The sequence below is a fragment of the Nestor notabilis genome, unplaced genomic scaffold, assembly GCF_000696875.1.
Source record: "Nestor notabilis isolate BGI_N333 unplaced genomic scaffold, ASM69687v1 scaffold7191, whole genome shotgun sequence".
Classification (NCBI taxonomy): domain Eukaryota; kingdom Metazoa; phylum Chordata; class Aves; order Psittaciformes; family Psittacidae; genus Nestor; species Nestor notabilis.
The window spans coordinates 34138-105591 of record NW_009913459.1 but is presented as its reverse complement, the minus strand read 5'-3'; the positions used below and the strand labels follow the sequence as shown (position 1 = coordinate 105591).

At 42.3% G+C, this 71454-nt stretch overlaps 2 protein-coding genes across 2 annotated transcripts; both read left to right on the top strand.

Annotated features, from left to right (window-relative positions):
- The first annotated feature begins 14653 nt into the window (after positions 1 to 14653).
- TACC2 (transforming, acidic coiled-coil containing protein 2) lies at positions 14654 to 56951 on the top strand. The gene is made up of 15 exons (XM_010023215.1): positions 14654 to 14811; positions 21572 to 22892; positions 28004 to 28052; positions 29092 to 29299; positions 33042 to 33103; positions 33911 to 34026; positions 34787 to 34958; positions 36488 to 36628; positions 42594 to 42737; positions 43379 to 43455; positions 47366 to 47409; positions 53658 to 53818; positions 54522 to 54628; positions 55710 to 55830; positions 56391 to 56951. Exons 2-15 carry the CDS (start codon positions 22498 to 22500, stop codon positions 56454 to 56456), a joined length of 1863 nt encoding a protein of 620 aa, XP_010021517.1. The 5' UTR covers positions 14654 to 14811; positions 21572 to 22497; the 3' UTR covers positions 56457 to 56951.
- Positions 56952 to 57517: 566 nt separating this feature from the next.
- LOC104412479 (ly6/PLAUR domain-containing protein 3-like) lies at positions 57518 to 59429 on the top strand. The gene is made up of 3 exons (XM_010023214.1): positions 57518 to 57572; positions 58397 to 58513; positions 59224 to 59429. Exons 1-3 carry the CDS (start codon positions 57518 to 57520, stop codon positions 59427 to 59429), a joined length of 378 nt encoding a protein of 125 aa, XP_010021516.1.
- Positions 59430 to 71454: the final 12025 nt, after the last annotated feature.

The window sequence follows — 71454 nt, the reverse complement described above, 5'->3', positions numbered from 1 at the left end:
TCCATCTGCCACTGGAAGTAGGCAGGTCATGTTTAGACTTGAAAACAAAATAAGATCCAGAATCAGTTGCCCTTCTATAAGCAAGGCAAGCCACACATCTGGCAAAACCATGCATGCTATAAAGCTCCCTCTACTCAACGGTGTGCCCTGCATAACAGAGCTGCTACCATCTATTATGTGTTATGACATACAGGCAAATTGGAAAATACAAACTGATGTGGGGTACTTAAAACCTGAATGGAAAGGCATTCTTGCACATGCATTGTGGCTGTCACTTCCAGTCAGAACTGCTTCCCTGTCTGCTTTTGCTTTGGCATGCTTGACCCAGCAGTCCAAGTAACCACTTGTTAAATTGAAATCAAAGGTGCTCTTCACTCCATCGTGTTCCAAGAGGTAATAGTCCGTGTGCTTTTAATGTTTCTCTGACATGATTATAGGACATAGAAAGTGGTTCTGTCTGTTATGAACTCATTTCCTTTGTGTTAAGACCTTACACCTGTAGAGTTTTTGTATTTGCTGGTGTCTTAGATACCATTTCCTTATCCATCTCTGCTGCTCTGAGTGGATTGATGTAATAAGCTTCGTATTTAGTCCAGGTAAGCAGGCTTTTCAGTGGCAAAAGGCAGAGTTTTAATTATAGCCACAATTTCAATGCAGTTTGCATTTTCTATGAGAAGGTGGGCGTGTTTGCTGTAAAAAACAAAGAAATGTATTTTTTACTATGGAAAAAAGGTGTAATTTCCCTTCTGATCCTTAAATGTACAGAAGTAACCACCTGGATTTAGTAGCAGACACTGGGTATCATGTTTTGTACTCCATTAGCACCAGAAAGTCAGCTTAATGGGGAAAAAATTGCATTAGTTTCCTTTTCCCAACAGAGTCTGAGTTTCTTTTAGGGCACATTTTGGCCTGAGAGACTTCATTGATGGTGATACCAAACAAGATAGTAAGATCCTCCGTAGCTGTAGAAACCAAAGCGGAGTTTGCAACGTAGACTGTCTAAACACGTAGCATGTGAACTGAATATTGGTTTAAACAACTGTAGATACCTCTGAGACAGAACTTGGGGTGATTGTAGAGCTCTTTAGTTTTATTTATGCTGCAGCTCCTCTCCCTCTGCTACAAGGACTGACCAAGGAGATGAATGGGTGCTTGGGAAGCTTCTTGCTTTCCAAAGGAAGAACTGGTGCTGTTGGCTCTGTTGGGATGAAGAGTAAACTTTGGGAAAATCTGGGGCTTTCCATTTCAAGTTTATTTGCTTTTGATTAAACAGAATCCATAGAATTATCTTCAAATTTACAAGATAGGATGTTCCTAAACAACAGAAGCCTGTTCCTGGAGCTAAATATAGACTAGATTGCATCTGGAACCTAGTAGTCATTAGAATCACAGAACCTCCTGCTTTTGAGTTTTGGTTTCCTTCAGCATAGAAACCTGCATTTCTTGGTCTTGTTAATGACAGTTCATTGCTCTCGTTAGAAATGAGTCCAGTGTTGTGCTGGGAAAAGGGTTTGGCTGCTAAACGAAGGGGGGAGGATGAGCAAGGAATTTGAATCCCTTTGTTTAACTTCCCAAGTGCATGACTGTCCCCTTCCAACGCAGGGAAGGGAAGGGAAGGCTTAGCTCATGGTTCCTCACCTAGCGGAACGGAGGGCAGTACAGCTGGGTGCCAGCTGGTGAGGTGCCACTGCACAGCAGGGATTGCTTTGTCCAACACGCTCTTGTGCTGAGTCGGCACTTCCCGGGGCTGGGCGTTCACACAGCACCTACCCAAGGGGGTGCTTTGGTTGTGCTGGGAGCTGAAGCAGCACCGAGTGTGCCCGTTGGAGAGGGGAAGCTGCAGCTCTGCCGAAGTCAAGGAGAAACATCCCAGAGCTTCAGCAGAAGGATTGTCCCCACCCCTCAGTCAGCAGATGAAATTATCATAGCCCCATAGGAGGCTTATATAAGTTGTTGTTGTTAAGAGACTGAGATTTGTTTTGTCCTTTGCTCCTGTTGCTTCCTGGCTGTGCTTCTATCCATGCAGCTGCTCTGCGTGTTGAAGGGTTAGTGAGGGTCTGTGAGAAGCTCCGCACAGCTTCATAAGGCTGTGCAGGGTAAAATAGGCAGAATGTGGAGCTGGTTGGAAGCAGAGGGACTCTTCTCCCCTCTTCCCCTTTTAGCAAAGGGACTCCCTGCCTCCCTTCTTCGTCATCCTCCATGTACCCCCTACCTCTTTACTGAAAGGAAGGACCACAAGCATTACAAGAACACGTTCCGATTGCCACATCTCACTATTCTACAAATCTCCGTGCCTCTCAAGATAAGCTGGTCCCTCGGGGATTACAGGTGTCATATATTCATCTCTGCACTTCACAGCTGCCGTTGTGTCCCCGGGTCATGCTTTTGAGCAGTGTGGCAGGGCAGAGATGTGGCTCTGGAAAGCCTTGTTGCATTTAAAAGGTAATTCTAATAAACAAAGCAATTTCAAACCTATGGCTCTGGCTTCCAATGAATTATTGATTGCTTTCCCTTGAAGCCATTGCATGACGTTGTAGAGCAGTGAGCACAGGCCCCTGGATGCTTTCTGAGGAGACAGTTAACAGGATGTTGTTTTGCTGGATTAAAACTTCAGAGCTTGGTAGTAATGGCAAAGGAAAGACATTTGCCATGGGTATGAAATACTATACATCAACTACTGTTTCAAATCCCAGTCCCTAACCTACAAAGATGAACAGAGTGTGGCACTGATTGGGATTATTACATATTAACTGTTTATAACTATATTTATCATAAAAATAAATCATGGAATGGTTTGTGTTGGAAGGAACCTTAAAGCTCATCCAGCTCCAACCCCTGTCACAGGCAGGGACACCTTCCACTAGAGCAGGTTGCTCCAAGCCCCTGTGTCCAACCTGCCCTTGAACACTGCCAGGGATGGGGCAGCCACAGCTTCTCTGGGCACCCTGCTCCAGTTTGTGGTATCTTCTACCATAGATATTGGGGTATCCTGCATCCTTACTATTCCTTCTCATCTCTTCAGAGATTTTGTGTGTTCAGATAGTCAGCAGGCTCTGGTGATTTAGGGACACATTAATATATTTGCTATTGTGGTGTCTGAAGATGAGTGCCTTTAATTAAGTGGTGTTTTCCTGTCGGTCCTCTGAGAACAAAGCATCTGCCTGAAAAGAGCATAAGGGATTAAAAAGATCTTCAGTTCTGAGCCCTGTTTCTGTAACATAGATGTTGTCATTACGGAGGCTGAAGCCAGTAAAAGGCAAGAGCAGGCAGGCCAGAAAGGATGGGAGTTCGTTTCATTATTCATTTATATCAGTAGTGTTGAAAAACATACCCAGGAAAAGCAATAGAGAAGAAAAATTGAACATGATTTAAAGCAATATGGTGAACTTCTTGCAAATCAGTTAAGAAAATGATTTAAGTAGTTTGAAGTGCTGCTGTAAGTATGGCATGTTGTATCCCGCAGTCTCTTTTCCCATCAGATGTGGTTTCCCACAGCTCAAGACATTTCTTTCTGGTTTCTGTGTGAAAGCAGGAAATGGCTTTTGTTGGGGGAGTGTGAAGTTGGCTTCTGCACAAAATGCTTTCAAAATTGCTGAATAAACAAGCAGAAAAAGCAGGAAAAAATAATTCCTTCTTCCCATATCAGTTATGGTAGGAAGATTACTTAGAATACAATAGGCTGCAGCCCCAAAATCAACGTTATTTTTAAGATGCTCAGGCTGTTCTAATTCTTCTCCACTTGCAGTTCTAATCCTGTTCTCTAAATATAACCATCTTGTGAGGAAAACTCAGCCTTTTTAGAGGAAGTGATTAATGTTTCAGGGATTCACAAGTTCCCGTTTGCAATCTTTTCTGGAAGACACATTTCTAAACAGATCTGTGCAGTCTGGATAACACGCGAGGTGGTATTTTCCATTGCTCAAGTCCCACGTTATGATGTGGAAAGGGAAGCCAGAGTGTTTTATGTCTGTTCTCTCACCTGTGTAAAGGAAGGAAATCCAGATTCTTGTATCTCAGCTCAGACACAAAGCTGTCCAACAGGCTTGACACTGGAGGTTGAATGTTACTGAAGAGCAGTGAACATCAGCAGCATTATTTGACTGAGCCATATTCACTCAGTCACAGCAAATTTACACTTGTATAAATCATCAGCCATTCAGATGGACTGTCTGAGATGTGCTGGGGCAGCAGAGGATGTTGCACCCTTGGGCTCATATCATGGAGGAGAAGCAGAAAGCTGCACAAAACGGGTGAACAGCTCTGGATCCTTCTGCACGTGATGCAGAATGATCTTCCTCCCTTGTGTTCTTAAATTAAAGGTTGTGCCTGTCATGACACATCACTTGTGGACTGGGAAGTGTCACCTTCAATGTAGTAGTGATTATTTTCCTGGGGAACCATGTTTTCCATAGGTCTTGTAGGAATATTTATGCTGAAATAATATTAAAATCCTTCTCTGGAGAGGAGTGCCTGCCCTGCTTTCTGCACACATCAATGTCAATGTGAGTTCTTCTGTAATTGCATTGCACTAAAGTAGCTCTTTGTTGTTCCGGTGAAATGGGATTTATTTGATAAAAGCTTTACTCTTAAGTGAGGACTGCAAAAGATGCTTCTCTGCTGTGTTGTAGCTCAGGTCATAAAATGAACATGTGACATTTATCCTGCTCTTATCTTGGGCAGAAATACCTCTGATGAGGAACAAACTGTGGGTGAATTCATGGAATATTGCCTTTGGTGCAGAAACCCATGAATACAAAACAATTCCCATTTAAACCTCCCAACTTTGATTGGATGTGTTCTTAAATCTGTTTTTCTGTCCTACAGTATCTTATTTATTAGAGGTTTAATGCATCAGAAAGATAACAGGGTAAAGAATGAAGGTACCTAGGAAATTAACTTCATCCCAGTTCAGGGGTTTAGTCTACAGAACGGTTTTAAATTGCTGTGGTTAAAGAAGCTACAGTTGTATCCATTTTTAAATTGAGCCATCTCCGTTTTTAAAGTGAGAGAGATCTATAGGCTGACAATGGTGCATGCTCTAAAGTAAGACTAAAATTATTCTCCATCATTTTTGTTTAAACGGAAACAATCCTGTGACGAAATTATGGCTTTGTTTTGATGATCAGACTTTGCAAGTCAGAAACCTATAATATGTGGCACCTGCAGTGCAGGTGAGTAGCACAAGGTGTAACTGCCTTTTCTGGCACACATAGGATGCATATTCTGTACATATGCTGTACATACCATACAGCTGGCAAAAGGATTCCCCCTTAAGTTGATGGACTTGCTTAGTACAGACTCAGTACTACAAAGCTGTGAATTCCCACTGACTTCTGGTGTAGCGTGGGGCATTTTGCAATTCACTGGGACAGACCTCACAGACCAATACACTGATTACACTCTGGTAGCCACTCTGTGGCTATCTTGGGGCTACCAAACATGATTTAATTCTATTTGCGAGGCTGGATTCTCGTCCCGTGCACACAAATCAGTAGTGATGTTCCGGTGGGACAACTGGATTAGGATGTGAGCTGAAGACAGGGTTGGTGATCTGCTTCCCTCTCAGCATCCTCTTCCCGTGGCCTCTGCTGTGGTTTGCCTCCTCACAGCGTAGGGGTTTTGTGAATTTATTTAATTACAGGATAGATGATCTTGTCACTGAACACCCATACAACAGTGCGAGAGGAGTCCATTAATAGTTAATGGTCAGAAATGTGTCCCTAAAGAAACTGTCTTGTAAATGGAGGCTGATGACATGTAAGTGACATGTTTGTACCTCCCCTGGCTCCTGACTCAATGTAAGCATCAGATCCAGCACTGAGAACACTCCCCATGGGAGGAAAGGCACAAGGCAGATGTCTTTCAGTGGTCCTTGAAAAGTCATCACCCTGGAGCTTTGGTAGGCTGGGCTGAGGTTCCTGCCTTTGCTCTTCTCTGGGCAAGACATTTTTAGAGCTATCTGCAGAGCTGAATTCTGTGGAGAAGTTCTATCATTTCATACATCACATATAAAAGAGTGTATTTTATTAGAGATGGGCACTACTGTTTGTGAGGTTTATGCCTATCGCCGTTTGGGTTGATTTTTAGTACCATCAGTTTAGCAGATGCTTGGATGTCGGATGTGATAGACTAATTCAGACACCAAATATTTAATACGAGAATAACCAAATGAATCTACCATTGCTCCTCTGTTTTCTGTATGTTACTGTACAAATTTAATAGTGAGGTTTTAAACCTGTAAAATTGAATATAAACCATCTGTAGAGATGTTTTATATTCAAACTGTGTAGGTGAACAATGACATAAGTAACAATCATGTTAAAAGAAGCTAATTACTGTGGGATGTCATGTTAGGTGGAAGTCACTGAGTAGGCAAATACTGTACAAAGACAATAGCATACAAAGCAGACACGTCTTTGAACTGATCCTAGCCTAGTGCTGGGATGAAAATATGACCTTTGCTTGTAGCTGTAGAATATTACTGGTCCTTGTGAGTAGGCCCTTGGGTCAGCTAATGGCTGCTGCTCTGAATGGGTAACGTGATCTCCAGGAAAGGAATTACCATTCAGGCTCTCTTGGTGATTATGATCCAGAGCTGTATTTGTAAGAGTCTGAAGAAAAAAAGAGAGGAAAGCTTGTATGTATCTCTGTGAGAGTTGTGTAACTGCAACGTGAGTGATCCCACAAGATGAGTTATGAGGTTGTCTGTTATTTTATGTAAACAGGAGAAAACCCTCAAATGTAATGTGCACTGAGCAGTATTTTCCCCCCTCTGGACTCTGCAGACATAGAATCATAGAGTAGTTAGGGTTGGAAAGCACTTTAAGATCATCCACAGCAAGAAGCCATTTGTGCCATTAAGAGTTCCCTGTCTGTGTGGATAAGGCAGACTTGAGACAGACGTAGATGTCAACAGACCAAGGCCATGTATGTTCAGCACTTCAGTGGCAGAGCTGAGAGTAGGATTAACCTGGTGAAATGTATTGCTGAAACATCCTGCTTAAGTGTTCTCTTCATTGTTGCTGTTGTTTGGTTTGGGTTTTTATAAGAACTATATGGAAAAATCAGTTTAACCATTGAAAATGGCACTAGGACACCTGAAAAGGTTATATTGGATGTTTACAGTGAAAGAGCTTAGACTGAAATTGATGTGCCTTTCCGAGTGCTTTGCCTCTCTGGCTTTAGAAACTGTAAAGTCACTGAATGTCTATTCAAATCTGTCAGCCAGTGTGGCTCTTCCCAGGGCAGTTTAAGTGCCTGCTTAAGTAACATGCAAACCAAATTGACCTCAGAAGTAATGGAAGGATGTCCTGCATCCTTGGTTCTGATTTCATCAGTAAACCAGGCCTGAATTATTCATGCAGGTTTTATGAGAGTCGGCTCAGAAAATGATCGATGGAGGTGAGACTACAGAACTCCTCCTTTTTATTTCCAGCTCATCTCCCAATGGGATTTACAAGAATGAAAATCAAAATTCATCTTCAGTACTAAATTGAACATTTTAAGACGTTAGGTGTTTTTACCCCTGATTTAGATTCATCTCACGGTGTATGGTAACTTGTTCAGTACATACTCATATGAAATTTATACCTTACCTTTGTGATACAACAGCTACAGATGCTTTGGAGGTCCAGGTGTGATGGAATCTGTGCGTTACCTTTAGATGTTTCCATAGGTAGTGCTTATGTACCAACACAGCAGTTTGCTCATTTGGGTCCTTCCAAAGCATGGCTCTGAACTCCGTATTTGCCTCAGAGCCTTGCTTGTACCTCTGGTGCACTGAAATCTCACTATGGGAACTGAGCACCGTGTGATGTCCTCCTGGTAGCAGATGCCTCAAGTGCTCTTTTTTGTCATCTGATTCTTAAGGCCCAGGGAAAAGCATCTGCAGATAACTCAAGTGTGGTTTTATGTGGCCATGACGATGGTGAGAGGTGATGGATGTGTTTTGGCAGCTGTTTCCCCCTTGAACTGAAGATGGGATGGAAAAAAAGACAAAATATCCATTTAGTGGATATTTTGTGGCAGAGGGCCATGAAGATGCTCCAGGAGCTGGAGCAGCTCTGCTCTGGAGCCAGGCTGAGAGAGCTGGGCTGGGGCAGCTGGAGAAGAGAAGGCTCCTGAAGGGGACACCTTAGAGCAGCTCCAGTGCCTAAAGGGGCTCCAGGAAACCTGGAGAGGGGCTTTGGACACGGGATGGAGGGACAGGACAAGGGGAATGGCTTGAACCTGCCAGAGGGGAGATTGAGATGAGCTCTGAGGCAGAAGCTCTTCCCTGTGAGGGTGCTGAGGCGCTGGCACAGGGTGCCCAGAGAAGCTGTGGCTGCCCCATCCCTGGCAGTGTTCAAGGGCAGGTCGGACACAGGGGCTTGGAGCAACCTGCTCTAGTGGAAGGTGTCCCTGCCTGTGGTAGACAGAGGCTGTTCACCTCAGCTCTGACGGAGCAAATTCCCCTTAAGCTGGTCTTTATGTTGTTACTCATGATTCCATAACCCCAGCTGATGGAGAGCTGCTCTCTTGACTCCATTGTCCATTCCCCACTCCCAACAGAGGCAGCTCTTCTCCATAATGCACCTCCTGGCTCTGAAAATTCATGATATCACACATCCATTCCTCTCCAGACTATCCCTATTGTACACCAACAGGTCAGTGCTCCATAAAGTAGCTATGCATGGTCTGGGTTTTTTTCTGAAGCTATATGCTAAATAAAAACTCTATATACATTTGGCTCTAAGTGAAATAACGCCACAAAATCCTGTGGAGCTCCCTTGGCACATACCACTTGCAGATTTGTTCCCTTGTGCCCTCCATAGGAAGTGTTGCTGCTGAACTCAGCCCTTGTTTCAAAGCCCTGTTTTTACATTAATTTTACATCTCAGACCTCCCTTTCACTCCTGTGCAATAACTTGCACTGGTTATGCTGCCGTCGTGTGAATACCAGAAGAACCTGAGACGGGTGGCAGGGTTCCTGATGTGGCTGAAGGCCACAGCTCTGTTCCAAGCGACCTCTTAATGAATCAGGTTTCCAAGGGACAATTGGGATGACCTCACTTCAGTGGCTGAAGAGGGCAAACAGCGAGGATGTGGACCGAAGAAACTCCACTCTTGCTCACCGAGTGCTTTCCAGCTACAGCGACAAAAGGGTCATTTTTCACTCTGAAATCAGGGAGGACATAAAATTATAAGCATCTGGGGCTTACAAAAAAGGGTAATGAGACTTATGAGGCTGTATTTCTGCAAGGCCAGAGGTGAAGAAGAGAAGTCAACCCTAGTGACTTCCTTCTCTGTTTCCTTCGGAGATTTACTGAACAGGCTGGGCAAGACCTCAAATTTTCCAGCTGAGAGTGGGAGTGCTCCTGCTCCAGAAGCTGATGCGGTGGTGCCAGATTTGTCTTGGTCTAGTATCAATCTTGCATTTCTCAGTTCTCCCCTGCCTCTCGACCCCATCTGTGTGTGTTACATTTACTGTTTACTGGCTATCTTTTGAGAAGGGAGGTGAAAGAGATGTACTGAAAGAATATTTCTGGTCGTTCTGTACTCTATTGCTACCAATTAATCGTTTTGTAGCTTCTACAATCTATACCTTTTGTGCCAGTTTAGGAAAGACAAAAGATACAGATCATAGAATCCCAGGTTGGAAGGGACCTCAGTGATGATCTGGTCCAACCTTTCTAAGCAAAACATGACCTAGACTAGATGTCCCAGCATCCTGTCCATCCAGTACTTAAAAGTATCCAACACTGGGGAATCCACCACTTCCCTGGGGGGATTATTCTCATTGTTTTCATTGTGAGAAATTTTCCTCTTGTGTCAAGTCGGAATCTCTCCAGGAGTAACTTGTGCCCATCACCCCTCATCTTTTCTATGTGACTCCTTGTAAAAAGGGAGTCTCCATCTTCTTTGTAGCCACCCTTTACATACTGGAACGTGATGATAAGGTCTCCTTGAGCCACCTTTTCTCTAGACTGAACAAACCCAGCTCTCTCAGCCTTTCCACATATGGCTTCCCAGTCCTTTGATCCTCTTTGTGGCCCTTCTCTGGACTCTTTCCAGCCTTTCCACATCTTTTTTGTACAGTGGGGACCAAACCTGAACACAATATTCCAGCTGTGGCCTGGCAAGTGCTGAGTAAAGCGGGATAATGACATCTTTATCTCTGCTGGTGATGCCCTTGTTGATGTAACCCAGCATCCTGTTGGGTTTCTTTGCCACAGCTGCACACTGTTCACTCACACTGATCTTGTGTCCTCCTGGACTCCTAGGTCCCTTTGCACAGATCTGCTCCCCACCCAGGCAGATCCAGGCCTGTGGTGCACTCCTGCATTGTGTTTACCCAGGTGCAAGACCTTGCACTTGTTCCTGTTGAACTTCATAAGGTTCTTGTTAGCCCACTCCTCCAGCCTTTCCAGGTCATCCTGCAGGGTGGCTCTTCCTTCTGAAGTACACACTTCCCCACCCAGCTTGGTATCATTCGCAAATCAGGATGCGTTCGATCCCATCATCTAGATCTCCTATGAAGGCATTGAGCACCTCTGGGCCCTGGTGAGGGATGGAAAGCTATGCCATCTTATGATGGCAAGCTCCTGCTAATTCCCAAACTGCCTGAACAGATGCACAAATGTATGTTCCTTCCTGTAGCTTTTACTCCATCACTGCCCCACAAAGTGGTCCTACAGACTGACACTCTGCACTTGAGTCCCCATCTCCACAGTGTTATGAGCTGGGGCCATCAGATGAGTTCTGTATCTGTAAAACCCATGTGTCCCATCTCAAGGGTGCTTCACCCTTGGCTGGAGCTTCAGAATAATACTGTAGATGATACAAGGGCTCTTACTTTCGTGAGACCCCTTCTATCATCTGCCAGCAGCTGGGTCCATGGTGGTTGCTCCTTGTGCAGCTTTGAATTGGAGCCAATTCTCACAGTGTATCTCAAGCTGGCAATCTGTTTTACCCCACAAACTTTACAGCATTATTTTTTGTTCTGTGTATTCCCTGCATTTCTCAGGGAAAAGACATTATGAATAGAGCTGGCTCAAATGTGTAATTTCCTTTTTACAGGAAATCCTGTTGTTCTGGGAAAAACCTTTCTTGCAGTTTGAAAGTAATCTTGGAAGTAGGCTTTAAAAAATGTCCTACGCAAGAGAGACCATCAGTATTTTCACTAAGAAAACCTGAACACAGGATCTGATTTTTCCAGGATATATGCAACATACATCTTGGAGCATAGTCCTGGTATGTGCTTCCAGGCTTTATACTCCCTCCCAGATCCCAGGCTATGAAAGCATTTGTCTGGTATTGAGCTTCCCTTGATGTTTCTTTGTTAAACACCATATTTTGCTAATACAATTGCTTCTCCTTACAAACTCAGCAGCATTTGGGTTATGGTTAAGATAGGCCTTATTTGATTGTAGTGCTTGCTGAAAATCAGGAGTATTTCATCAGAATCTTTTGGGAATGATTAAATATTACCAAAAATAAGCCTTGTGCTGAAGCTCAGGCACCACAACTGTCTGTGCATGGACTCGGGAGGTTCTCCAGAGGCGAAGCTCATACAGTGAACAAAATAGAACAGACATTTCTCTTTACTTCAAATGCTTATGCTCACTTTAACCAAGAAAGAGACCAAGTAAAGGTAGCTTGTTGAACAGGGAGATAAACATGTGCAGAGTCTTTCCATCGTCTGAATAAAGGAGAACTGCTCTATGAAGACAGTTTGACAAAGCAGTTACAAATAGGAATAGGACATGAAAATAGAGTTTTTTCCCCTTTCCCTTATATTTCATATATTTGGATATTTACTGTATGTTACCTGTGCTATACAGACAGGTTGGAACAAAGGAGTCTAAACATTATTGTTTCAGTATTACAGAGCAACACTTTAAGTTCGAAATGAAACGAGTAAAACATTAGCTAAGTGTAGCACAATGAAGCCATATATGAAAGCCTGAGAGATATGAATTACCTTTTGTTGGTTTAGATGATAACTTTCTAGGTTTATTTTTATGACACAAGAAACATTTCTCTACTGGGAAAATATCACACGACCCCATTTCTCTTTGATTCTCCAACTTAAAGGTTTCCTGAACCAGCTCTGGAAGGCGGAGGAAGCATTATTTTGTTGAATACCTGCTGTGCAGCTTTATTTACAGAAGCTCTTTGTTTGCAGCTGTTCTTAACTTAAATATATTGAGCTTCAAACAGGGCGCATCTTTGAAAGGATATAATTTAAAATGCTGCAGGCTAACGCTTCCAATTTGACTGTTCTGTGGCCTGCTGAATGTTACGGTTGAAGCAATGACACAAAGAAGGTATTTAGAGGAGCAGCAGCAAAAGATGTAATCGAAAGCCAGACGTGTTATTTTTGAACAGGTCCCCAGGCAGTGACATAGAATCATAGAATCCCAGCCTGGTTTGTGTTGGAAGGGATCTTAAAGCTCATCCAGTTCCAACCCCCTGCCATGGGCAGAGACACCTTCCACTAGAGCAGGTTGCTCCAAGCCCCTGTGTCCAACCTGCCCTTGAACACTGCCAGGGATGGGGCAGCCACAGCTTCTCTGGGCACCCTGTGCCAGCACCTCACCACTCTTGGAGCGAAGAATTTCTTCCTTATATCCAACCTGAATCTCCCCTGTTTAAGTTTGACCCCCTCACCCCTTGTCCTATCACTACAGCCCCTGATGAAGGTCCCTCCCCAGCATCCTTGTTGCCCCCTTCAGACCCTGGAAGCTGCTCTGAGGTCTCCACGCAGCTTCTCTTCTCCAGGCTGAACAGCCCCAACTTTCTCAGCCTGTCTTCATAAGGGAGGTGCTTCAACATAAGTTTGCTGACAAAAAAAAAAGCTCCAAAAATCCCCAAGTAAAGCAAACATCCAAAGCTATTAGCTGGTAGGAATCCTTTTGCTTTGCACAGGAGTAGAGGTGATGAGACAGGGCTTAGTGCTGGGCAGTGGTGCGTTCCCTGATGGTGTGCAAGGAGGTGGGAGGTCTCATTAGGATTCTGCAGAGGCAGTGAGGACAATCAGGTTCACTGTGCTCCTCAAGCTTTAAGGGGTGACACCAGGGTCTTTTCTCCCCAGCTCGCCACAGGCTTCATGCTGAGGTAGATTTAGGCAAACGTAATCGAATGCAAATCCTTTACTTGTGCTTCTGCTGCTTAAAATAACCACAAGCTTCAGGAAACCAAACAGAATCTGTCAGCTCAGAGTTATCTTTTACCTTGAATAAAATGAGAGGAGTCCTTGATTCAGGATGGCTCATACAGTGCTGCTGCGGGATGAAGTGGCTTTTCATTTCATGGCAAATTTTGACCCCATTGCACAGAATTGATGGAACCAGGCAAATCAGTTCTGTCCTTTGGGAAAATGTGATATTCAGTTCACTCTGTTACACACCTGTAGTAAAATTCTGCATCTAACCAACAGGCTGATGGAATGTATATTCAATGTATGTTCTGTTCATATGAATATGACACCATTGTTACTGCATTCCTTGCTCCCAAAAATAGGCTTCAAGAAGAAAGGTTTAAAAGCTAAAGTTTGGTCTCGGTTTTGTTTAAGAATAAATAAGTTTGATAGTTTTCTTCCCTGTGAGGGTGCTGAGGCGCTGGCACAGGGTGCCCAGAGAAGCTGTGGCTGCCCCATCCCTGGCAGTGTTCAAGGGCAGGTTGGACACAGGGGCTTGGAGCAACCTGCTCTAGTGGAAGGTGTCCCTGCCCGTGGCAGGGATTGGAACTGGATGAGTTTTAACGTCCCTTCCAACCCAAACCAGTCTGGGATTCTATAGTTTTCAGGTCTAGAAGAACATTTCCTAAGGCTGTATTCCTGTAAGAGTAAATGCTGTGTCCTTGTATAATTCAGGTCTTCACTTTATGTTTAGGTTACCCATCATTTTGTACAGTTGCTGCCTCTCAACCTTGCATTTCATTTGAATGCTTCCGTTTTGTGTGCTGCTGCTTCCTTGCTGGGTTGGCACCAACCCATCATGGTCCCTGTGGGGTTTGTGTCGCTGTGAGTACACGGTGCTACAAAAGGATTAGTGGTAATACCAGGACTTTACAGGTTGCCTCACCTTGTGTAACAAAGCCAGACACTCACTGTCTGAAAAGGGGTTTGGTAGAATTCTGCTAAAAATAGAATGCAGTATTTCCATGGGGAAGAATGCACAAGGATTTGCTGTACCTCAGGTATCTCCATGTTTGCTTTCTTACCTGTAGGAGCACGCACAGTAATCTGATGCTATTTTGGATGGGGTTTTTGATGAAGCTGTGAAATTCTCTTGGGAAGATCCTTCTTTTTGTGCCAAGGGAAGTTGTAGAGACTAACACAGGGCAGTCAGTGTTGTCTGTGTGGTTGAGCCACCTTCACGCTGGATATCAGGCTTTGCAGGACAGGTTTATTTCCAAGTGTGTGTTCCCTTTTGTAACACAAAGATGCCTAAAGTGACATAAATACTGGTATACGAGGAAGACTATGGCCATGGTACTCTGCTCTAGAAGCCATTCTGCAATGTAAAATCTCCTTTGGGAAACGCAGAGCTAGCCTGGCAGCGGAGGTCTATGCCACCAGCTCTGAAAGCCCTGCATTTCCAAGCGTGACCCACAAAGATTCATCTTCACCCTGCTCACGAGTCTCTCATTTGATTTTCCCCAGGAGCTCTGACTCCGAAGAAGCATTTGAGACCCCGGAGTCCACTACACCGGTAAAGGCACCACCGTCACCTCCACAGCCACCCCCTGAAGCAGTGGCGGCGGCAGCAGTTGTAGCTGACATAGCAGAACAAGAGATCAAACCTCAGCTGCCCTTGGAAGACACAGGTAAAGAGCATGTAGTATATGGGACAGGTTACTGAATTGGTTGAAGCTGAGGGAGGTGTTTGTGTAAGCCCCAGGAAAGGAATTGATGCTGATAAAATACCTTCTGGGAGATATTTTAGTGCATGCTGGGCATTATTCATGGTCTGAGGAACAACCCTATCACCTCCTGGAATAAAGAATCTCTTCATCTGACAAATATTGAAGAAGAGAGGTGCTTTGTAAAAAAAAACCACCCAATTTCTTCCTTTTCAATCAAACTTCAGTCCACAGGATCTTTACAGAGTCAGATGAGTAGGAAAACGGGGTATGAGCTACAGATGGAGGTACCTGGGTGAGCACTGTTAACTAGATCACTTAACAATGTTGTTTTCAAATCTGTTGTCACCTCAAGCAGAAGATGAACAAAAAGCCCATCAGAATAATAGAAATATTGATATTAGCTTTACAGGAGGAACTGGGGAGTATGTGAGAATATATGTACAATATACATACATAAATTGGTACACACTGTGAAAATAATGCTTTCATAAGTGAATATCATGTTTAAAAAACCAAAGAAATCCTATCCACCAAATTGAGTAATGGAATATGAGGGAGTAGAAAGCACTCCTTTAGCCCAAAATAGCTTTGTTTGGGCTGTCAGATGACAGCTCAGCAGTTTGACATTGAGTTCCTCGTTATGCTGTCTTCTTTCCTATCTGAAAGTCAAGTCATCTTGATCACCTGGCTAAATCATATAAAGGTAATTTTCTTCCCAGCAGACAGGAGCTCACTTGTATTTCATCTGGGAAGATGTACAGCACTGCCAGGTAGCGTTTTAATGCTTCCATTTATACTCCAGAAGTGGTTCGTGCTTAGCAGAGGGCAAAGCGATGTCCAGGGCTGGTGTGTGTATTATAAAGGTTGTCCAACTTTGATTGAAACCTTCAGGGCAAAGAAGTGTTGCAAGTGTCTCGAGCCACCTAAAGCATTTCTGGGAACTATGCGTTAAGGAATGCTCTTTAAAAGCATGATTTATGAGATAAGTTTACAAGAAGCTGGAAAGATCTTCGGCACGCTGACTTCACAAAATAGAAATTAAATACTGAGACATCCTGACACTTCTTCCTTCAGCTGCTACAGTTTCCTCTTCATTATAACAAACATTTCCCATTCTCTATCTTCTTCTTCTTTTTCCAATCTTTTGCAATCTAATGATTACAAAATAAGCACTATGAGAACAAAAGAGCACATATGCTAAACAGGACTGGAGTGTGGTTTTAATTACTGCAATAAATTATCCTCAAACCCTTGATTACACATGTGCTTCCCTGGCACACATGCTTTTTGTCTCCCTCCATCCCACATCTCCCCCTCCTTTCTTTCACATATTTCTGGACAAAGGTAGGGAACTGAATGTATCTATCCTTAGCTGGTGTGAACTATACTGAACAGTGGCAGAGATGAAAACATTCCCCTTGCAAATAAGATTTGTCCATGGGAGGCCAGCTGCCACAAACCAACAGAGCTAAACTCAGCAGTGCAAAATGCAGTTGTACAAGAGGGTGGTTTGAAGGAAAGAAGGCAAGTAATATAGGTTTCAATAAATGAAGGTGTAAAGAATATGAGCAACCAGAGAGCCCGGCGTGCACAGGGAGAGGCAGGGATGTCCAGCTGGGTTTCTGGTTCACCAGCTACATGGCTTTGTCTTCTATGTGAGGCTGGTGACAGAGCATGTGTTTGGGTGGAAGGAGGAACCGTAGGAAGTTTTTAAAGGGTTGTTTCATCTATATCTGATAATAATTACTCGTGCAGAAGAGTTGTGCTGCGTGATATCATTAACACAGCAGCTGGACCCCACTGCTGGAAAACCAAGAGGAGAGTTCTTAATTAGGTTGACTTCAACAATAGCTTGGTAAATATGATGAAAGGGAAATACAGCTATACCCTTCCTGGGGTTGTGCCAGCTCCTGGTGGGGTAAAACCTGCTGCATGGCTCCAGGCCAGCAGCAGCAGAGCAGGAGAGGGGACTTCGGTGAGCCTGGAGGGGAAGAGGAGTAACAGAGAATGTGTGGAAGCTGCCTCTGAACCCCATAAAGTGTTACTAGTGCTTTCCATTCCTCCATAAATTGTTTGTTGTGGGGAGCGTGGGCTATATTCTTGAGACAAATGACTTTGAGGATACTTTATTTTTTTTAATTATTGTTAATATTTTGGAGATATTTTAAACCATCATCGCCTATCTCGTCAGTTTCTCATAGCAGTCGTCTTTGTCCCTCATTCCAGCCAGCTGAGCACCAGAAAGTGCTCCAAGACTTCCCTCCCAAATATTCCCTGTTTCTGGCCAGGAATTCCTGCCTAGGCAGGGGCATTTCTTCTGCTTCTCTCCCCTTCCCCTCTCCCCACCCCCAAATAATGAATTCAGATTGTATACACAGGGGAGATGTGAGAGCTGAAGTCCCCTCTATGCATTACTGCCTGCCAGTCAGGATGTGGGGGACTATATTAAAGTCCTTCTTGTGCCAGGGAAAATGAGGTCAGGCTTTCCAATAGAGGGAGATGATGATCCAGACATAAACAAACCGAATTTTTGGTATGGAAAACATTCTTCAGCGTTTATCCTCTTGAAGCCTGACAGAGAAGAATTTAAAATAACCTGTATATGAGAGTTTTCTCTCAGAATAAATGACAAAAGTGTTCTTAAAGTTTTTTACAAAGCGCTGCTACATGATTTCATAAATTCAGAGGCTTCTCTTGACAGGCTGAGAGAGCTGGGCTGGGGCAGCTGGAGAAGAGAAGGCTCCTGAAGGGGACACCTTAGAGCAGCTCCCATTTGCAGCCTCTTGGGTCTCCCCCTGTTTTAGAGGTATTCCAGCAGTATCTCAGCATTCCACCATTACAGCAACTTGCTATAATTTAAAGAGAAAAATGTCTTTAAATAGCTAGAAATACTTCATATGTTTTAACCCCTTAATTCTGTATTTCTTTTCTAAGGCTGTAAAAAGATCTATATCCCAAAACCCATCCTGATCTAAACCTACAAATGGCTCCCATCCATTCATATTCTATATAAACAGTGGTAGCAATGGAATTAACATGTTATATCCTCATCAGCAGACAGCTCAGACCACATGCGTAGGGTTTGTTACTCTTCTGGTCATTTTATAGAAGCACAGAATGCTTGGGCTGGAAAGAACCTTAAGATCATCTAGTTCCAATCTCCTGCCATGGGCAGGGACACCACACACTACACCATGTCACCCAAGGCTCTGTCCAGCCTGGCCTTGAACACTGCCAGGGATGGAGCATTTACTTATAGATCTTTATTTAACAAAGGCTGAGTTAAATCAGGGATGTGTCTACCTCACTGTTCTTGTGGAACATTGAAGCTTTGCTGGCGTCCACGTGGCATCAAAATCTTGCGATGTACAACAAAAGATTCCCGCAGTTGACTAGAAATGGGCTTGGAATTTTTGTGTTCCTTTTTATTGAGACTAACAACAGAAATTTTTCTTTATTAATGAGAACAGTTTTATAACACCTTTCTAGCAACTTTTGCTTCAGCCATAACAGTACCAGGTGAAAATGCCAAGGGTTGTTTTAGGTTTGGTTTCGGAATTGTTTTTGGTTTTCATACATGATCCAGGTAAAATTTCTCTGAAATTGGAGAAATTGGCTTATGGAAGGAGCAGAACTTGGACCTTCTTTCTTAATTAATAAAATGGGGGTTTATTTTCTGGGATTCCTGGTTTCTGAAGGCAACATAAGTACTTGCAGTGCTTCATAAAACTTAGTATCTACCTGTGGGCAGCTCTCACCAGTATAAATTGTGGGTGACTGTCAGCACCAATAAAAAGCATAAACCTTATTTAAAACCTTGTACTGTCCCCTCTACAGGGCAAGTCCTGCCTTCATTTCCACAGCTTGTGTTGTAGCATGTTCCTTTACAATCAGATTGCATTTTAGTAAAATCCTGTAATTAGTAATGCTGATTTGCTTTATTCTGTGATGTAAAAGGACAAATGGCAGTGCTGTTAATGTCAGCGAAGAATGGTCTTCTTATCTCTTTGGCCTAATAAAGCCATGCTGTTTTGCAGTTGTGAGTACCATTCATATCTTCCTATCCAGCCTTTGCGCTCATACTAGTCCCAAGCCAGTTCTGCTGTAATGCCAGCAGAGTCTAGCAGCAGCATTTCCCTCCTCCCAAAAGCCATGTTTTCTGAGCCAGCTTCACATATTGTTTCATAAAGAAACAATACAAGTATCACTGTGGTGAGTCGAGCGACGCTCTGCAGAAATGTGTACTCTTAAGTAAAGGATTTGATTAGGAGGAAGATGTGAAATAAGCAATTAAAGAAGATTAAAGCTCTGCACTATGCGGAGCACACCGAATTTGAATCCTACTTTGCCTTGAGTAGCTGGAAAGCCTTGTATGTTCTGTTTGCTGCTGTGATGCATTCCCAGCCTCAGCTCTATCGTGCCTGTTATTTACAGTCCAAGCCCTGCAGGGCATTGCTTTGGTTTATTTGATTTTATTTTGTTTAAAGATGTGTTTGTACTGACTTTGAATAAGGGGCCTCAATCCTGTTGAGGCCTTTGGTGCACACTGGAATGAAAACAATGAGTAATTGCAGACAACTTCTTGTTCAGATCCCCCTTTCATTTTGTGCTGACCTACATTTGTACTCTACCAATGTATTAGAGCTACACCAGTGTTTTATTGTCACGTACTCCCATAAAGCACCTTCCATTCTCATTTCAGTGTAAAACGTTCAGATTAGCCTAATGCTGGAGTCTTATGATGCTCTTTGAGCAGCCCCCATAGCAGAAGATCCATCAGTGTCAGAAAGTGATGTGTGTGTGAATCGAGCACCGACTCAGCTGGCAAATCAAGTCTAACTAATAGCCTCCCAGCCTGGCTAAAACCAAGCCCAACCCAGTGGTAATTAAGGAGAAAAAGAAACTGTCCTGAAGTCCTGCCACATCACTGGCATTCGTTTAGCAGAAAACACGTTAAAAGATCATTTTAATTGATGTGACTTAGTAAACTTCCACAGTCTTAAAAGAGAAACTGTGTAGTTGTCATTCCTTTGACAGCCTCTGGAAATACATCGGGCTGCTCGAAGGTATTGCTTTGGGAAATGTGTCCAATTTCCTTAAATCTGTTCTGTCTTCTATATCCATAAATAATAATTCTTGCAATCCCTATGCAGACATAATTGCCTCTGAAACAAAGGAAAAATGGGGAGTTTTCTGTTCTTAATCCATTCATAGCTTCTGACTAAATCGATTGACTGTATTGCTTTTATGAACCACATTAATGAACATGGCTGGGCAAAATGGGAATTATTTTGCAAAACATACCGGGACTGGAAAGAAAAAGATGTGTAGAAATTTCCCTGAAATCATTTACGGATGAGCAAAGCATTCATTTTTGTTTGACTGTTTTTCTCTATAATTGCATAATTTATAAAAATGACAATGTGAAGAATTCTGTGTTACTTCAGTAGGAAACACGGGGCTATTTTGCTCCAGGATGTATGAGTAAGAGCTCAGAGGAGCTGACTTGAACTCCCCAGCTTGAACTATGAGCTGGAGAGAGATTTCCCAGGTGTCTTATACCCTGAGCAGGTCACACACACACAGGCAGAGGTGACTGTGTGACATTCAGGTAGTGGCAGTGACAGAGGGAGGAAACCCCACATTCAGGATTTAGAAAACACTTGAGCAATCAACTCTAATGAGCTGTAAGGCAGCAAGGACCATCATCTTAATACTTTCCTCTCTGGATATTTTCTATTCATTTTTTTATATGCATTTTATCATTTTCTACTTTTTCCAATATACTTGTTATACCCTAAGTCAAGAGTCTCGTATAAATCATTTTGTGATTCCATTCAACAAGCAAACCTTTAATTAGAATGAAAAGCTGCATGGATTAAGAGTTTCAGCATATAATTCTCTCTATAAAATTTTCTTTTCATTGATGAGTTAGAACTACACTTGGAGAAATCTGTTATAAATCATCTGTAGGGAGCTTCCTGTGGCCTTTTTAAAGGAAGATTTCAAATTGAGAATATTTCTACAGTTCTAACTGACTAATGCTTTTACCTTTGCCATCATTTATTTCATGTGAAATTCTCAATGATTTATGTCTCATTATGAGCTCGGAATGATGAGGTCAACATGGAGTGTATTGACTGCTTTGGGCATATGGAGGAGCAGCATTGACGGGTTGTGGAGAGGAAGCCATGTTCCTCTGGGAAAACTGGTAAAAATAGCACATGGGAAACAAACCTTAAGATCAACATGTAATTGCTGAAGCACCAGTCCATTTCGGGGAACGTACTGCATTAGAGCTCTGACACAACTGTGAGAACTCTTTATAACAGCAGAAAATGCAAGTAATAAAGTGCTTGATATTAAGTTTTTCTGGTATTTGGCATATTCATCTAAATGTTATGGTAATATTAATTTCTTTAAGTGATAATTAGTTTAGCAGAGATGCTCTAGAGGCTGTTGCAAATGCATATTTTGTGTTTTGATGAAACTTGCCTTATATCCTTTTCTGGAGAGAACAGAACTATTTTTTCCCTTCATCTAGTTCATATATTGGAAATGTTACTTTAGTTTCTACGTCCTTTCATCATTGGTTAGTCCATTCGTATGATTTTAACCTTTTTTTTTTCCTTTTACTTGTTGTAATATTAAATTTTAGTAAAACTGATTAAGTTCCAAAAACATGTTTAAAATTCGCTGAGTTTTCTGTTTGTTCCCACAGGATCATGTTCAGAAGCTGCACCTGTAACTGATGTGTCACACAGCGAATCAGTTGAAGAAAGCCCTTTCCGTCCCCCTTCCCACTCTTTTTCCACCGTCTTCGATGAGGACAAGCCAATAGCCAGCAGTGGAACTTACAACTTGGACTTCGATAACATTGAGTTGGTTGATTCTCTCCATGCCTTAGGACCAAGCTCTCCAGAATCAAAGAATCGTGACCCCAAAGCAAATGTGCGAAGAAAATCTACTGATTCACTCCCAGTTTCCAAATCTACGTTGTCTCGATCTCTTAGCTTACAAGCTAGTGATTTTGATGGAGCATCTTATCTTGGCAACAGTGAGACATTAGCACCGGCAGCAGATGTGTACGGTACTGGTTCAAGCAGTGCTTCTAGTACCCTTAAGAGAACAAAGAAATCCAGACCAGCTTCCTTAAAAAAGAAGCAGCCAGCCAAAAAACCTCTGGATGCTCCACTGGTGAAGGAAACACCGCAAGAACCGCCTGACCTTGGCCAAGCTGACTGTGACCCAGGTGAGGATAAAGCAGCATCTGAAGCTAAGGCTGAGTCGGTAAGGCCTGAATGTACTGAACCTTCTAAAATCTCTGCTGAGAAACAGGAGGCCCCACCTGTGCCTGAAGGATCCCACCCTTTGGATCCAGACAGTTTGGAAGGGATTAGTGCATTTAGCACTGGAGGCAGCAAGGTACAAAACTCTCCCCCTGCCAATAAGAAACCACTACCTCTTACGACGGCACCGGAGGCTGGAGAGGTGACTCCACCTGATACTGGAGGACAAGAAGACCCTCCGGTCAAAGGCGTTGCAGTGAGGCTGGAGTTTGATTACTCTGAAGAGAAAGGGGTGAGTGAAGACCAGCAGGAGAGTACTCCTCCTCCCAAAAAAGCAGGTAAAAAGCCTGGTGCTAAAATGCCACTAAGGAGGCCAAAGACTAAAAAGTCAGTGGAAAAGCTTGACAATGCTCCTACAACACCGACTAAGTCACCCACTGATCCAAACGAAATCCCTATCACAAAAGGCTCTTACACTTTTGATATTGACAAGTGGGATGATCCCAATTTTAACCCATTCTCATCTAGTACAAAAATGCAAGAATCACCCAAACTGCCTCAACAAACGTACAGTTTTGAGCCAGACGTGTGTGAGGACTCTATTGACCCTTTCAAGTCTTCTTCCAAGATAGCCAGCTCGCCCTCTAAATCTCCAGCTTCCTTTGAGATACCAGCCAGTGCCAATGAAACAAATGGAACTGAAGGAGACAACTTGAATAAACCTGCAAAAAAGAAGAAGACACCATTAAAAACGTAAGTTAAAGGGCGCTCTTATTTCTAGATCAGAAGCAGCACGTTCCTACTCCTTAGCACAGGTACACCCAGGTTATATTTGTATAGAGAAAGGAAGGTGATGTTGAGCGTTGGTGGCCACACAAGTGGACTCATGCTGGAGGTCTGTACGTTCTCTTCCTCAATAGCTTGATGCTTCCAGATCAAAGGAGAGAACCAGGGCTACACCAGGCCAGATTAGGCCACTGGGCTGGAGGCTGGATTTTAGAAGTCTCGGTGTAGCTTTCATTCAATCACAGAATGGTTTGGAGTGGAAGAGACCTTAAGCTTTGAATCTGATTAAGTCCTAATATTATCAATTTTGTGCCAAATTTTCTGTGACCTCACCCTGGGGATTTGAAACTATTTAAGATGATCAGAGTCTTCACACCAGAAAAGACTATAGTAAGGCAATGACAAAGCTATTGCACACAGCAGGAAGATGGTTTTATGCAGTGATTTATGGTAGTTAAAAGAAAACAACCTGTAACTGAAAAATGCAGTATTGAATTCTATTTTTTTTACATACAAGACTAAACACATGAAAAATTTCCTTTCTGTGAAGGAGTTTACAGTTCTGCAGAAGGGTTTAAATCTTGGGTGCTACACGTTACAGAAAACATCCAGCTTTTAGACACAAACATAAATCTTCCAGCTTGTTGTATTTAGCTATTTGGTTAAAAACCTCAGTGGCTAATGTGTCATGCATCAGTTCCGTGGTTAACTTGTTGCTGTGCCTGTTACCTTCTCTGTTCAGACATGGCAATGTCTAGTTGGTAGTCAGTAAGTTTATCTCCCATTTATCTGAAATCGATATCCTATGTGTATCTATAAGAAAGTATCTCAGTGCATGTCCCTTTCTAGTATAAATGTTTCAGCTAGCTAACAAAAATGTGAATAAAAAAGGTAAAAAGTCTGGCAATTTGAAGATAACATGGTTGATGCAAGACATGACCTCCCTTACAGAGGGAGATGGAGATTATTGAGTCATTTCTGAGCAGCTTGCTGCCCTCTAGGCTTCTAATTCACATCTCTTGCCAGATTTGAGGAAGCTTGTGCTATTTGCTTCTTTTTAGGAGCATTTCTGACTTCTGGGAAGTGTAATCGGGTTGTGTTTTTGTGGGAGGAGCCTGGTTTTTGTGATTTTTCTTCTTTTTGTGGTATGCCTGAAACTTAGAAGAAATTAAGGTGGGAGTTAAGACGCATGCTAGGCTGGCACCTTTTCAAAGCGTCCACTCCAAGCTGGCTTGATCCAAACCAAGACTTCAAAGTCTGACTGCAAGAGAGGAACAATTTGAATCTTACTGGGGAAGTGCAGAGGAACAGAGGGGAATTTTAATGTCACCAAGTCTGGTACTTGCAGCCAGCCAGTCTCCTTGTGCCTTCAAGTACATGCAGTGGTGTTGACAGCCCCCCAGTGAAAACTTCCTGGGTCTTCCCATCTGCTGTGAATATTAGAATGAATTCCAAAGTTGTTAATTTAGGGGCTACATGAGTTTGTACCAAGAGCTTGCTAAACTTCATCTGTCCTTGGAAAAACCCTGTTGTACAGTCACAGAGTTCACTGTGGGGTTTTTTCATGGTGGAAGAAGTGAAGCCACCCTAGAGCAGGGCTCGCAGGTTCTTAGGTCAGGGGGCTTGCAGGGATTCCCAGCCCTTGCTTGGGACTGCTTTCACTGCAGCGTGTAATGTGTCTGCTCACTGCAGCCCTGTAACCTACTTCTGCAAGTGGTTTATCAAAAGAAGAGAATCTGCATATTAACACACAGTGCAGCCTGCAGCCAGAATACGTCCTAGAAGAAAATTAGCCTAAGAGTTGTTGGGGGATGCCAGGGGAAGCAGTGGCTTTGTTTGTCTTTGCCTCACTCTGGTATCTCTTCTCCTTCAAAAGAGGCCTCAGCATTTCTTCTCTGTGGGGACCAGTGCAGGAGACCCCATGCCAGGCAAGGAGATTGAGGTGTAAGATCCTTCTTGGCAATGCTCTTATGGTGGGGCAGGAGAGAGAAGCCACTGCAAAGCACTTCAGTTCCAGGGGTCACAAAGGAAGGTGTTTGAATTAGGAAATGGTACTGTAATACACCAGACTTCTAAAACTTAATTAAGGGAATTTAAACCTAATTTTGCAAAGCCAGGAGTTTTTATTAGCACTGTTGAGAGGTGCAGAAGTAAAACTCTGTGGACCAGTTTGAAAATCTGTTCCTCATATGGAATGACAGCAATTTCTAGGTTAGAGCTATAGGAGGCAAAGAAGCCAGGCATTAGTAATGCGAACAGCAATGCTAAGTTTGTACTATTTGGAATCTATGCCATATGTTAAGGTCTTACCTGTGTTAAATCAAGAAAAAATAATCAGGTTTTATTCTTGAATGCAACCTGCAGCAGTCTAAGCATTGACCTCCATGTGAAAAGATGAAACTTTTAGAAGAGAACAGCTCAACACAAATGACTCTCTAGTTGTATACCTAAGTACTGAGCTGTTCTGAGATAGATCATGTTGCTCAGATGATTCTGAACAAAGAGCAGCTGATTCCTCCTGAGTGCCTGTTTATAGTGAAGGGTAAAAATAGTGACTTGTATAGACATTGCTCTCAAAGCTGCTGTATGACCGGAGGCTGTGTTTAGAAACACGAAGTGCCAGCTTTCAAGAGCATTGCATGTGAGAAGAGCCGAGCAGAAGCTGCCAAGCTTATCAGTAGGAGAAAACTTTTCTTAGCCTAAACTGTTTGGCAAGGTTTGCTTCTGGTTTTGAGACAATCCATTTGTTCTGACACAACACAAGTGAGGTTTCAGTGAGAGCTAAAAGAAATGAGATTTATTTTTATAAAAGCAAGTAGGGACAGGACAAGGGCAATGGCTTGAACCTGCCAGAGGGGAGATTGAGGTGAGCTCTGAGGCAGAAGCTCTTCCCTGTGAGAGTGCTGAGGCGCTGGCACAGGGTGCCCAGAGAAGCTGTGGCTGCCCCATCCCTGGCAGTGTTCAAGGCCAGCTTGGACACAGGGGCTTGGGGCAACCTGCCCTAGTGGAAGGGGGGGAGGAACTGGATGAGCTTTAAGGTCCTTTCAACCTAAACCAGTCTGGGATTCTGTGAAATGTCATTTTCTTTCTTCAGGCAGGTACATGATTTGAAATGGTCAAGTAGCTTTCTTTTTACTGTCGTAACAAATCAGCAAACATGAAGAAACCCTTGCCTAACTGTGCTCTTCCCTTAAGCTTAGCTGCCACTGAAGAACAGTTCTACATCCAACGTGATAACGAGTACTTTGTTTTGAAAAGAAAGCAGGTGGCTTCCATCAGGGAAGGCAGGGATGGTCAGTATGTTGAAAGGAACTTGGAGGCGACAGCTTTGAATAATGTGTTTTGTAAGATGAAAGCGGGTCAAAAGTATAACATTGAATTTGGAAACAATGAAGGACTTGAATGTTTTCTTTTTTCTCCCCATGTATTTCACAATAAAAGTAGATGTTAAGATTATGCAGGTAGAAAATATGCATGATCAGATTGCCTTAACACATTAACATTAACAGAGTATTTGTAGGTTTATCTTTTTTGTCAGTTCCTTCTGTCTGTCTCTCTTTTCTTTGTCTTATTTGTCTTAGGATGGTAGAAGATGTGATGTCTGTATGTTCTCTGTTGTAAGTAATTCTAAGCTAACAATTCAAGTTTCCTCTTTGATTTATGGGCTTTTTAATTTTACTTATTTAATTTGCAGCATGATCAGTTGCTATTCAGCATGAAGCTTTTATGTTACCTATTTCTTTTCACTGGCACATGTGAAAGCTGTTTTCAGTAAGATGCCTGGCTGTGAATGATTTTGAGGAAGCTATTGCCTCTTTCTCTGTTTGCCTGTCAAAGAAGATCCTCTTTGAAAAATTATATAGCTTTTGTATCCTTGAGCTAAAATACGATAGTTGTGTTTCTACCATAGTACAACAGCATTGTACAATTAGTCTTTTGTAAATACTGTATAAAGAGTTTCTCCTGCTTAAACGAATAATAAGGAGCAATTCTTGCATCAAAACTGGATAATGAGTAGCATCAAACGCACCAATATTCAGCTGTCCAATTTATTTTCCCCTTTAGATGTAGTATTGATTTACCCTCTACTGATTGAAACCCACCATTATTATACCAATCTTGCTATCATTGATCAGGGATGAGCTGGTGGGCCGCAATTTTTGTCACTGCATCTCAGTTCAAACATAGTCTTTATCAGTGAGTTGCTGTGATATTTTTCTCCCTCTTCCTAGTTAGTAACATAAATGTGTTTAAATAACTGGCAAAATGCATCAAGAGAAGAGGTAAATAATTGGCTTATTTCCTGGTTAGAAAATATTTTTAACCAATTGTGAATAAACATAAAGGCAACATTCATAATTGTATACCAGGACATAATGTATGTTCTTCATTCCTTTTGCCTGTGGGATTTTGAAGGGCTCCAGTGTCTGTGCTCCCAATCTGCACTTTGAGCTGTCAAGGGAACTGAAAGCAGAATTGCCGTATCTGTTGTTGTATTTGTTTGAAAAAGGGTCTGTTATATACATTTATAACGATAGAGCTTTGTTCTGGTCAGAACAGCATCTCCCTCAGCTGGTTTCACGTAGTTCATCCAAAACATCCCAATTTTTTTCTCAGTGGTTTATGGGGTCATCAGTGCTTACTGCTCAAGTTCATCACCATTGTATTTCTCAGGTTAAGATGTGATTTAGACCTAATTTTCAGACAGGAAACTGGAGCAGATAGAAGCTAAATAATTTGCTTAAGGGCGCTGAGGATGTCTGTGCTGGAGCAGGGACTTGAATTGCAATCGAGCAGCAACTCTGTTCTGTAAATGTGTCGGTGCTTAGCATGAAAAATATGGCAATCCTGCTTTTCTCAGCTTTTGGGGAATGGAGGTCTGTTCCAAATGCATGACAAGAATACGTACCTGTGGCATGTTTCTCTGTGGTGCTGCTGCCTATTGGATGGGATTTTAAAGCAGATGGGCTTAGAGAGGTTGCATTGTCTGTGGCTGTTGTGCTGAGTGTGAAATGACCTGAGTCTTGCTGGTGTTACCATATTAACGATTTTAACTTTGTTTTCAGTGATACATTTAGGGTGAAAAAATCACCAAAAAGATCCCCACTATCTGATCCTCCTTCTCAGGTAAAGCGCTGCCTTATTCTGATGCATGTAATGTGTGTTCTTGTAGGGGCAAATATGGGAAACTTGTTTTATTTAACTGTAGAATTTTACATTTGGCAATAGAAGAAGCTTTTGTAAAGAATATAAGCATATTGGTGTCCAAGTATAGCACATTGGGTTATAATCATAAGGTATTAAGCTTTTAGTTTCTAGAAGCATGTATACAATGTATATTAGATCTAGAATTTGCTCTGAGTATTCCAATTAGACTGTTGGTAAATGCACTTCAGAAGGCCCTATATTACAATAGAGTGATGATATGAATAAATATCTTCAGTTGTCTGAAAAACAGACATAGCTATCTACCCTGGAATTTTTAGATTAGAAAGTAAGAAACTAAATGCATCAAGTTGGTGGGCTGGATGGGAAATAGAAATAAACCAAGTGGGCTGATCTACCAGGAACATGTGCTTGGATGGTTTTATTCCTTGTTGTAAACTGCTCGCAGGTGGTTTTCTTGGAAGAGAAGTTCACAAAAGCTGTTCTGCCTTACAAAGGCCTCACTGCTTTGATGTGCCACAGCTCCTTCCACGCTGCTGTTCATCTTCCTGCTATCCATCCTACCCTTTTCTTTGTGCTGCTTGACAGCACAGAAGCGAAGAAAGGGTTCATGACCTCACAGACCTACGAAGGTTTGTCCCTGTGAGGGAAGCCTAAAAAGTCAGTTTTGGTAGTCAAAGACTTCAGTCATGGGTGATGTTTGCCACTTACGTCAAGTGTCTAACAGCTTTAAACAGCTCTGGTTTCTCCTTCTTCCCTGTTCTCAAGGAACCTTTGCAATGCAAGTGTTTATCATGAAAGAGTTTAGTTATCCTGGGAAGACTTGCTGCCAGTAGAGTACCAAATGACGTACTTGAAGTATTTTATACAGAGCCGCAGCATAGAGTGTGGATTAAATTAAATTACAATTAAAAAGATGACTCTGGTCAGGCAAAGGAACTCAGAGAGTTCAACGTGTTAATGAAAGATAACGGGATTAATTGGCACTTGTTTTCTGCAGGATGCCACTCCACTGCCAACTCCAGAAACACCTCCCGTCATATCCACGGTGGTTCATGCGACAGATGAGGAGAAACTGGCGTCTTCAGTGACTAGTCAGAAATGGACCTGCATGACTGTGGACCTGAACACGGATAAGCAGGATTACCCACAACCCTCTGATCTGTCTACATTTGTGAATGAGACCAAGTTCAGCTCTCCTACAGAGGGTATGCTTTGTATAAAGGGCTGTCTGCATCCAGCTCGTGCTGTATTTATTGAGGAAAGGGTTTGGTTTATTCGAAGATGTTGGCATGTACTTCGCTTAATAGAAACTGCATTATTTGGGAACCCTGAAAATGATGCTCTTTGGACCAGTCCAAGGAACTTGTCAGTTATGGGGAGCTGAGTGTAAGACCCCAATAGTCCGACCTTGAGTTTTCAAGGAAGAGCAGAGAGGAAGCTCAAAGGAAAATGAAAGGAGTCGTCAGAGAAAGGCTTTCACTTCCTTTATATGATTAATTGTAGCATGCTCTGTTCTTCTGTGCATGCTACTTGTTCTCTCTGTGCTTCACAGGAGACTGTGGTCTGACACTGCCCTCAATTAGTGCTTTTAGATCCAGAGTCACTGAACTACTGGTTTTGCCTGAGCCTGTTCCACTAACCTGAACAGGAGACAATCCCAGCTTAAAACTCTGCTCAAAGTTTGTCTGTTGCATACAGGCCCTTCACATGCCATCTCTCCTCCAAGTTCCTAGTATCCAGGTATCTCTATGCATAAAAATAGCCAGGATATCCCCTGCATACAATAGTTATCATTGATGTGCCAGAAAAGATTTCCTTCTAGATCAGCTTATTAAGACTTTCTCCTGTCATACCTTCCTGTGAGCAGCGGTGAGCTAAAGAACTGTCATTGCAGGTCTCTGAAATATGGAAGAGAGGGAATTTAGGAAATGTGTGTGGCCTTCCTTCAGGTTCCTGGAGGGAATACAGCTTTGCAACATCTGCTCTGCTCCAAGGGCAGCTTTTCAGCTTTGTGGGTGGGAAAAATGTATGACTTTAACTTGGCTGAAACTTTCTTTGTGATCAGAATTTATTCCCCCCCAGCCTTTCAACCCATGTCCCAGCCTACCACTGAAGCTACTTGATGCCATTTTAGACTGGGTCTGAGGAGTTTTTGCCTAATGAAGAACTGCTAAGCTCTTAGGTCAAATGTGTTTGACATTAAAAGGCAGGAATAATCACAGTGTTTTTAATGGGACTGCACATGTTCACATGCACGTGCTTATGTGTTTGCGTGGCCTGGCCTTTTGGAAATGTGTTACTTATATGTGTACAGAAAAGTATTTCAGTCTGGATAAATCCTTTTGGCTTTATTGTCAAATCATAAATATTAGACAACAGATTCATTTAATTTGTATTAAAAAAAATCAAATACTTTTCAGAAAATCCCCCCAAATCTGGAAAAAAAAAGGAAATGATATGGAACAAAAGAATAGTGAGGGATACTCTAAAGCAATCATTTTAGCTATCGAAGTGGATAGAAGAAAGTGAGCAAAGCTCCTAATTAAATGCTAATTGTCTTGTCTCCTGTGTGCTGCATGGTGCTGGCAAGTTTCAGATTACTGCCTAATTATAATCAACGATGCTTCCGCTTTTCACATCTCTTACAAATAATAATTCCCCCCCATGACAGTCTTGCTCCTGAGGCATTGAGAAATCCTTGAGTAATTCCAGGGCTGTTCCTCCATGCGGGTATTTTTACCCCTCCCAGACATCAGTATGAGTGTTATCCTGTAACCTAACACGGCTTTTACACAGATACAGCCCAACTACTGAGTCAGCCACTCCATCCAGCTCTCATCTGTTGCGTGCGCTGCTTGTAACTGCTGCCATTTTCATGTGGCACAGACCAGAAATAAGCAGTAATTATTAGCAGAAAATGCTGATGTAATCTTGCAGCTATTTGTAGGAGGAGTTGGAGGACATCACTTAGTAAGTCTGTTGTATGTATTTCTAAAAGGTAATTATCTTACTTCATGGGATATCCTGGGCATTTGTAACGTTGAATGTATAGAGATAACCAGAGATCCTAAGATTTTGGAGGGGAGATGATGTGTTAGAGGAGAAACCTAGGAGAGGAGGTAGAGTCTAATTATGCTGGCAACTTCTGAGGGTAGTGAGATGAAACAAACTGCGTTTAGCGAGCCGTGTTATTCCCTTTGTTTCTAGCTGAAGTATTTCCATCTGTGTCGTGCTGGGGCTTTTTAAATCAGTAAAGTTAAATACGTGTTGTCCCAAAAAGCAGCTTGGTTTGCAATAGCAAAGCTGCTACCAGCCCTGCAGGCAGCTGGAAGATCTGTGCCAGCAGAGGACAGTGCCGGTACACCTCCTGCCCATGAGCATGCCTGTACCCTTGCTTGCCAATTGATCTCTGGGGTTGTAAAGCTGCTCCAGAAGCATTCATGATGCACCTCACTGGGCTATGTGTAGATAAATGAAATAGAGAAAAGCAGTTCCTAAACCCTGGATGCTCTTAGCTGGTATTTCATGTTTTCTCCTGCAATTCTGCATTTAGTGGGTGGTTTGAGTCTCATGGTTTCAGGTTTGGTTTGGCTTTCACTAGGAAGAAACTTGTATCTGATACCAGGATGTTGTCCATCTTGCTTGGCTCCCTATTACCATTAAAAACATGTGGTGCTATGAATTTAAACATGAGGAGCCTGCTATTATAACATTCTCTTCACTTGGATGTTTTACTATTAATACCTCCCACATGTCAGGTACTAAGAGTTTGTGGCTGTTCCTCTTCAGTGGTTGTTTGACAAAACACATAGACTTGTGGAATGTGTTATAAAAAACACTGAGTATTTTAAACTCACATTGCACCCTTTTACTCTTTCTCCTTTTTTTAACAGAACAGGTAAGAGATTGTCTTTATGGTTGGTTTGTTTTTAAAGAACAAATGTTTTAATGATGCCTTCCTGCTACAAGCCCTACAGTTCAAAAGCAGACAAATCTAGAAGAATTTGAGCACATCCTTCTGTCATAATGTTAGTGTGCCATTCATTAGAACTTCTCTATAATGGAAATGAAATTAGACAGTGGTTTTTGAACTTAACTCATGGAAACAGTAAATAGGGCATTAGGACAAATCAATCATGCTTTTAGTTTTTAAAATTAGGTGAGTCGGAACAAAGTCTTTGCTTTTATTTGGGTGTAGGAAGGTGTTTTATCTGTCTGCCTCTATATCAGCTACTGGGTGACCATGGATTGGAAAGAAACGCTGGGTATTCCCTCCAGTGTAATTAGGAGATCAGAAGTAGAGAAGCAATAAAGATTTGCATTTTTATTAGGCTTTAGATTTGGAGTTCTTTGTAAATCTTGCTGCCTTAGGCATTTCCTTGGAATGTAAAATGTGGAAACAGCCCAGAAAGCTGTGCTGTTGTCTCACCCCTTCTCCAATGAGCATGCATGGATTTTAGGTATCTTTTTATCTTAAGTGATACCACAGTAGTTGTTCTTAATTAAGAAATGGGTGATAAGCATTAAGAAAAAGAAATTATTTAATTTCTCAATAGCTTTTAGAACCTTTCTGCATGCATCAAAGGAAACTGGTATCAGCATCACCAGTTACTGAAAACTGTGGTTTCTGTGATAACTTTCATAGAGGAAACTTATCTGTGCTCTGAAAGCACCCTGCAACTTTCTCAATATTCTGGCCCCTGGGGCAGAATCTGCAGCAAATTGATGAAGTTGAAATTTTCCAGGCAAATGATTTTGCCTGAAACATGTCCTGGGTTCATCGTTGAAAATCAGCCTTCTGCTTTCTCTCTGTATATTCTATTTTTAGTACATCATGGCAAAGTATGGAGCAGGATGGGAGTGGCCCTTGTGAATGAGAGGAGATCTCATTTACTTCTGCAAAAATCATTTCAGGCATTTAATGGCTCTTTTTTGTTTCTGTTGCAGACTTGGAATATGGCAACTCATATGAAATAGAATATATGGAGAAAATAGGCTCCTCTGTGCCTGTAAGTTCTCAGTTCCATTTCCATTCATTTGCATTCCCGTGTCATAATATACTATCCTGATAATGCCTCACTACCCCTTAAGTTAATTGTAATGTGCCTGCAGCAGATTTGCACAACCAGTTCCTTTGAATTGGCATAACTGGGGTAAACTGCATGTGCTTTGTTGCCCTGTATCCTGTACAGCTTGTTCCACTTTATTGTTTTATTTTTGAGCCAGCATCATAGCAGTTCTTTCTGGAGGTGAAAAGCAAATCGGAATTTCCAGCAGTGTAGAGTGCAGACCTGTCTATAGCAGCTATTGAAATAGTTTTAGAGTGAAACTTTTAAGAAGATGGAAAGAATACAGAATGAATGTGGACTATGGAATGTTATCCATTGTTTTGCCTTACCTCTGTTTAAGTCATAGGTTTGATAGCTCAACTAGATCCAGTGGGGCTACATCCACACGGGAAGTCAGAAAGTCAAGTGTGTATGTCAGGTGCTTAAACTGATGAGAAGTTTCAATGAATATTTTAGTAACACTTTCAGTCAGGGGATGTCTCCTGCTTGACAGGACCAGAAATCTGATTAACCTCAAAGTGAGAGAATAAGAGCCATTACAAAGAGTGAACTGTTTAGGTTTTGTTCTTTAATGGTTTCTTCCTTAAAGGGATCATCTCACTATCAGTTAGCATATTATTATGTGCTATATACTATATTATCAGTTGTCTGTCAAGTCATTTGGTCACCTAAGGCTTCACTGACCTGAATTAGCTTTAATGGAGAATGGTTGAGTTGCTTAATGACTCTTTCTTTTCTTGTTGCCAGCAGGATGATAGCACCCCGAAGAAACAGTCTTTATACCTAATGTTTGATGCACAGCAGGAGAGCCCAGTCAAATCACCTCCCATCAGACTGTCTGATTCCACAACACCATGCTCAGGGTATGTCTCTGCAAGCAAATTCAGCAATGGAAAAGGATGGAAGGGAGACAGGCTAACATCACAGCACATACACAACAATCCTTCTTCTCTCTGCCTCTGTGTTGCTGAGTTGTTTGTTTGAAAATAGATTCCCATCTGTGTTCATATATGACAGAGAATAAAGGGCAAAGATACAGAAGTTTTATAATGGGAAGGAATAAGGACATGTATTTCTGCTTAATGTTCTTATTAAATAGAGTCACAGTGGCAACTGTTTCACTAGACAATGGCTTCCTACTCACAGCTTTATTCCAGATACTGAGGTCATTTCCATATCAATCTAGAAATCTCCTAATTGCAACTTTTCCCTTGGCCTCCTTCTGAAGAAGGAGTCTAGTTCATAAGAACAGGATGTGGGGGTTGTATTTACTTCCGAAAATGTTGCTTGTTAAGGACATCTGTTCTTGTTAGTACAAGTTGTTTGTTGGGAGAGGTGCAGGTCACAGTGAGAAAGGGGTAAAAAGGCAAGTGAGAAATATTTAAGGAATGTGTGTAACCTTTCTGGTGGAACTGGCTTTATTTAGATGACTCTGGTGCAATGCTTTGAAAGGGTGTTGCAGAGTGTTATGAGATATGATATGAAGCTCAGTTGAAACAGTGCAAGTATATTTATAGATATACACATGTAAGCCATGAAGAGGGCTCGCTTAGTTGTCACCAGAGGCAGAATTGTAAGAACCTTGTACTCCCCCATGAAAACATGTACACAATCTTTCTCCAGGTCAAGTTTTGAAGACCCTGAAGCCCAGCAGTCCTCTGGAATGAAAATACAACATCCAGCTTCCCGAGTCCTAGCTGCCAGCCAAGAGGCACACTTACAGTCACCTGACAAGTCAAAGCAGAAAGACCTAGAGCCCATGACCCTAGGAACAACTCCAGAGGCTATTGAAATAGTAAGTAATTTATGATAAGGGTTTGGGAATCATTTTCTCCACAGAAATTTCTCATGTCATATAAGAGGTAGGAAAGGTGGATCTTGGAAGCAGAGTGAAACTCAACATGGTACTTGAAGATCTTGGTAGCAGCATGTGGTAGGACTCAAATGAGTCCAGTTGATGGAACTGGAGGAATTCAGAAGAACTTTCTGAATTCTTACTGTAGCTCAACATGTTATTGTGATAACTAATTCTAAGTTGATGCTTTGAAGGGTTGTTTTGGTTTTTTTCTCACACAGGCCTTTCTACACTGTGCTTTAACCCAATACCTTTCTGAATTCTTACTGTAGCTCAACATGTTTTTGTGATAACTTATTCCAAGTTGATACTTTGAAGGGTTGTTTTGTTTTCTTTTTCTCACACAGACCTTTTTACACTGTGCTTTAACCCAATACTTGAAGAAATATTTTATATAGAAGATAAATGGGTTGATATAAACATAGAGACATGATTGTTGCATGTCCTGTGAAACTGCAAGATTTTGTTGGTAATGAACAGGTGCCCTTTCACATTTCTCTATAAACTGTTTACTGTATTGATGTCATCTGATAATGTAAAATTCACTTTTTTGATCATTAGAACTCATTCCACCCTAAATCACTTTTTTTTCAGTGTTTGGATTCACTTTTTTCTCTGGGTTGGATTTGAATTAGTGGTGAGCCCTTCCTTGCTTCCAGCCTGTGCTGTGTACAGACATCAGAGCACTGGTTCTCAAATTCATGAAGGTTCCCTCAAGGCTTCCACTTTTCCAGGCAAACTTGTTTTACAAATGCCTGCAGCACTAGGCATGCTAAGCTACATGACAATGTATTTAGTGGGGAGTCAAAATAAGAAGAAGCTGACTTAAATACTGTGTTTAATTTATATTAATGATGGTGTTGATACCATCTCAAAACATTTTTTATAAGCTGTGAATACTTTCCTCACTGCAGAGAATTTTGGGTACTCAAATCCCAGTGTTCTTGTTTGTGTCATTCTAATTCCATTCTCTTATTGTGCATTTATCCTGATCATATTGTAACTGTGAACATAATTTAGTCTATCCCCAGTAAACAGCAAAAGACTTTGTAAAGACTGCAAAAGCAGTCTTGTAGAGGATCCCCTCAGTTTTGATGGTCTTCAAAGCTTTTGGACTGCCTTAGAGATGCCCGAACTGAACATAAGCTGTTATATGAACAAATCCTATGGTGACTTTCAAAACTTGAAGTATCAAGAGTGGGCTGTGGTCCTTGGTTTGAGAGCCATTGCTTCAGAGATCCTAATATTACTTATTTCATGTTAGTCTTGGAAATTTGACTCAGTTTTTGAATTAGGCAGAATTGTTCTTGATGTTTGCCTGTTACCTGTGAACCATGTATTCAAAAGTAATCTTCAGTGGGGCATGAAATTACTAGGAATCAAAGATTTGCAAACACCTATGTTGCTTGTGGCCTGAACTAGATGGGCAAAATCTCTGTTGCTTATTCTGTATCCTTCTTACCCTTCAGACGTCTCCTGAAGACTCCTTTGTCTCTGCTGATGCTCTTCTCAATAGGATATCTAAGAAAACCTCAATATGTGAGCAGCCTGAATATCTAGATCCTGACTTAGCAGAAAAGAACCCCCCAGTATTCGCTCAGAAGCTTCAGGTTTGTAGCAGAAATATAAATGTCACTTTTCTTTAAGTTTCTCTATACACAGGTATAGAAAAGGGTGGAGGGAGGCTTGGAGTGGAGGCAGGATAGAAGCAAAATAATGATTTGATTGTTTCCAAAGTAACTTTGGTCTTTCAGGAACTTAAGGAGCAGAGATATTTAATTTAATTCATATAATACATAAGCCTAAATTTCATCCACACTTTCAGCTGTATCAGTCATGTATATATTTTGCAGAAGTCTTTATAAAGCACATCTTTTAAGCTTGAACACAGGACTTGGTGTGTGGAGAGTTGCCTTACCACCTGGCCTCAGTAGGTCTGTACGCAGAGATTCATTTTCAGATCTTTAGGCCCTAATTCTGCTGAAGTGAAAATTAGGCTGTATTTTTCTAGTAATCTAATGCAGAATTTGGCATGGCTTCTTCTAGGAAAAGCAAATTGATCTGCAGGCCTGTATGTCAGGATGTATTTTCTAGTGTATATCTAATGAAATTTTAAGACAGCAAAGGTTGACTTGAAAGCAGCAGCTGGTATAAATCCACATAAAATGAATATGAAAGGTGAAGAGTCCATGAAAAACAGCTCTAGCTTTGGAAAACATTTATTTTACCTAAATGTTGTTCATACTTACCCTAACAAAAACTGTTTATACAGCTACCTCAAAACAAACCAGCAACTGGAGTTCTGTATCATTTTTCCAGACATGAAGTAAATATGGGATGTGTTTGTCACCCAGGAGTTGTCTGAATGAAATATTAAAATATAACATTCCATTTTTTAATGTGTTAAACATTTTTGCTATGTTCTTAATACATTTTTTTCTGTGGATTGCTCACAACCAAACACTTGACAGGAGGAGTTAGAGTTTGCTGCAATGAGGATAGAAGCATTGAAGTTAGCCAGGCAGATTGCCCTGTCTTCTTTCTGCTCCAAGGTATCTGGTTTGTGCCTGCCATGAGTGTGTGTGAGTGTGCACAGACTAAGAAACCGAGTGCTGCTTTGTCTCTAACAAGGTAACTAAGGCTCTCAGAGTGCAGTGCTAAGCTGTGCGCACCCCAGTGTGACACCAAAGAGCATGCTGAAAGCAGTGCTGCACACAGAAATGCTGTCACCTGCTCCACTCACAGAGTACTGCTACCTCCAGATTAACAACAAGCAAATCTGAAGGCAAGAAGCAGGCCCATACCTTTTGCAGGAGACAGATTCTGCAATCTAGGTGGACTTTTGACATTTGCCTACAGGAAGATCTGTCCTAAGATGTTTGATGGCAAAGCAATACCAAACCTACTTCTCATAAAGCTGGTGTAGATTTTCCACGTAGGGACATTTTGCCTTTTGTTGGTATTTTCAGCTTGAAATCAGACCCCTTGACCTTCAGAGTTTAAAAGTGAGAAACTCAATCATCTCTGCCTTCAGGCATCTGAAGAAAGGGACTACAGCAGGTTTGGAAGGGCTATATTGTTCCCAAGGGAAAAAGGCTTCCCAAAACAATGTGTCTTTATTCCTGAATCACAGAATCCCAGACTGGTTTGCATTGGAAGGGACATTAAAGCTCATCCAGCTCCAAACCTCTCCCACGGGCAGGGACACCTTCCACTAGAGCAGGTTGCTCCAAGCCCTGTCCAGCCTGGCCTTGAACACTGCCAGGATTGGGACAGCTGATTCCTTTCAGATTTGTGGGTGTATTAAAGTATGTGGCTAGAATCTTATCTTTAATCAAGAAAAATGTGCCATTGTCATCATTAGATGGATGTTTGTAAATCCTTGTGTGTTACCCAGGGAAGATTCTGAGCCACGGAACTGTTACAGTATGTATTTGCTTATGTGCAGTTATATTTTAAAGATGCTTTTTAACATCATTAAAGCATTTTCTTTTAAAAAGAACAAGCTTATGAACTCTGCAGAACTTAGAATGAGGGAATGAATTTCATGTGATGTTTTAGAAAATGCCATTAAACTGTATAACAAGGATAGCAAAAATGGTAAGCAGAGACGAGGAGAGAAAAAACAAGCAGAACTCCACCCTCTGATGGAGAATCAGCAGTGTCTGAATGTTCATGAAGCCCCATGTTGGTCCAGTCATAGGAGTGCTTTTAGCTGAATACTGTGGGTGTCATGTTGGGCTGGGAAGGACTCCTGTCCTTGTATAACTTTACTATTTCAGTGGGAGGTTGCTGCTGTTAAATTAGCCTATGATGACAACCCTTGTGACCTACAGTGACCGATGGCCTTGATTAAGGATAACAGAACCCACCAGATGATTGTGGTGACTTAAATTCAGATGCGAACTGGCAGAATTCCCTTTGGTTGGCAGCCCTCAGTTCTTTTCTTAATGTTGTATAATTACATTTAACATTTGCTAAACCATTACAGGATGGGTAACAAGAATAGGATGCTAAATAAAGATGCGAGCACTTGTTTATGGCAAGTTAGGTCAATGCAAAATGAAAACATTTTCTGCTAGGGCTAGGACTAGGGCTGAGAATAAGGATGTGCAGTTTGTTGTTCTAAGGCAGAGGGAAGTTATTTCAGCACTCCCAAACTTCTTGTCACAGACTTCAACAACAGCAGGACTAGTCATCTACTTGTACATTGCCAAAGATTTCTGAGACCAATTGACACTTCTCTATTAAACAGTCTCCATTAGGACATCCTGTGCAACTCGAACCATAGAATCCCAGACCGATTTGGGTTGGAAGGGAGCTTAAAGCTCATCCAGCTCCAACCCCTGCCACGGGCAGGGACACCTTCCACTAGAGCAGGTTGCTCCAAGCCCCTGTGTCCAACCTGGCCTTGAACACTGCCAGGGAAGGGAAAGAAAGAAAATAGAGCAGAAAGCTGATACTGTTTGTGTCCACCACCCTCCAAATGCTGAGGTGATGCAGAGTTGGTTGGTGAAATAAGATCCAAGGAAAGGAGAGAAACCAAAGGGAATGGCATTGTCACAAATGTTATCAGTGTGTCACAGCTCTGGGGGCTCTCGTGGTGGTGAAGGAGGAATATTTCCTTCAAACAGGGATATAATCTTTCCTAGTAAATCTTTGCAGGCAGAGAATTTATGTTTGTACTTTACTTGCTTCTCAACATATTTGCAAGCATAAATGCATCTTGTGTTGCCTCCATTGACCTGTCTGCACACACATCAATTAGTTAACAGAGTGCATCACTTGATATACACCCAGCACTATTTGAGTTCTTGTAAAGTGCAAGCTAATTTCCATCAGGGCTAGAGACATATTCCTCTGAAGAGTATGATAAAAATGAGGTTTCATTTTCATTCCAACGCCTTTCTCTATTTTCTTTCTTTTTGACCTTTGGAATTGAGGTAACTGCATCTGGTTCATCAATGTGCATTTATTCCCTTTCTGGCCAGGTGTCTGGTTTCTGTGAAAGATGCTGGGAAGAGAAGGAGCATCGTGTTGGGCTCTCATATATTTACACTAAGATTGCAGTGACCTACATTTAGTAGCAATTCCCCTGCAGAATTTAATCTTTCTCTGTGAGGTTCAGCGACTTACAAATCCCTATTCTCATTATTACCCCAGTTAACTACTTACCTTCTCAGCAATTAAGTGTTCAGCTTGAAGCATTGACAGTTATTTTGGGTAACACCACCATCCTGTTGGTCAGGTTATATTATTTTCTCAGGATAGGAATATTTGGAGGCAGCAAATAACAGTCCCTGGATAGTGAATCAGTTTGGAGCTGTGTAAAACTGGCGTTTGAAGTAACACCATGAGGTCTTTTGCTGGTTCCTCCTGCTGAAAAGCCCAGTTGTGACTTGTGTGAAGTGTTCCCAGTGGTAGGACAATACTGGTTGAGTCACCACCACAAGCATTTCTGCTCAATGGTTAAATTCCAAGAGTTTTTGCAGTCATCTTTGGAAATTTTAGGTTGTTTTGCCTGTCATTGTTGCTGTTCTTTCGTACAATTTACTCTAAGAGAGAATTAAAGAAATATTAGAGGGGCGTTGAGCACTCTATAAAACATATGCATAAATATGTGTTCAGTGCTTTAAATATTCTTTTTTCTTTAAAAATATTCATCATCCTGGCAGTTACTTTGACACATTTTAATGTGAGCTGGAGGAAACTTGTGTTTCTCTTGCCACAATTAATATTTCCCAGCAATCTCTTTATGAGATCCAGCAAATGGAGCTGCAGGAGGCTTTTGAAATAGGATACATACAGTCCAACAGATTGATTTTCAGGATGGCCTTTCTTTTAAGGACAGCTTTGATGATCTAATGGTTCTTTTTTTATCTCTTAGTTATTCTTGCCTTATATTTGAGGAGGAGCTAAAGTATATGTCTTTAAAGTTGGGATATTGAGTTGAACCATCAGTATCTGATTTATTGACCCTTTTACTTTTACTTGTATCTGTGGACAGCACCACGTGTCTTTGTATTTATGCATTTACACAGATGTCTGAGCTTGTGTCCCAGCTGTATGTTTTCCTGTATAGTTGTTGTATATTAGGAAACACTTTCAAGAATACAGGCTATTATTGTATAACTTTAATAGATCTTATGTAGGAAAATCCACTGGATTTGAGGTTGTACCCGCTAGTTGTACTGGAATCAATCATTATTTGTGTGTTCATGGCTAACTGTAGCAAAAAAAGGATGGCCTGCTCCATAAATGGGAGAAGTAGTAGTCAATTCACTCCCATGTTTAAAATGAACAAAAAGCCCAAAGCAAATTATTGAGAGCTTCTTATACAGACACAGTGTGATGGGGTTTAAGTATGTTTAGCTTATTCTTGCTCTAATTAAATTTGCTTGCCCAGTCTTTAATGTTGCTGGTGTGGTTTCTCCATGTTGCCTACAGATGTGATATCTGGAACATCTAGTCCTGTATTTATCTCAAGTGAGCATTGTATGCAGTTTTTAATACAGCTTCTTCAGTAAGGTATAATGTGAGGACTTGGAATGGATTGCAACAAAATTAACAGTGGGTTTGGATCCTTTCTATTATTCCAGGCTATGCAAGAACTGTGAGCAAGTGAGCATTGTATGTAGTTTTTAATACAGCTTACAGTGGCAATAGCCAGCCAGGCAGAGTATGTTAGCTGGTTGATGGTGAGATGCAAAGCATAGGTAGGGGACACAGGGACGTACAGCTGTGGTGGGGCTCCTGCCATAGAGGGGTTTGCTATGGATGTTGTCTAAAAATGTGGTGGTTTTGTTGTTTAGTATCTTCCTAACTGTCTTTTACAGTCTCCTTGATTTTAACGTGCTGTAACTCAGATTGTTTGTACCTAGAGCTGTTTGCAAGACGTCTTGTGCGTTTCAGTGGCACATCACTCTTTTCTACTCTCTTCCTCACTTCACATGCTGCTGTCCTTCTTCATTAATCTGGGCTGCTGACATGAGCAAAATTGGCAGCTGCAAATAAAACCTTCTTTAACTTACTAATCGCATGGTAAATACCAGTGGGGCAGCAACATCACTTGTATATTCACACCTGTAATGTAATTCTGTTTACGACAGATACAGTATATTGGCAGGTCAGACCTAAGAGAACTGTCCTCTTGCTTCTGGTTTCTTACTCTGTTTTTATGGATGCAGAGTTCTTCTTAACAAGCTCTCTGTCTCCAGTTTTAATTCCCTCTGCTGTTGTGCATTTCCTGTGGAAGTTATGGTGAAACTTCCGCACCAGAAAGTAGTAAGTTTTCCAGTATAGGACCTTAAAATATTGGTAGCAAGATGCTGCCTTTATTTCCTCTCTATAAGAGTAACATGGCTGTCTTGGTGCTTACTATGGCTTTTAAATGTGTATTTTATGATTGCTAAATTGAATGTTCCTTGTCAGTGTTATTGCTGTTAAAACTTAGTAGTGCACAGGATTCTAGTCCTAGCCCAGGACCCTGGTGCCTGGCACTACACCCAGGAAACATATAAGCTAAACACGTATTTAATGCTTCATTTCTTTGTATTTAAAAAAACAAACACACAGAGAGAACCTGCTATCCCAGCAGATGTTTCCATCTCTAAGAGTGCACTGTACTCCCGGATCGGCACCGCAGATGCAGAGAGCACCACGGGTCTCCTCTACCCCCAGCAAGACTTAGACTCTGCACTACGACTCGCCAGAGCAGAGGTAATTTTATTCACAATTTGGAAAGAGGAAATATGTGCCCCTTGTGGTTTCCTTTTTTCCTGTTTTCTCCCAAATCATTCGTATTATGGACACTTGTTCTATTCTGGAAGCCATTCTCAGCCGTGCTAAAGCCACAAAATGCACTATGCTGTAAGTTTTACTTTATGTGACATCAGTGAAAAGCAGACATTATATGAACATGAATCTTTATTGGGTTTAACCCCAAGTGTACTCTGTGCGTCTTGACATTGCTGTGTAATTACATAAAAATAGTCAGGTGCTAGAAATAGGAATAAAATAGTGTATTTTACAAAGCTACATATAAGATTAGTCTGGTTAATAGTGACAGTTTAAAAATGGGTGCAACCGAGTGTTAGAGTATTCCAAACTTTATGATTGTGTGGAAGGAACACAATCCTTTGGGTATAAAATGTCATGGACTGTCAGCCCTAAACACATAGACAGAAGCAGTAGGGACCATATTCCAAACCCCTGTACAGAAATGTTTCAGGTTTACACCAGGTCAGATCAGACACGGTGTAGTGCGATACAGTATTTCTTGACGAGTGTCCTTGTTATAAGCATGAATGAAACACTTGGGTTTACTGTGGGGTTTTTTTTCCTTTGCTTGCTTTTTTCAGATTGTGGCCAAGGAAAGGGAAGTATCTGAGTGGAAAGAGAAATACGAAGAAAGCAGAAGGGAAGTGATGGAAATGAGGTGGGTTATTAACTTGTCCCTAATCACACAGTGACAGAGAGTCTCCTTTCAGCCTGTGGACACCACACAGAGTACCACAATTGTACAGCTGTTTGGGTTAGCTGAACTTGCTTGGTTATTTTTAACTGCAGGCTTTTATTGATCCTAAACTGATACTTTGCCTTTGCTCTGAATGGTGGGTACCCCTCTTCAGGGTGATCATTGTACACTTCTATGTTGCTAATCTCATTTACATCACCAAAATACTGAAATAGGAGAGGTCTTAATCTAGGTTAATGGTAGCAAAGAATTTCCTCCAGTTCGTGCTGTGAATTCTCTCATGGATTGCATAGGGAAGTTTCTGTTGCCTGACTGGATGAATCCACCTGCAGAACTGGCAGAGGTATACACATGCTAATTTAAAGTCCACCCTGTCATAATTTAAGCCACAACACACTCTCCACAAATAGTTTTGCCAACAGAGAAAGAATGTGAAGGTTTGCAGATGATATGGGTAATACAGGACATTATTGTAACAGGTTTTTAACAACAGAAAACAAAATCCCAGTTGCCAGTAGAAAACCATTTCCTGCAAAGGAACCACTCTAGCATCTGAGCCTTGACTTTCAAGGAGATTCTGCCCCCTTTTCTTTGAACTGAGCTGATTTTTAGTTAAGCAATAATTGTCTTGGATTTTTCTCATTTTACCAATGAGTTTGACCTGCTCGTCAGTCTGAATCGTAGAAAATCATCACTTGCAAAAGAGAATGTATAAAAGTATTTCATGGAGTCTTTAAAGCCTATTATTTTCTATCTTCCAATAAACAGAAAAAACATTCCCTCCTTAAATCATAAATAAAAGGAAACACTCAGATTGTTTTAGCATCCTTCTTTTAAGTAATAATGTCTGCAATCACTTCTGAGACAGAATGTTCTTCAACATCACTTCTGTTCTAGCATCTAAAATTTAATGTCTTGGGGGTTTAAAGCTAAAGCAAATGAGCTGTGTCAAGTGATGACCTGCACATGTAATTCCTGCTTATATGCAGGAAAACTGCACTGAAGGAGTAAGGGTAAAAGGGAACTGTGGTGCAGAACTCAGCGAACGCCAGCATGGATGCCAGGAGTGGCACATGGCAGATTTGAATAGTGCAGCACAGGGCTTGGAGCCAAAGCATCTTAAGAGAAGCATCTGCAGAAGGCAAGGGCTTTAGCTCTTTCAGAAGGCATCTCTCAGCACCCTGCTGAGCTCTCTCCCCTCTTGTGCTCTGCTTGGGCAAGGAAGCAAATCCCTCGCATTGCACTCAAATGCATAATGAGGCAAAAAGGAAAGGAGCTGCTGCAAGCACTCACACTGAGGAAGCAAAACAAGGGATGAACAGCGTTAGGAACTGTGTAAGCAATGTCTCAGCATTCAGCACACCCTTAAGTGCAGTATTTGGTCTGTTCTCTGGGTGCACGTGCCTGCTGGCTGCCAGTGGGCACTGACAGATGTTGCTTATTCCTTAGTGAAAGGAGAGCAGGGGCTGACACGGAGTGGCTGGCACACTGTAGATGTGTACCTTCCTCTTCCTCACAGCAATTTGCTTGTGTGTCTATACCCTCCATAAGGTTGGATTTGAAAAAACCACATTAAGCCAAATTTCCCACACGTACATCCCTAGAACACATGGATGAAAAAAATACCAGACTAGTATTGTCACAAAATGCTAAAATATGGATGTGTGCATGAAGATTTCTCTTGGAAGATTAAATGTTGAAACTGTCCACATGTGGGAAATTAGAGATGCAGCAATTAGATATCGCATAATGATAAGCAAGGAGTGAAGGGATCTATCTGGACTTGTGCAACGCATTTGGCACTGTCCTGCATGACATCCTTGTCTCTAAACTGGAGAAACATTAATTGGATGGATGGACCACGGCAATCCCAAACAAACAGAGGCTGGAAAGAGACTGGATTGAGAGTAGCCCTGAGGAGAAGGACTTGGGGGTGTTGGTTGATGAAAGCTAGAAACAGATAATGTTATTTCACTTTGCTGCTGACTTCCATGGTGCAGCCTAGGCTGGGAAGTGCTGTAGTGTTGATAGCATTCAATGTCATGTTCATTGCCCTGAGTCCTTAGCTTCATCTCCTAAGATGATAAAATGTCCTAAAAGTGCCTGGTGTTACTAGGATATGATATGGTTTTAAAATCCTAATTGCCTACAGCAGGCTTTTGAGGTAATCTTCTTTGGACATGAAACCAATCCCCACCTCTTAGGGCAAAATCTTTGCAGCTATCTTTGCTCTCTAAAGTATCATTTATGGTTAAAAATAGAAAAAAAGAAAGTTAAAACAACAGGACTGACACCAGGGAAAGCAGCATCCAAGCACATCCCAGTGGAGGCAGCAGCTGGAGCTGTGCAGGGATGTGTTCTTGCCCAGGTACCAAAATTGGTTTCTACATGAAGCCTGAGCAAGGTCAGTGGGATATGCAGCTGTAAAACCCCTGCTGTGCTGAGTGCTCTGCAGAACCAGGGCAAGTCGGACCCTACTGACCTTTGGGGCAAGTGGCCCTCTCAGGGGGTTTATGGACTGTTTGTGATTCAGATTTGAGTGGTGCTGGAATTACTGCATTAGTTATGTGGGAGCTCCACGAGCTTCTCCTTTCCTTATTGACTTTTGTCTCAGCATTTTCCCACATCCCTTCTGTAACCTCACTAAGTTCTCTAAAATGGAGCAAGTGAAAGCAAGCTAAGACTTCAAAAGAGACGTATTCAGATACCAGTGAGCTATTTTGAATATCCACTTCAGATGAAGTGTGGGGTAAGTTTGTTTTTCATACACAGTCCTATGTGGCTCACGAATCAAAGCACAGATCAAGCTAGTCTCATTTCATTAGCTTTATTTGGCTCTGGGAAGGGATGGATCATCTTTCTAAATCACATTTAATCTGCTTATTTTGGCTAACCTCTTTTCAAGAAGGAAATTCAAAGCCTACCATGAGTATATGAAATAAAATGGTCTTAAAAGTTACATTTTGCCACCTCTGTTTCAAAAACAGATTTGGGAAACAGGACATGATGGATTTTGTGCTGCATAATTGGATATTTTAGTCTTGTTTTTTTAAGTGCTAATGGATCAGTTAGTTACTTTTAGAGAGTGGAAGATTAGATATATTTTGGATGAGGGCCAGTTATACGCTTGTTTGAGTATATTACTTGCTACAAATTATAACTTAACATTTACTTTTGAAATAAGCAAACACAAACATGGAGAAGTGGGGAGAAAGTGATGGAAAACTCAAACTCTGTAACTCTTGGATTAGACCAATGTGATTATATTATAATCATGATTGGTAATGTACTTTGGGCATGCTTCAAATAACAGAATTGGTTTCAAAGCAGTCTCCTTTTCCTCCCACGACCTGTATTGATTTACATGGAGAAATAGAAATGAGGTGCAACGTTTAAGCTGTTGGTTTTATTAGTTATTCAGGTATAGAAGTCATAGAATCATAGACTGGTTTGGACTGGAAATGACTTTAAAATCATCCAGTTCCAACCCTCTGCCATGGGCAGGAAGATCCCACACTACATCATGTTGCCCAAGGCTCTGTCCAGCCTGGCTTTGAACACTGCCAGGGATGGAGCACTTACCACTTCTTTGGTCAGCCTGTTCCAGCGCCTCAGCACCCTCACAGCAAAGAACTTCTGCCTTATATCTAACCTGAACTTCCCCTGTTTAAGTTTGAACACATTCCCCCTTGTCCTATCACTACAGTCCCTGATGAAGAGTCCCTCTCTGGCATCTTTAGTTTAACTTTCATATGCTCCTTTTAAAATACCATCATAACCGTAAGTTATTCAGTAACATGATTTTCTAAGTAAGCATTAGCAATTATGATGTTTGCCAAAAAACATGTTTTTGTTTTTTTCCCTCTTACAGGAAGATAGTTTCAGAATATGAGAAGACGATTGCTCAGATGATAGGTAGGTGTTTCTGCTCTGAAAGATGCTGTCCTCCACTCTGATTTTCTGAAGAGAGCTAGAAATGTGATTGAAGTCTGTGGGCTTCATTTTGATGCTAGCCACATCTGCTGATGCTGCTGGGAACTGGGAATGCATCTGAGGACACCAGCATGTGCTGCCAGGGCGTGATGGGAAGCCAGGGCTTTGTTTTACAGAAAGTAGGCCCCGAGGCAGTCCAGGTAATACAGGAAGGTCAAGGCTTTTTCTTCTGCATCAAAGCAAACAGTCCCATAGGAAGCATGTTCAAGTGCTTTACCCAGAATTCATGGGTATCTCCAGGAGAGACTGTCGATGACCTAAAAAACCTTTAGTCATCCCGGCTGTTTAACGGGAGATACCGAACTTAGCTCTTTACAACAACCAGGATTATCTGCGCTAAGTGCCTTGGTCAAACCAAAACCTAGATTAACTCAAATCCCAGTTGGGAGATTATGAAAAGCCAATCCACCTCCCCACTTACTTACTGACATAGGGGTCTCCTTTAAGGTCTAAATTATGACATGTTTGGCCTCATAGTAATTAGAAATCACCTTTGTTAACAGCAGACCCACCAATGAAAAACACTACGTGAAATAGCATTTCAAAACCAAAGGTTGCAGGACTCATGTGCTTCCTTGGCACAGGAGGTCTGGCCCTTGGGGTGTGATTTTAAAGCCTCTTCATAAGATTTCCAAAGCTCTTTTCCTTAGTCTGGCTATAGAAAGCACCAGTGACTTGTGCTGCCCTGTGCTGCTTCAGCTTGAGCTTTCACCCAGCTGAGTGGGGTCGTGGGTTCTCTATGGCCAAAACTGATGGGAAGACAAGGAAAAGAAGCAAGAAAGCAGGACTGAGCTCACCTGGGCAAGCTCGAGTAAGGCAGCAAAGAGCTGTGAAATGTTAAAAGCCATTGGGAGTGGCCTTAGAGTTAAATCTGGGCTGTGAGATGCAGGAGAAAAGCGAATTATATCCACAAGCAGGGAGAGTGATAAACGTAGCCTGTTTGCACTGTGCTTATTGGGAAATAGAAAGAAATTGTCCCCTGAGAGGACTGTCACCAAGGGTGCAATGTGCCAGGAAAAACAACAGCCACACCTGCATCTGTCTAAAAGCTTTTGAACAGGGAAGGATTTTTATTACAGCTGTCAACATACCACGTTGGTTTACCCCTTTTGAGATTTGGCAGTCCCCTCCTCTGCAGTGAGTACGGTGTGACCCCCAAATTTTTAATTTCTTTTAAATTGTGTTTTTTCTTTAATTAATACTTCAGTTGTATTTATGTTTGTAGCAAATTTCCTTATTTTTATCTAAAAGTGAGAGGAAGTAGTGTAATACCTGGTGCTTTTGCTGCCTTCCTGCATCACTTGGATTATGGGAGACACCCCAGCCTCCTTTTAAGTGAAGGGAAAAATGGGTCTATAAACAAATATAACAATTTAATAATAATAATAATAGCAGCATTACCAATAATCATAATATAGTAATGTATAATATATAATAATAATATGCCTGGCTTCATTCTCTGTGGTGTTATGCCTCCGCTGCTTTCCATATGTACAACTGAGCCAACTTGCCTGCCTTCTGACGTAGTATCTGTCGTTCTCATCATGCACTTGTTATAGTAGGAGTGTCCAGAGTATGCAAAGAACTTAACTCATTTTGGTTTACACTCAGTGTACGCTAGTACAGCTTCATCCCTGAGCCTGGCCATTCATATGGGCAAACACAGGACTTGCCCTTTTTTCCCAAGCATATGCATACAGCAACAGAAGGGGTTCTGGTAACAATTCACATTCTGGTTTTGAGAATCAGATTGAAAAGAAAATAATCAGATTGTGAGGACACAGTGTACCAAGAAGGTATAGACTAGGGGTCCTAAGGCCAAGGCGTACACAGTAAATTCTATCATTACCATTTCCTCTTGTTGCAAAGATATGAAGGATAATTAAAGCATTGGCTATCAATCAGTAAGGAAATAGAAAGATCTGTAAGCTTCAAATTCAGGCTCAGTCAGAGTCTTTCAGATGATCTAGGGCAAGGTTTTAAGAGCTATGGCTATAAATAATGTGATTTGCTGTCCATCTGCAGAGGAACTGAAGCAACAACAGTGACACAGAAAGCGTGTGTTAATTAGAGCCATATGCAAATTCTACATTAAATGTGAGGCTGCTTCTCCCTGCATTTAATGTAAATTTTTGATCTAATTGTCCCACTTTCTCCTCTCATTTGTTGTAAATTACTGTCCCTTCTGCTAAACGAATTTGCTCATCCGAATGCCACATTGTGGAGGAGTCATTGTCTGTGTGCTATTTGCATATATTCACTGAACTGTTATCACAATAATGCCTTAATGCTAAAGCAAATATGTATTTTAACAAAAGAAATGTCTGTGCTATTTCTATTTATTATTTAACCCTCCTGAGCTATTTATACAGCCCTGTTAGGAGGGACACAAATCCCTCTAATGAATATTCAGGGTGGTTGAAAGATCTTCCTCAGCTTTCTGGAGGTTGCCAGTGGTTTATATAATGAATATTGAAAATATTCCATATTAACATTATAGAGAATCCCAGACTGGTTTGTATTGGAAGGGACCTTAGAGCTCATCCAGCTCCAAGCCCCTGCCACGGGCAGGGACACCTTCCACTAGAGCAGGTTGCTCCAAGCCCCTGTGTCCAAGCTGGCCTTGAGCACTGCCAGGGATGGGGCAGCCACAGCTTCTCTGGGCACCCTGTGCCAGCGCCTCAGCACCCTCACAGGGAAGAGCTTCTGCCTCAGAGCTCATCTCAATCTCCCCTCTGGCAGGTTCAAGCCATTGCCCTTGTCCTGTCCCTACATCCCTTGTCCAAAGCCCCTCTCCAGGTTTCCTGTAGCCTCTTTAGGTATTAGAAGACTGCTGAAAGGTGATTATTGTGATATGATTGTGTATGTTTGCCTAAAAAGGCACTGAAAGTATGCATTGCAAACTATTTCCCTTTGATTTCAAGGGCTGTGGAACGTCTAGTATTTGCTGATATATACAGAACCCCATATTACCCAACTTAGTTTATGCAATTAGTCTGATGCCACGATCTGTACAGCCAGCACTTGCAAGGGGTTGGTGTATAGACCTCTGTTAGTGGCTCTTTGAGTATTTTTGTACTGGTGCTTTCACTAGTTTTCCTTTTTTTCCTTACACTGCCTCAACCCCCAAAACGTTCTTGTTTCTACTGAGGATTGGGGATTAAAACCCAGGCTTTCCAGGCTGGCCTGCTGCTTGTGCTACTGCTTTGCTGACTGTTGCCCAAGTTTTGCCTTCACTGCTGCGTGGCACTGACAGCCCCATGGACCAGAGCCTGTGGAACCCCAATGTTCACTGCACCCCGTCCTACACACACCTTGGTCACAGCCAGGCACAGTTCCCTTGTAAAATCCCTTTCCTTGATGGATTTGTAATGTTGGGGTGTTTTTTTCCTGTTAAAGATGTGTCCTTATCCTTGTACATTGAAATAATTAAATTCTCATTATGAAAACCAAACAGATGTTATGCTTTGTGCATTACAGATTGTTGCATTACTTTCTGCTTTCCTAACAATTCCTGATTTTCTGTTTTGCTTCCGTTTTTGTTGCTTCTTGCTATTTGCTTGCAAAAACAAAACAGGCAAGCCTGGTAAGTAAAGCTTTTCACCAACTTTCACACCTGCATTTGGCATTTTTCATTTCTTTTGCCTTTTGTTCTCTGTTTGCTGCATTCCCATTAAGTGATGTAATTCTGAGCTGAGCCTGAAAGCGGATCTGCTGCGGTGGTGCTCTGATTCTGTCAGTTTGGATAGTGTTAGTCCTGAGCATCCTGTTGTTATTGTTGGTGAGCCGTGGACAGCGTGTGTTGCAGATGTCGAAGCTATTGAATTCAAGTGTTTCAATCATGTAACCTCATAGATATCTTCAGAAATAAGTATCTATAACTGCTTAACTGAGATTTGACTGGCAGACTGGTACCAGCACTAAGCAGCTTTTTCATTACAGCTAAATTATAGTTTAGAAAATATCACATAGACCTTCGTGTCCCCCTCCAGCCAGATGCCAGCTTCTGTTTTCTGTAGTATTTAACCACTTGGGGTTTAGATGTTTATTAACTGAGATTATCAGATGCCCTTTCCCTAAGGCTCACTGGAAACTTCAAATTCATATGAAAGTTTTCCTCTTTAAACTTCGTATGTCACTCCCCCAACATAAATTCCTGTTTTCTCCTTAGAGTTTCTCCCCAGGCCATGGACACTTTTAGGATGTAGTAGAAGGGAGAGGAGAAGAGGAGCATTGGGTATCATCTGCCCCTAATTCCCATGTGGAAGTGGAGCTGGGGATGAATATTTGAGGAGCTGGTCCAGCTGAGGAGAGAGGAGAATGCACTGGGGGGAACAGAAGAGCTCACTAGTCATGAGGGAGTGAGTCATGGACTAACTGTGTAGCTTGCCCTAGAAACAAAAAGAAGGAAGTTGCTAAAATACCAGAGACAGCAGAAAAAGTGAAGTAGTGACATTAAAGGCATTTAAGTACATTACGTGATCATGCAAATGGATTCCTTTCCTCTGTGACAGCAGAGGTTTTGCCAGAGAGCAGGATCCTGCTAGTAAGGGGTTTGGAATTAAGCTAGAGCGTGTGTAATCTCCAGCGTGATTAACCAAATCTTGTGCTGGAACACGCAAGGTGACAACTTCTCAGGCTTAGAAAAATAAAGGGATGACAAATGGTTTTCTCATTTTACTTGAGATTACATGAATGTTGACATTACAGGTGATCACAGAGTGCCTTTAAGAAGGCAGAATAGAAAATGTTTATTCACCATGAAATATTAAATGTTATCAAACTGATGCAGCAGGATTTGTCAGTTCAAGGTGTTTGTTCACCAGTAAAATAAAGGTGTTACAATTTCCAATGCTACAAACCCAGTGCAGGTCCTGAGAGCTTCTCTGGCCCTTTCATTCTCCTGTGTCACATAGAGCAAAATAACCTCAGGTCAGGCTCTGTCCAAGCAAGATGCTGCGGAGAGTGTGCAGAGGAGCACAGCACATTGCCAACATGAGCATCGTCGCTGCTCTGGGCCAGGTTAGGCTAGGAAAAAGGTGTATAAAAGGGCTGAATATGCAAAAGGAAGAGGTTAATCTCGGTTTGGGAATGAACGGTATCAACTCTGACGTTTCAGAGCCAAGCAGCACTATGGAATACTTAATTCAGGTTAAGATTTCTGTTCAAATAAAAAAGTAATCTCTTGTTTAGTTCTTTATGTTTCAAAATATTAAAGGCCTGAATGAAAGTTGTAGCTCCTGAAATGCCCAGTGGTTTTCACGTGGGAGAACTTGCCTTATTTTAGCTTCCATCACAGACAAAGGAAAATGGTAATATAAAGCTGCTGTATTTTGTAGATGGGTTTTCATTTCAGTACTTTTCAAAGTAGCCCTTAAAAGAGGGACACACAAATCACATTTTAGGGTATGAAGCAAACAATGAAGCATTTTGGAAGGCAAGGCCAGACCTTTTCTTCCAGTGTCAGATGGGTATTCCAGTTTACTAGTAGGTCAATTCCTTTGCGAAGTTCTCTCCCATATGGATTTGGATTTCTGTTCCCACTGTCCCTGCCTCAAATTTAACTCTACACAGGAGAGGCTTGGAAGATGCTTTCTGCAGACCAGGACTTGGCAAGTCTATCTAGTGTTAGATTTCCTTTCTGCCACTTGCTATAGAATGAGAATTGGCAAAACACTGTTTTCCAAGGGAAGAATTAGAAGTTGAATTCCATTAAGCAAAGTGCCTTGTTTGTAAAGATTAGGAGAGATGCCAGGAGATGACAAGCATGTATCAGCAATGGCCCATAATTTATTGCCAGTGCTAGTAATATGCATGAATGTTGTGTCCTTCAGCTAGTGCATCTTCAGGCCAACGAGGGAAATCCAACATCAGTCTTTCTCTTGAGAACAGCTGAGTTCAGAGTGCAACAAATCAGCAGTACAGAGAGAGATTCACATTTTCCCCCAACATCCAAATACTTAAATATACTGTATTTAGCACCCTTTTCCCAAAACAGGATCATGTGTTTATATAAAAGTGACTTCTGTTTGGACCCTGCAAACTTGCTAATCCACAACATAGAGCACAGTAGAGTTGAAACTATAGATGGTAGTGGAATCAGTGTTCTTTTACTACTGTTACCCTTTCTGAAATCATTGTTTTCCCTCCCCTTCTCTTCTTTCTAACAGAGGATGAACAGAGAGAGAAATCTGTCTCCCACCACACTGTTCAGCAGCTGATAGTGGAGAAGGAACAAGCATTGGCAGATCTGAACTCAGTGGAGAAGTCACTGGCAGATCTTTTCAGGAGATACGAGAAAATGAAAGAAGTATTGGAGGGGTTTCGGAAGGTGAGTCCTGTTAAAGTCCCTTCCTTCAAAGACCAAAGCAGAGCAGGCTCTTGTGTGTACCAGTTCTGCTTAACAGAAAGCAGGACTTTGTTTCCAGTTGAATCTGATGTACTGCATTAGAGTGCAGTGTGCTGGGGGAGGGAGAACATGACTGCTCATTTGTGCTTTCCCTTTGGAATAGCTTTAAAAAGATGGAGATTTTCCACAGGAGCACCTTCTTCCCACCTGTGACACTGTGATTTCAGTAGATGTCACATAATCTGGAGAGGGGCTTTTTACAAGGGCCTGTAGGGACAGGCTTTAACCTGCCAGAGGGGACACTGAGATGAGCCCTGAGGCAGAAGCTCTTCCCTGTGAGGGTGCTGAGGCGCTGGCACAGGGTGCCCAGAGAAGCTGTGGCTGCCCCATCCCTGGCAGTGTTCAAGGCCAGGTTGGACACAGGGGCTTGGAGCAACCTGCTCTAGTGGAAGGTGTCCCTGCCCGTGGGCAGGGGTTGGAACTGGGTGACCTTTAAGGTCCCTTCAACCCAAACCAGTCTGGGATTCTATGACTTGAGCCCATGTCAGGGCTGGCTTCTGGTCTGAGCATTCTATTCAGTGCTAGACTGAAGCCCTTAAAATATCTGAGTGTAACTCCCACAAATAGGTGCCTGTCCTCCACTTCAACCTCTTGGATTATATTGAATGTAATCTTCTCATTTTAGAATGAAGAAGTGTTAAAGAAATGTGCACAGGAATATTTATCACGAGTGAAGAAGGAAGAACAGAGGTATCAAGCACTCAAAATTCACGCTGAGGAAAAACTGGACAGGTAAGTGATTGTACCCCTCTCTCTTCAGTTCATGCTGCGGGAGTATTCGTGGGTAGACCTTGTATCCCAAACCTGCTCCTTCAGTGCACAGAGCACAGGTTGCTCAGGGATGGAGGGTGGAATGAAACACCATAATGAGTATTTCTGTGATGTGCTGGTGTTTCTACCAGCTCCTGATCATACTGAACACCTTAAATTTCTATCTTTATCAAATGTCTTCATGTTTCTTTAACGTATTTTCCAGGGAAGAAGGAGAAGGAAGCCATTAGCTAGGTTTATGCAGTGGTGGAGGGCTGTTCTCAGATATTTGCACTTGCAGCCAGTATTCCTGCCCCCAGAGATTTGCTATTGCCCCTGTGCTGTGTTAGTGCCCTGCATCAGTCAGCAGAACAGAACATGTAAGTGCAGCTCAGACCTTTCAGTGCAGGATTAGTTTCTCCTCAGTAACACCAGTTATCTGGGCTGGGTCAGCCCAACTTGTGCTGAGGGTGACAAGGAATAGTCATACAAAAGAATCATGCCAGATGTGCATGGATATTAACTCCTTAAATCACCCCTAAGGAGAGAACATTAGGTTGTGGCTTAAGCCACAGAGAGGCAGCTCTGGGTGACTTTTTTTGTATGCTTCCATGTAACGGGCAGTTAAGCATTTCCAGGAATTCCACTCAGGACTCATATACAGTCCCCATGACCCAAGACATGTTTCCAAAATGCCACTAGGATTGATCAGTGCCTACAACAAAGTAAAACTTGGATTTGCTTTCCAGCTGTTGTCCCAGTTATGAGCCTGCTCTGTAAGATCTGGAGGTCATGTTTAGAAGCTGCCATAAAACACTTCTTCTGAAGTGATGTCTGTGACCCCAGCACAGATATCTGAGAGAAGCATGGAGGAGATGACATAGACATTAAGAAAAGGCTTTGCAGCCTCTGCTGAGCAAGAGAGGGAGTCGTGAGAAGCCTCTAGGGACAAGTCTCTCAGTACTTTCCAAGACATGCATCTGTTAAGACAGGGTCCATCCTTTGGTACCCACTGTCCTTCCCTGTATAGAACATGATGTGACACAAATCTGTGTTTTTCTAGAGCCAATGCTGAAATTGCACAGGTGAGAGGCAAGGCTCAGCAAGAGCAAGCAGCGTACCAGGCCAGCCTTCGTAAAGAGCAGCTCAAAGTGGATGCATTGGAAAGAACACTGGAACAAAAGGTAAACAGCCATTCAGCTTTTTTAATGCAGAACAGCGTGACCAAAATTAAGTGAAACATGTAATTCCAGTGCTGGCTTATGTGCCTCCCCTGTTAACACAGACAACATGATCAGATACATAGATCTGTACAGCTTAGGGCAAAAAGAGCTGTAGGAAATCCCTGTTTATATCTCCTGTTCTCTAGCACAGCAAAGGAGCTTGTTTTCAGTACAGGACAGCTCGTCCTTGCTTAGAGCCCCTGGAAAACAGGGTGACAATAACGCTCTAAAAGTGCAGCCTAGAAATACATTTACACTATGTGGTGTTATTGTATGCTAGGAATAACTGCTGTAAAGCTGTCTGCTTTAGTGCTGAATTGTTATGAAGGCAGAGGAGATGCATATGGAAATATGCATAGTGTTTGAATGCACTATAGGTAGCTCACTATGTATATATATATATATAAAAAAATATATGTACATATGTCTCTCTATATGTACAGATATTCTGTTTCAGGACTGGAGAAAACTTCATTATCCCAACTTCTCCCAGATACTTAATAATGCCTTTTATTTTCCAGAACAAAGAGATAGAAGAATTAACAAAGATCTGTGATGAACTGATTGCCAAAATGGGGAAAAGCTAACTTCTAACCAAATTTCTGGACTTCAATATTGAGTGCAATATGACCATTGGCACACTGATGTCCATACATTTATGTGGACAGGTTATATTTTCACTTTTTCGTATGCACTACTGTATTTTCTTTCTAAATAAAGTTGATTTAATTGTATGCAGTACTCAGATGACTATCAGAATTTCTTGCTATTGTTTGCATTTTCATAGTATAATTCATAGCAAGTTGATCTCAAAGTTCCTGTATCAGGGAGATTGTCAAGTTCTCTAATTACAAATTGCTGATCCTAGCCTTCCCTTTGTACATGAGTTCCCATGTTGGATGTCTTTTGGATTTAATATAAACATGTATTACTTGCATGGGGACTCTTGCCTTAAGGAGCATAAACTTTATCTGCATTTGCTGATTTGTAAAATAAAATTAAAAATGGAAGAAAAAAAAAGGAAATGCATGTCACTGAAATGAAATTCTCTATTGTAAATAAATTTTTTCGTTGAAAGTTGAAGATGAGAATGGTTCTGGTTTATGGACTTCACTTACTTCTTGCGCAGCTCTGATTAATGAATTCCTTTGCAGAAAGCACTTCGGGGGTCACTCACTGCTTGGAGCACTCTGTGGGGCACAAGAATATCCCACTTATGTGTACATATCTGTGTCAGTATCTTGCTCTCTCTATAAATATATATGTATATGCTAGATTTGGACCACTCAAGGTCTCAAGAACAAACTTAATCCTCCAAAATATTTAATGCTCTGACCCTGATCCAGCAAATCCCACAGGGAGATGTGATGAGGCTGTTTGCACAAGTCAAAGGCAGTGACATCTATCACTGAAAGGTGAACGCATTTTCTTCTTCCTGCCCCTGGAAGCATTTGCCTGCTGGGTTTGTGGAGATGAAGTACGTGTGCTTAGCAGTACAACCAGAATAAGCTCGATAAGTAGCATTCTTGGACACCTCTTTATCCTGTAAGTTATCCTCTGCAGAGGATTAGATATGTAAGAGAAGCATTAAGGCTTTAATAGCAAACAAACTGCTTGCTTTGCTTAATGGTGCATCTCTTGTATCTCCATGATGTGGACAGTCTTCAGCCTGGTTCTTGTCAGCTGCCTTTTTGTACTCAAAAGTAAGTCAACAACCTTTTCTTTCCTTTTTTAGTTCATTTCCGACTTCAGGCATGGCTGAGCCTCTTTGCTGTTCTGGGCTTTCTCTCCTGGCTTTGTTTGGTTTGAGATTATTTTGTGGATGTGGTTAGCAGCTCAGAATATCACCTCTGCTGTGTAATGTCAACATCAATATCTATGTTAACAGCAGGAAGCGTGCCTTCTGCTCTGCAAGTTTCGAGTATGGTATTTGAAATAGATTTCAAATTCATGCTTGCCTTTGAAACTACCATGTAGTTGGAACCAAGAAAAAGAGGATTGAGTTACGATTGTGATGTTTAAGCAAAAGCAAAACTTGAAGTGCACTCTTGTGCCTTCCAGCTGAATTCATACTTTGGGAGAAAATGAAATCTGGATCATAGTAAGATTTTTTTGTGTTTAAAATATCCTTTTTTATGGTACTATGGACCAAAGATCATGGAGGGGAAAGGGGGAAACATGATGCTCCAACTCATTACAGTGGCCTCTGCTCTGAAAGTGTTACGAGAAGGTGTGGATGCAATTACAGAAGTAATAATATAAGTTCTCATATTATTTTAAGTGTAATTGTAACAACTACATAATATATGGCTGATTTTATTTTAATCTTTAAAATCAGTATCTGGACCACCTCTAAAAAAGAAAAATTAGGAGGATTTGCAAATCTTTGGATTTTTTAAAACCTTTTTGCATTTTTTTCCATGTTATTCAAAGAAAATTAGGAAGACTGTGTAGCTTAACATTTAAGATATTTTTGGTAAACTCAGTACCCTACTGTTACAAGTGGTCTTTTTCTCCTTAATGACAGGTGAAGCACTGCAGTGTTACACCTGTGTAGGTTCTAGTGATGAAGACTGTAACAGACAAGGAACTCAGCAATGTCCAGGGCATTCAGATGCGTGCGCAATCATTAGAGGACAAGCAAGTAAGTAGTCGCCAACAGTTCAGACTCATTACGTGTTTAATAGTAGAAATAACTAATCAGTGTTGGAAAGAGAAGAGTATATATAAGCTAAGGAGAAAAACAAAGGGAAATGTTTCTCTTAAAATAAATCCTATTAATAAATAAACAACCTGCTCTAGTGGAAGGTGTCCCTGCCCATGGCCGGGGGTTGGAACTAGATGAGCTTTAAGGTCCCTTCCAACCCAAACCATTCTAGGACTCTATGAAACCCTGTTAATAAATCTCAATCCCTAATTTTAATGTGATACAAAATCCCACTGAGTATGATGTGCCTCAATGTGCTGTATCCACACTATGTGAAAGCTGTAAAAAAACAGTTTAAGTATTACCCACTTCTTACTTAAATCTGTTGTTTATAAGGACTTTAGAAGTTAAAGGGCTTGCCTGGAAATTAGGAAGGAAAAGAAGCTAATAAGGCACTGCACTTGAGCATGTTCAGATGTATTTAAGCTGCAGCAGTTGCATCTAAGATAAATTAGTTATTTAACTTCAGTGGGAGCTGGTTAGTGTGCTGTAAGCTGATGCAGCTCTATCCATTGACTTCTAAGGAATGGCCAAACCTAACACTGTTGCTCAGTGTTGGATGGTCAGATTCGTGCTGAGGAGATGCAAAGAGGAGTGGGTGACCATGACCATGAAGGTCCTTTTGGTTCACTGTGGCTCTGTTCTAGGTGGCATTATGAAGTCCTGTTCGTTCAGGTCCTTCTGCGAGCGGGCAAAGAGGGATGGATCCAAAGCGCCTGGAGTGAGCGTTCAGTGCTGCTACTCAAACAACTGCAATGCAAAGAGCCTGGCTTCAAGGGTCACCACCTCCACGAGCTACTTCTCTCTCCTCGTCTTTACATTGCTGTGGCACCCACTGTTGAAGCTGACATGAGGGAGGAATGAGTCTCCTGAAGCAACAAGTCTGCCTTCTTAGAAAGGGATGTTTATATTTCCTAATCACTTCACTCCATGTACTCCATGTTACTCCATGACCATTTCTTCGTAGGCAAAAAGCAGTAGGCAGACCTGACAGATGTCCAGATAAAAGTTGCTCCATCTGCTAAATATGTCTTGACCTATATGTAAGAAACGCAGCCCTCTTCTTGTTTAAAGCAAGGGATTGATTGTATGAATATCTCACATTTTCCTACTCTTTAGGGAAGGAGAAATCTTAGCTGCAAGTAGCCTTGTAGTAGGGCAAAGGACCAATATCTTCCAAATGCTGTTTACTGTTGGCAGACATTCAAAACAAGCTACAATTTTCAAGCACAGTGTATCTGTAGCTAGTAGGCAGGTGGTCCTCCGAAGTAGTAATGTTGAAAAGGCAAAACGAGAAGTGACATCCCACACAATGTGCTAGCACTAAGCAGGGTCTTGGGTCTGTGATGCTGGAGAGCAGGGTGGTACCTCCTTTCATTCAGAACTCGGGGAGACAGACAAGCAGGTGAGTGATATTTGTAGATTTTAATGTCCATCTGTGATGATCTGGTCTAATCTCTGGCACAGAATACGCACAGGACTGGCTTAAAGTCCAGCTGGTGTAATTGAAGTAGAGGTGGTCTTTCGAGTTCTAGTTTTAGATGTCCATTTGGGAAAAGTTTTGGTTGTCAAGTTTATGGAACTCACAAAATACGTGGCAAAGTAGCTTTTTCTACTAGTTTTTGTGTTGTGACTTTTTTTGGGTACAATTCTTTGACAAGGCAGTGTGTCACAGAATCCTGCACATTCACAGAGATGTTATGAAGGCTGCAAACTCTAGAGAGCTGCTTCAAGTGAAATCAGTGAAACCTCCACATAGACCATAACCCCAGCCTGCCTTAGCTGTTGCCTGTCACATGGACCAAACTGTCTTTGTTTCTTTGTACTTGTTCCTCTACATGGATCCTTCCATCATCCCACGTAGATTGTGGCTTGAGACTGGGACTATTATTCTTCTGGGGCTTTGTTCAAATGGGCTCTCAGACGAGGCAGTTCTGGTCTATACTTAGTTGTTAGGCGCAAGTCTGATGAAGCTGTTGAATATAAAGATTGCAACAATGCAGCAGATCTTGGCTGAGAATGTTAATTTAGACTTAAATATCTGTATAAAATCCACTTAAGCTGGTTTGAGTGTTTTTCGTTTCATCTCAGCTTGAACTGGTTCCTTCAAACTGCTCTGCTGCAGGATTATGTCTTTCTTTTCTAAGTGTTGTGTAATGATAAAGCCATATTGAATGTCATCTCTGTCTATGCTCAGTGCACTTCCTTAACGAGAAAATAAAATGCATGTGATGGCTGAGAATGTCTCTTGATAAACAAAACTGCATCTTCCATGTGGGATTTCCCACTAGCAGGAATTCCAGCTTCTTTTTCTGTGGGTTGTATTTCTTTAATCTGTAAGATGAAATAGTGAATGTTGATAGTCTTCTTACTGTGATATTTCCCTGATGAAATAGGAAGGTGAGGCTCTATCCTCTTGACAAACACCATCTGTTACTCCTGACAGCAGCCAGGACTCAGATCTTCAGCCTCCCACCGCCTCGGGTCGATTCTGCCACCCAGCACATAACATTTGCCTTTACAGGGCTGACATTTTTCCTGCCCAATGATGAACCTGAAGTGCATGTATAGACCTAGAAATGATAAACCATATTTATGGATGGATGGATGATGTTGAAGGGGTTTCACAATGGTTCTTGGCATAAACACTAACAGGAAGACAAGCGCAGAAAAAAATGTGCTTGGGACAAAAAAGAAGGAATATTTGTTAAACTCTCTTAGAAATACAGAAAATATCTTAAAGTTTCCATTGCCATGTCTGTGCAGAGCAACTCCCAGTCATATGTAAAGTAGAAAGGGATTGTCTTTAGTTTGGTTATTCTAGAATCTAATCATTCCCGGCGCAGTGGCATACTCTGTCTTCCTTAATGCTGACAGACAGTTGGAACAAAAGGAGCAGAAACTGATAATGAAATGCCTTCTGCTGCAACAGAAAATGACAGGACTTCTTTATCGTGAGTTGAATCACTGTGATGCACCAGTTGGGTAAGTACCGGGTTTGAATTTAACGTTACCCTCTCACCTTCAAGAAAGGATCTGCAAAGCAAGAGATTTGTAATTTCTAAGTGAGAAAATCATAGAATCATCAGAGAATCCCCTACTGGTTTGGGTTGAAGGGACCTTAAAGCTCATCCAGGTCCAAGCCCTGCCACGGGCAGGGACACCTTCCACTAGAGCAGGTTGCTCCAAGCCCCTGTGTCCAACCTGGCCTTGAACACTGCCAGGGATGGGGCAGCCACAGCTTCTCTGGGCACCCTGTGCCAGCGCCTCAGCACCCTCACAGGGAAGAGCTTCTGCCTCAGAGCTCATCTCAGTCTCCCCTCTGGCAGGTTAAAGCCATCCCCGTTGTCTCTGTTACAACTTGTAAGACTTACAGGCAGCCCCCAATCATATTTTCCATGGTTTCTCATTATATCCTCTTGGTTTTGGCAGAGCAGACAGCATTTCCTTATTTTCCCAGTCTTCTCAAAGACAGCGAGAGCCTCTGGGACCTACCAGGAGGGCAGATCTGACAAAGTGCCCCTGCCCTTTCTCAAAGAGCAGACATGCAAGTGTATCATGTAATTTGTGTTGATCTTCATCCAGGCTTGACTTTCCCACAGCGAGAGCAAAGTTCCAAGTTGTGTCTTGTTCTTGTTAAGGAATAAGCAATTCTGTAAGCTCGTGAGCTTTAAAATCTAGATCAAAGATTTCCCTCAATACTGGCTGAGCTATTTAATGAAAAAAGTTTTAAGTACTTCTTGGGGTCACAGAGCAGTTTCTTTTTAACCTTTCTCTTCATGTGAAGTGATAGTCGTGTGGCTCTGTTCTACAGGGGTTAAATCAAACAACACCCTTGTACCTTGTGCCATCATGTCTTTGTCAAAGCCCAGCCGTGACAGATCTAACTGTGAGCATCACTCCAAAGGCTTTTACCCTTTATGGACCTCATAGATGTTTAGGATGTAGTCTGGGGCTGTTGGTTGTGGCTGGTGATGGCCCTTGGAGGTAGTTTTATGCTTTTGAAATCAGAAGTCCTTACTGCAGTTCATGGTGCTCAAGGTTATCACCCACATACACACCCAAACACACTCCCTCTTATCATCCAGAGCCAGCAGCACAAAGGGCATTTTTAATTGGTAATTTATGATGTGCTTCCATGTAGGATATTTACTCACAACAGAGTGGAAAGAAGTGATAACTGTTAATACAAGTAGCAGTGTGTACAAAGAATGCAGTTAGGAATTCATCATGCTGGGGGAGTAGGTACAAGTAAACTTCATCAGCATCCGAATAAAACAAGGGAAAAGCCACTCGGGGATTCAGCTTAGCACAAACCACAGGAGCAGCATGTGGTGCTTGGCAGAGGGCTTTATGGAAAGTAGGTCTTGTTAAAAACATCTCATTTGAGGTTGTGGATTTTTGCTGAGGAAGGCAAACAGATTTTGCAACGCATTTCAGATAGAATTGCAGTCGTGATACACAGGCTGAGAGTTCAGGAGCTGGAATTGCTAAAAGCTGCAGACTGCAAAACCAAGTTCTTGGTATGTTGGACACAGTTGGTCTCACATCATCTTTCTGACAACCTCAGGGTGTTACCAGAAGTGTCACAAAAAGAAGGGGCTGTCAAAGTGCTGGCATGTCTGCAACAAGATGGTCCTATGCGTTGCCATAGGGACAGGTTTCCAAGGGAGACACATAATTCACTTTTCTGGAGCAAAACTAAAGCAGAGGAATGAGAGTGGGAGGATGGGGCTGAGCACTTCCATAGAATCACAGAACCCTGGAATGGTTTGTGTTGGAAGGGACCTTAAAGCTCATCCAGCTCCAACCCCCTGCCATGGGCAGGGACACCTTCCACTAGAGCAGGTTGCTCCAAGCCCCTGTGTCCAACCTGGCCTTGAACACTGCCAGGGATGGGGCAGCCACAGCTTCTCTGGACAACTCTGCTCCACACTTAACACTGTGAAGCAGTGCACTACACTGAAATTGCTTATACTTCTTCTAGCAGCCTGATCTAGCCCAGCAGGCAATATTTCATTCAAGACCTACCCTTCTAGATGCTAGCTCAGAACACTTGTAAGCATGAGATGATGTTTGAAAGGTGAAGGGAATTTCTCACCTGAAGTCATTTCCCTTTTCTGAAGACTTCCAGCCCTTCATCCTCACCAAAATGGTTTCCATCTTTTGCTTAAAACACTCAAGTTTGGAAGGTGTTTGAACACTGGCAGAGACTTGGCCAAAACTCAAGTGTTCAGATGCATTCACTGATTCCTATTGTCTTCGTTTGAGATGTGTCATCTTATTTTAAGCAATGCACCCTCAGTTTCTGATTCTCAGTGCAAACAGGTCCGTGTCTTCAGAACTGGCTTTTGAGATGTGTTCTTTTGATCCTGAGGATGTTCATCTCCCTTTAGCAGCTTGTTCTTACCCCCTTTTGCAGCTTTTCATCAAATGAAAAGATTTCCAAAAGTGTGTATTTATTGGTTTCAAGTTCTCATATATATGTGTCTCTGGAATGACATAGCACAATAATCTCTAAGTTGCCTCTCCCAGCTCTATGATGATTACTAGTCTCAGCCTTTATCAGCATGACATATTTTGCTTTAATTTACATTATGCTGAGCAGATGACGACTTAATGGCTAAGGCCTGTATCAGCCATCAGGAGAACAGCTCCCACCCCACCAGCAGACGTGCCAGAAACCCAGAAGCTCTGTTTGAAGCCAGACGCACTTAAATCACAGTCAGTTGTGAGAGTGGAGCGTCGCTGGGGCTGCAGAGGCGGGGTTAAGACACACTTTTAGAGCAATCCACTGTCACAGAAGAGAAATGAGCATCTTTGCAGTATGAAATAGCCTGAGTGCTTTGGTCTCACCTCTGATTCACTGCATCTTTGAAAGGTGCCACCACCGGCTGTACATAGGCAAGGAAGAGCAGCTAGTGACAACCCCTGCCTTCATCTCTCCCCTCACTTAGTCCTTCTAAGGATTAAGCTTTACTTTTGGGAGCTGTCTTTCTGGACATTTCTTTTGCACTGTACCATTAACGGTGCTTATGAGGATTTGGCAGCCTCCATCACTGAAGTTTCCACACTCCCCCAGCCAACTACAACTCCTCATACTGGATAAACATGTCTGGTTTTGTTAAATATTCAGTTTCAATGAATATGACTCTGGAAAGAGCAAACCAGCTACCAGGATGGAGCAAATCCCTGAGCAGGGCAGTTAACTGAGCCAGGAAAAATGTGCATTGGGAAGTCATCTGAGCAGGGCTGTGCCCCTGGGGCACTGGCAGAGGGTTTATTTGCATTCCTGTAATCCATGTAGGAGGAGACATCTACGAGGCTGCTTTGCATTTGTTTGAGCAGCAGATGAAACCCAATGGCTTGTCCCATTGGTTTGGTTATAGCTCTCCCCGAGGTGTGGGACACGGAGGAGTTTCTGCTCTAAAGCATCTTCACGATGCAGCTCCGCTCTGTTGAGTTTTTACACGTTTAGTAGATCTTCCTCTGAATCCCAGCACAGCCACAGGGTCAAACCCCGAGATGGATAAGTGTGTGAAAATCTGCATGTGTGTCTAGGGAGCAGTGCTCCGAGATGAGGGTGGGTTTGCAGTCAAAGCAGTTTTCACCAATTGCTGGCAATTTCATCTGTGATATTTTAGGAGCTGTGCAAGCCAAGAAGGCTTTTAAAGCTGGCCTTGATGAGACTCTTCTGAGGATGGTGACAGGTAGGGGATGGAAAGAAAATTCCAGTTTGACACCTCCTGTTAACATTAGAGAGAAGCAGTCCCTGAAAAAGCCATCTTCTGTCCGCCCAAAAGTCAGGATCCCTTGCGGAAACTGAAAAAGATCCCTTGCTCATGAAGGATCAGCAGTGCAGTGATCTCATCTGACCTTCACTTTAACATGGCTTATCCAAAGCTTTTCATGCTTATCCAGACCTTGGCTCCAGACTGCACAATGAACCCAAGCTATCTGGGGCAAATCCTTTCTTCCAGCTTGGAGGATGAAGAGAGGATTACAAGCCGGGGTGTCCTGAGCCAGCAAATGGAACAGTCCTCCCCATCCTGGAGCTGGTTTCTAAGTCATGGTGTGCTTGAGGATGTGTCTGTGCCCAGCCTCAGAGACCAGTTTACCAGGAGACAGATGGCCTGCGGGCTGCTCTGCTCTCCAGAAATAAGGAGTCAGCCACAGAGCTTAAAATAGTTCTCTCTTTTATTTCCCTTCAGCAGTTTTGCTCTAGTTTTGCCCAGCAGCCACAGAAGCGTTTTCATTCATGCTGTTTTCATAACTGGGAAACTGAGGTCGAGGTGGCCACAAGCCCCAGTCAAGCAGAGGAAATGGGATTGGAGCCGGTGCCTGGAATTAGGTCAAGGTTTAGTGATGTTGCTGCCATTGGAAGCTTGCCCTGGTAGAAGCGAGGTGCCTGCAGACAGACACCAACCCTCAGGTGTCTCAGCCCTGTCTCTGCTCCAGGTCCCCTCTCAGAGCCGGCCGTCTGGATGTCAGCTTTGTCCTGCTTCCCTGCCGGATGCTGCTGGGAGTTTGGATGCATTTTAAATCAGATTAGACTCCTAGTTCTGCATGAGAAGCCTGAAGCGGCTGCAGTGCCAAATCAGGGGCTCATTGTGGGAGTTGTTGAGCATCAGCGCACCCGTTCTTTATTCTTCCAAAGATCACCTTCACTGCGTTGCTGCATAATTCACAAAAGAAACTCCTTGGGCTGTCACCTAATCAGTGGACTTCTACTTAGTCAACAGAAGACTCATCTTCAGCCCCTTAGCTGAGGCATGGTGGTGTCTCCAGGCAGTACAGTGGGGCTGGCACGCACAGGATGAGCTCCTCAGATGTAGGTACCACTGTGGCCTCCGCTCTGGACAGGTAACACGAACACACCTTATGGTTTTGCTGTTTGTGGAAAAATAGAAGAATTGCATATTGAAACACCAGAAATTTACAATAGAAAAGGAATGGTACAACTACGTTTAGCCTTGGATAATGCTCTTGCAGTGGTGACAGACTAAAGGCAGAGGTGAGGGAAGGTTTGAGGTTTGAGGTTGGGCGTGCAATTTTACTGAGGCCAACTGAGGAATCTGGAAAAGGAAACAGGCACAAAAGTCCTTCTGCAGATGTGAAAACATTTAGTATTTAAGTTTTCCTCCTCTTTTTTTCTTCTCTAAGGTTAGGTACCCAGAAACCCCATCCAAAGGAACTCGTTCTCACCTACACGCAGAAGATCACAGAAGATTCTGGTCCATGTCAGAAACAGTGACCTGAGAGAAGATATTCCTTGGAAATTGCACTTTATTTTCCCTGATCCAAGTATTAGGACTTTAATGCAATGTTTTCCTTTTATCACAGAATCAATTGTTAGGGAAGACCATTCAAGCATGATTTTGGTGGAGGTTTGGCTGTGGTGGGTTGTGATGCATCGTACTCTGGAATATTGGCTGCAATTCATGTCAAAGACCAGCATCATACTGCATTATCTTCAAATGAATGGGGCTTGGAGCAACCTGCTCTAGTGGAAGGTGCCCCTGCCCATGGCAGGGGGTTGGAACTGGATGAGCTTTAAGATCCCTTCCAACCCAAACCATTCTATGATTCTATGAAATGGGAGCAGCCCTGCTTCTCACACCTAAGGAAGGCCAGGGTACATTAACAAACCTCCAGAGGTGCTGGCTACATGTTTGATTTGCTAATCCTCGGCACTGGGCTGTGATAAAAACCCAGAGAAATAGGGCTGGGAAGGAGGAGGGTGGTACAGAAACTGGAGCCTTTACAGAACATAATCAAGGCTTCCAGCCAGGACAAAACGAAAAGAGCTTTCAGCCACCGAATTGAGGTAGTTCTCAGGAAGAGCTATTTGCTTCGTAGTATTTTTTGACCATAAAGTATCATTCCAATACTACAGTTGAACTGGAATTGTGTATCTCAGTGGAATCAATGCTCCTGCAGTTAGCTGAAGGTACCACCTTGATGAGTAGAGGCTCACGGGAGCGTGCTCTGTGGTGTCGCTCAGCTTTTTAATTGCTTTTAAACATAGCAGCATACACAAAGCAATGCATTAACCCATGCAAAGCCCAATGATCTCACCGATGGCAAGGGAACTGCACACAGCAAAACCAACCACAATGCCACAGAGGGACATTTATGGCAGTAATAACCAGTTTTCACTTGCCCATCACCGCCACAGGGCTGGCAGGCAGCAGGAGCTGCGCTGGCCAGTCATTTGCTGCTGAGCATCCATGAAGTGCTTTCAGCTGGACCGGTTCCTTAGCAATACATCCAATCCTGCAGCCAAGCTGTTCCCTCAAGATAGCCAAGGCATATAATTTTATGTATGCAATGATATAGTATAACTCTGTTATGGTGATAAAGCTAGCCCAGGAATGAAAGGAGTCTACAAATCTGTATCCAAGCAGGAAAAGTAATCCCTGCCTTTCTCTCAGCATCTCAGGTCCTGACTAGGAGGGATGCAACGTCTTGGTTCTGAAAGCTCTTTTGAATTAAAAAATGATTGAATTAAAAAGAAGAAAAACAAGCAGCAGCAGCAGAAAAATCTATATATTGTCAAACTGTCTTGATCTGCACTAATATCTCACTACAAAGGATGAGCTGATCTATAGTGTGAAGGTACCAATGGAAACGCTTTGAATCCAGAGGTCAGATTCAGATAAACCCTCAGCTTATCCTAATGACTGAATTAGTTTATGAGCCCATTTTTGCATAGCTTGTCGTTAGAGTACCTGCAAAACCTCTTGATGGGCTGAAGAACAGTTAGGCCATTTTACAGCTCTGCTGTGGAGGATGGAGGTGTCTATCGCACATGTCTACCTACTGTAGAGACCTTGACAACTGAATGACATTTTCACCATAGACCAGATCTGACTTTACTTTCCTGTTCAGGGGTTTAGTTTCTGTGTCTCTCATCAGGAGAGCCTCACACACAGCATCTCCAGAGTGAGAGAACTGCAAAAGATTATCATGTTTATTGCCTTGCTGCAGCACATGAAAGCAACATGAAAACAAATATTGATGACAGGCATGAAGCGAGTCCTCTTGGCTTGATAGTGCATAGAATCACAGAATCACAGTACAAGGGTTGGAAGGGACCTTAAAGCTCATCCAGCTCCAACCCCTGCCATGGGCGGGGACACCTTCCACTAGAGCAGGTTGCTCCAAGCCCCTGTGTCCAACCTGGCCTTGAACACTGCCAGGGATGGGGCAGCCACAGCTTCTCTGGGCACCCTGTGCCAGCGCCTCAGCACCCTCACAGGGAAGAGCTGCTGCCTCAGAGCTCATCTCAACCTCCCCTCTGGCAGGTTCAAGCCATTCCCCTTGTCCTGTCCCTCCATCCCTTGTCCAAAGCCCCTCTCCAGGTTTCCAATATTTAAACTAGAAGTAACACATAAATATTTCAAGTTTTAACAGTTTTCTTGAATTATCAGAGTACCAAAACCTCTTGGCAAGCAGCAGCCAGATAGATAGACTGCTTTTGCAGACAGAGATTGTTAGTGTCTCTCATGTATTTGTATTTGCCTTATATGATTTATTCAGTTATCTGCTTTGGAAACCTCATTTTGCACATCCAATTAATGGCATCAATGACAACGATTGACAGGAAGTTTGAAAATTAGGAATCAAAGACACCACAATTCCATCTGCAGTCCCATTCTGTTAAGATCTAAGTGTCCTTAAATGACACTTAATTTGCACGTTCATGATTTGTTCCTTTGATGGAGCAAGATATCAAACAGCAATAGAGAACTGACTGATTAGGATCATTAGCAATCACTTCTTTTTACTTCACAGCTGCCTGATGCTTCCCAAACAGGAGGGATATTAGAGGAACTTTCATGTTCGAGTAAAAAGAGATCAGTCCTTCTGGAAAATCATATATAAGTGCAAGGAATATATGGACAAATACAGGTTCTCACTGATACCACCCAAGAGGCTGAACAACTGAGGTATCTGTGTTACCTTTTCATACTGATGACATTTAAATTGAGGAAATAAATTCTGATGATATCAGAAAACCAGGCAGGTTTTTTTACATGGGGTCGTATATTTGGTCCTGGGAATGGAATATTGTGTTTTAGAAACAAGGTTAAAGCATCTTCCACCTGAGGATTTAGAAACCCCTCAGACAAACACCTCACTTCCAGCTCAGACCATCTCACACATCCTCTCTTCCCTCTTTCTCTGTTTTCCCTGGAATTACTTAGGGCATTAACAGCCATTCATTCTGGAGAACATCTCATCCCTCTCCTCAGCCCCTCTCTTGTTACTCTCAGTCACTTTGGTCTCTTCAGTATCATTAAAACATTCCCTCTCCCTGCTCTTTTCCCCTCCATACACTAAAATAATCAGGACACCACTCATTTATATTCATATCATCCAACTCCTCTTCGAATTCCTTATGAAAACTCCTTTTTCTCAGAAATTCCTTCTTTCATCCAACTGGCAACAGCGCTTGGTCACTGCTCAACTGTTCCTCAGCTGCTGCCAGGGCTTGGCCTGGCATCTGGCTCCCACGCAGGGTATCAGGCTTCCCGTGCTTTGCTTACAATAATAGGAAACCTAACACCCCTTCTGGAGCCTGGTAATGGGAAAAGATCTTTTGAGGTTTCCTCAAAATGGTTTTCCAAATGCCGGGGAATGTTTCATTGGCAAACAGCTGCTAGTAACCAGAGTCCTCCCCCCATTCCTATTTAACTATTACAATTACCTTTTAGACTTATTTTGTAAGTTCTGGTTACAAAATAGGAGCATTTCTTTTATATGCTTTGGAAATAGTTCTTTTTCCTCTGTATCACAGGTGTCAGCCCATCATGAAGTCAGGAGTTTGCTCAGCTACATCTGCTGGACAGATGAAACAGAGATGCTGCTGAGGTCTGGGAGCACTCCTTGGGGTGAGGACTACCATGGTGACAAATCCAGGGAGTGGCTTGGGATTATTTGGGTTTGGGATTGTTTGATGCTTTGACCAGCATCAAACTGCTGTCAGATGCCTCGAAGCTCTTGGGTAAATCCTTCCACATGCATCAGCTTGCGTATAACATCACTGTATGTGTCTTTGTATTGCGTTACTTGACAAAAATCAGGCTTGAAATCTGTTGACGACGGCATCTCCCCTAATTTAAGATGCTGAATAGTTCGCCCATTGGTTTATGTCTATAATGATCTTGTCAGTCGATGAACTTCTTTACTGTGGAGTTTGAATTTTATGAGCAGGTTCCGATGTGATGAAATCAACCTGCCGGTAAAGTGACGGGGTTTGCGGTGGGGCAGGAGGCAGCGCTCCCATCGCCCACCAGCAGATGGTACCCGGGATTTGCAAATAAACCTCTTCCCGGGGGCCTGGGCTGTCTGCTGGTTGTTCATCCAGCAAAGAGCAGACATTCCAGCTTGAAATGAACCCTGATCCTCAGCAACCCTGGAGATCACACCGAGGAACCTGACCCAGTATTTAGCGTGCTGCGTGCTGCATCCCTCAGCTCAGACTGGTTTGTAGATCCCTCTTCTTTAGGTGTGACATTATTTTACTGTTCCCAGAAGTAACACTTCCTGATAAATACATCATGCACTGGCCTTTTCTACTGCATCCTGTGAAAGCAATCATCTGTTGAACACACATCACCCTCATGGTAGCCATCACCAGCCCGAGCCCAGCCAGGCGCGGCCAAGCCTTGATGTGCTTGGTGCTGTACAAGTGTAAGGGATGGGGCTGTCTCCAGTACGAACCTGGGCTGAACCTGGGAGCTGGTTCCCCACCTAGAATCATGGAATTACAGAATTTTTTGTGTTGGAAAAGACCTTTAAAATCCAGCCGTTAACGCAGCACTGCCAAGTCACCACCAAACCATGTCGCCGAGTGCCACATCTACTTGTCT

Excerpts from the sequence above, each read along its gene's own strand:
- TACC2 (XM_010023215.1), top strand. The coding sequence starts at position 22,498 with ATGCCACTAAGGAGGCCAAAGACTAAAAAGTCAGTGGAAAAGCTTGAC. Across the intron at positions 33,104-33,910 it reads AAATAGGCTCCTCTGTGCCT|CAGGATGATAGCACCCCGAA; the intron begins GTAAGTTCTCAG and ends TCTTGTTGCCAG. Across the intron at positions 34,027-34,786 it reads TCCACAACACCATGCTCAGG|GTCAAGTTTTGAAGACCCTG; the intron begins GTATGTCTCTGC and ends ATCTTTCTCCAG.
- LOC104412479 (XM_010023214.1), top strand. The coding sequence starts at position 57,518 with ATGATGTGGACAGTCTTCAGCCTGGTTCTTGTCAGCTGCCTTTTTGTA. Across the intron at positions 57,573-58,396 it reads CTGCCTTTTTGTACTCAAAA|GTGAAGCACTGCAGTGTTAC; the intron begins GTAAGTCAACAA and ends CCTTAATGACAG. Across the intron at positions 58,514-59,223 it reads AATCATTAGAGGACAAGCAA|GTGGCATTATGAAGTCCTGT; the intron begins GTAAGTAGTCGC and ends GCTCTGTTCTAG.